Here is a 69,344-nt window from a genome sequence, read left to right as displayed (position 1 = left end):
GGGTAGGATCAGCAGGTTTAATCGTGAATAGAGGGAGCACAACTCCTCCTTGTGACCCACAAGAAGTGCTCTGAAAAGCACTAAGCTTCTGTAGCTAAATGCTATCATCTCTCTTCTGCTGCCAGGAATTCCGACTGGCTCCCAGTTCCACTGTCAAAGCCGGATATAAAACTTGAAAGAGGTGTCCCAACTCGCCAAATCAGGACTTTTTGCCTGGTTCACATCCCACTCCCTTAAAAATAGCAACAAGTATTTACCCAGCAGGCTAGGAAAGCATTCCCTTTTTAAAAATTTTACCACTTTAATGTCCATCATGAGGACACTGGTGCAGTGTTTATTATTAACATTTATACAATTGTGCAAGGTGAAATATTGCTGCATACTTTGATTTAAAAAAAAATGTAAAGTACCCAATAATTTTTCTTCCAATTAAGGGACAGTTTAGTGTGGCCAATCTACCTACCCTGCACATCTTTAGGTTGTGGGGGTGAGACCCACATGGACAAGGGGAGAATGTGCAAACTCCTCATGGACAGTGACCCGGGGCCGGGATCGAACCCGGGTCCACGGCGCTGTGAGCCAGCAGTGCTAACCATTGTGCGCTGCATACTTTATGCTACCCAATTTTAACTTTTACCATCGGGGCGATTTTGAGTCCATGCTAGCGGACCTCCGACATGGGCGGAAAATTCAGAGACAATCACGTTTCCTGATTTTCCATGTCCCTCGCCAGTGACATTACAAGGTGCACATCCACAAAAGGGAGAACCTCATTTTAATGCTTATGCATACATCTGCATGTAATTACCCATTCCCCCACCCCCACCAACACATGATCCCCCTTCATTAAATATTCAAACCTCACTGACGTGACATCACGCCGCAAGGTTTATAACAGCTATTTGAAGATGTGAATCAGTCAAGGGGATCCCTCCAGGGGCGCAAAAATTAGTTTAGCCCTTGTTGGGTGAAATAAATGCCCGGGCAGTGACCTGGCACTGCCCTTTGGTCAGATGACAGTGCCAGAGGCTGGCCTTCTGGGGAACCACATGGGAGTGGGGGGGAGGTTGTGTTATGTGTGCTGCGGGGAGAGCGATGAGGTCACTGAGGGTGAACTTGCAGGCACGGGAGGGGAGAGCAGACAATGAGGGGGGGATCTTGACAGTATGGTGCCACAGTGGTTAGCACTGCTGCCTCACAGCACCAGGAGCCCGGGTTCGATTCCGGCCTTGGGTGACTGTGTGTGTGGAATTTGAATACTCTCCCCGTGTCTGCGTGGTTTTCCTTCGGGTGCTCCGGTTTCCTCCCTCAGCTCAAAGATATGCAGGTGAGGTGGATGATCAATGCTCAAGGTTAAAGGGTTAGGGCAGGGTATGGGCCGAGGTAGAGTACTCTTTCAGAGGGTTAGTGCAGATGCAATGGGCCAATTGGCCTCCTTCTACACTGTAGGGATTCTATGTGGGGAGGGAATGTCAGCGGAAAGTGAGGGGGCAACGTGCAGGGACTTGGGGTTGTGGGCAGTGAGGGGGGAAGAATGCCGATGATATTCCCGTGGTTGGGGAGAGAGGGGGCAGGGGGGGGGAGATACCCCGATGATTGTGCAACCGATGGGGGTGGGGGAGGGGGGGGAAGAGGGGGAATCCAACAATATCTCCGTAGTGGAGGGTGGCAGAGTTGATCTTCAGTTCTAATCTGGAGCTAGCCTTGCTGGTTCTAGCAGCCCTGCCCCGCCAGGATGATGCCGTAGACCCCTCCCTATTTTTTACACAAGAGACGTTCAAGATCTGAAGTGAAAAGTGGTCTGTGCAGCTGGAGAGCTACACACCGGTTTTCAGTCTGAGCCTGACACCTTGAAAAAATATGGGAAGATTCCCCCCAAAATACTGTGTTGTAGTTCTTTTCTTTGTTCACCTTCAAATCAAGAACCAGTGATATACATTGGGTCGTGATCATGTTCCAGCTATATTGGCTACCTTCAATTGTAAGAATTGTGTTTCTGGAACAATACATTTTATAATTTTGTAAATTGTTTTAAAAAGGCATGAAAAACCAAAATAGAGATGATGACCCAGATTTCACGATAGGAATAATGCTCTGGCTCAGTATCATTAAAGGGCTAAACGAGCAACTTCTAACATCCACACATATGCAGTTAAATGGCGAAATCCAGAAGTTGCAGTCAGAGATGCCCCAATTCTCTCCACTGTAACAGTCCTCACTGATTTACTCAACATTAAAGTCAATGCAATGGTGTGAACCTATGGTACTTGTCCATTAGTCCGTAGTGAAAATGGCATAAAATGTTAGGGCTAGTGCATTCCAGTCTAAGTTCGTCTTTAACAATATGATACATGAGGGTTATTGCCAACGAACCTATCTGGTCCTGAAAAATCAATTTTACAAATGTGGAGTTACATTTCTTCAAATGTTAATTGGCATTGAAGATTTAAAAAGAACACATGTTTTCTATCAGCCTCTTTTAGCTCTCCTTCTCTCTTTATATTTTGCCTTTTATACAGGTTTTAAATTTAATTCATATTTCCTACTTGATCATTTCTGGTTGAGGCTCTTGTGTGATTGTGAGGATTCTTCAATCTGATTGATTGAAGAGTCACGCTGTTTCTTTCCTTGCTCACAGATGCCATAATCTCTTGTGAAGTGCTGGATTTCCAGTTCCCTTTCGTGGCAGCCAATTGCAGCAGAAACTAAGCTTGTTGGAAAAAAAATGCTTTGTTCACCATGGGCGACCCCCCCCCCCCCACAAACCCCCCCCCCTCCCCGCCTCCCCCCCCCTCCCCCCCCCCCCCCACCCCCCACTGTGGCGGGTTCCCTGGCGGCAGGAGAGGCAAGACACACAAAGTGACGTTGTAATTGGCGGTGACTGGAAAATACTGCCGATGGGGGTGGGGGAGGGGGGGGGGGGGAGAGGGGGAATCCAACAATATCTCCGTAGTGGAGGGTGGCAGAGTTGATCTTCAGTTCTAATCTGGAGCTAGCCTTGCTGGTTCTAGCAGGCCCTGCCCCGCCAGGATGATGCCGTAGACCCCTCCCTATTTTTTACACAAGAGAAGTTCAAGATCTGAAGTGAAAAGTGGTCTGTGCAGCTGGAGAGCTACACACCGGTTTTCAGTCTGAGCCTGACACTTTGAAAAAATATGGGAAGATTCCCCCCAAAATACTGTGTTGTAGTTCTTTTCTTTGTTCACCTTCAAATCAAGAACCAGTGATATACATTGGGTCGTGACCGGAAAAAAACACTGTGGGAGGCGCGGGGCAGGGGGCCGAAGTGGTGGAGAGTGGATGGAGGTTGGAAAATCCCACCCTTGGTCATTATTTTGAATACCCCACCCTGTTAAGACCATTTAGGATCCTCAATGTTTCTGCCAATGTATCTAAGATTGCTTTTTTCTTTTAAAAGATCAGTTATAACGATAGTTGCAAAAACAAATCAGGCTTCTAAGTAGCCTCCACAAGAAGTGGTCCTGGAAGAGTTGTAGGTATAGTTCTGACGACCTCTGTTCCAGAAACAGTTGTATCTCTATCTGAGCTATTAAACTCTGTGCTCCTTCCTGATGATGTGGAAAATTGCTCAGATAATAATCATAATCTTTATGATAATATTTATTGTCACAAGTAGACTTACATTAACACTGTAATGACGTTACTGTGAAAAGGCCCTAGTCGCCACATCCCGGCGCCTGTTCGGGTACAACAGAGGGAGAATTCAGAATATCCAATTCATCCAACAGCCCGTCTTTCGGGACTTGTGGGAGGAAACTAGAGCACCCGGAGGAAACCCGCGCAGACACGGGGAGGACGTGCAGAGGCTGGGAAGCAACTCTCCTCTTGACTCCCCAATATCTGTCCACCATCTACAGGGCACAAGTCAGGAGTGTGAGGGAATACTCCCACTTGCCTGGATAAGTGCAGGTCTAACAGCTCTCCAGGAACTTGATATCATCAAGGACAAAGACGCCCACTTGATTGACATCACATTTATTGCCTTAAACATTCACTCCCTCCCCCACTGGTACACAGTGGCAGCAATGCATACCACCGACAAGCAACTCGCCAAGGCTCCCTTGACAACACCTTCCAAACCCTTGAACTTTACCATTAGAAGTACAAAGGAGGAAGATGCCTGGAAACTCCACTACCTGCAAGTTCCCCTCCCAAGTTACACACTTGCTTGTTTTTAAACTATATCGCCATTCCATCACTGGGTCAAAATCCTGGAACTCCCTTCCTAACAGGTACTGTGGGGTTACCAGCAACACATGGAATGCAGCAGCTTAAAAAGGTGGCCCATCATCTTCAGATGAGCAATAAATGCTGGACATGCCAGCGACACCTGCATCGCCTTAACAAATTAAATAAAGAGGTAACTTCTGTTCTGCATCAGGACCAGGAATCAAAAAGGAAGAGATGATCAGAAGCTTGAATGAAGAGTTTTGAGAAGGTTTTCTTTCCTTTAACAAAAATGTAGCACCTAGAATTAGGTAATTCGGTAAATAGAGTTGGAAAAGGAATTCTAAAGATTGGGCCAAGGTGTCTGAAGGTTCGGCCACTAATCATGAGGTGAAGGAAGGGCAGTAGCTGACCAGTGGTCAAAATTAGTCTTGAGGGGCATATACAATTGGTGGAGATAGGATTGAATGGAAGATGCAGGGATTTAAAAATAAGAATGAGGATTTTAAATTATTGTATTGGAGCTCAATGATCCAGAGTATGTCAGAGCGAATTGTAATGAACGGTAGGTGGGACTGATTGCAGGTAGGATCTGTGTGACAAGAATTTTGGGCAAACAGCAATATATGGGCCAGAATAAATCTACAGTGCAATTTTTCCAAAATGGCAGTGTTGGATCAGGGAAAAAAAACTGTGTGAAACTTGCTGGTAATCATACGATGATATATTAAAATGTATGGAAATCAGGTTCATGCCCTTTCTGGGCATGAACCCGATTGCATCACCAGCAGGGAGCAGGGATGACCTCAAACTGATATCTCGCCAACACAAATTCCACTTTTGACCACGCGTGAGATTTAGCGACCATTATGGGAATAATGCCCACGATTAATGGGGCTGCGTTATTTATTCGATTATGTCCTATTTACACCAGTTATTCCAAGCACAACCCTTTCATTCCTACACAGGAAAATGGAGAAATGGTACAGTTTATGCCAACAATGCTCTTGCCTAATTTCCCTATCTTCTCCCATCAGGAATTGACTATTGGGAACAGTAATCCTGAGAATGAGCATTTCCATCAAATTGACAACACTCATTACACTACTAAGCAGGTTGGCATGTAAACCTTTATGTGTATTCCAACCTTGAGTTCCAGTGCCAGAGGCAAATGTCTGACCATTTTATCACAGGACTGCAAGAAAAGGCTGAGTTGTAATATTTATCATGCATTTCCTCTTTAGTTGAATTCAAATTTGCATAATGTTCTGTCTGATATTAGAGCAAATCCTAACTACAATAAATATCTAAATAAAAAATTGGAGTGAGACAACAGAATTAACAATCCTCATTCCTGCTGCGGTTGTTTTATATGATAATTGCTCTTATGGAACACACCACTTAAATATATTCTTAGTAGTGTTTAAGGTGCTATGAGGAAGCACACCAGCACCATTCAGAAGAGCAATGGTGTGGATGATTTGCAAAAGCCATTAAAAGCTTTTAAACTAAAAAAGCCAACAGGATATAAAATCCATGATCTGGCAACATCCATGTCCATTTTGTAGTTTAATTTGAAGACACAAGCAGTTGCTCTATGCATGCTGAGGTAGAGCATACTAATTACAGAGCAAATTGTGCTGTAAAACAGACATGTTTTTAATGGAGGTTTTTGGACAATCTGCATGCTGTAATTATTAGACCATAAAGAAAGCAAAACTGAAATTCATTTTGATCACGATATATTCTACCCCTTGGGGTTTAGTTAAGAGAATTAACATTTGCATTTTTTTCATATAATTAGCATAGGCTGCTAATTATAAAAACATTTGTGAAACATTGGGCTGATTCTTAACTGCTCAAAACAGGTCATGTCAGATGATAAAATGAAGAAGTTTGGATTTTGAATTGAACCTGCCCACTTCTGAATTTAAAAAAAATGTTTTTATGAGGGTTTTTCTTTTTATACAAAACAAAGATGAAAATGAGCAGACACAGAAACGATATACATCAGTTACAATTCACATTTTTTAACAGGTGCCCAGTTTTGACTTGGCCTCCTAACCCCAACACCCCTCTTTCCCAAGTCCCTCTCCCCTTCTTTCTACCTGGTGTGTCTTCTTTGTTCGTTGGTTCATCACACCTGAACCTATTGGGGTAGCGTAATGCTACATATGTTGCCTCATGTTAGTTGCTCTTATTCGTTTTTTCCTGTACATAAGTGTTTGGTCCGGAGGGGGTCTCCACCCCGCCACGCCCACCCCCCCCTCCTCGCCCCCACCGTGAAGAGTATGGTTGGGTTCTGTGTCTCATTGCTCCCTTCCTCCCTCCTCTCCCCCATTACCCCTCTCCCCCCTACCCACACCTCTTTCCTTTTGTGTCTGTTGTCCTTCTGTGGATTCCGCCCCCCCCCACCCCCCCTCTCCCTGGCCTATTGGCTGCTGGCTACAAGCAGGTCTTGGAACAGGTGGGTGTGTGGCCTCCACATCTTGTGGAAGTCCTCTTCCGACCCCAGGATGGCAAATTTGATTTTCTCCATTTGGAGAAATTCCAGCAGGTCGGCAGTCTGCAGTTTTGGGTGGTGTTGCTGATTGCCAGCTGAGCAGGATTCTTTGGCCGGCAATTAGGGAGGGAAAGGCTAGGGCGTCGTCCCTCCAACCCATAAAGAGTTTTGGCTGTTCTGATACCCCCAAACACTGCCACTTTCGGGCGTGACTCCACCCTCTGATTTGTTATGTTGTAGGTGTAACATAAGCGGTTTCTTTGTGGTGCACTTGACAAAGGAAGGTTCAGACGTGGAGATAACTTCAACACGTTTATTAAACTATTTACACTTCTATTACTCGGGTTCGACACTACTGCTAATCCTCCTATAGCTACCCAGAGTGACTAACCAGCCGCTGCAATCCACGTGGTGGGTGTAATATTGAATCAACCCTGTCTCTGTACTCACTGACTGTCTCCACTGGAAAGAGGCAGATCATCTGTGTGGTTTCCTTTATATATGGGTTGGTGTAATGCCCCCCTGTCATCGTGTCACCTCCTTGTGTATCGTGAATGTCCATTGGTCGCGTCCTATCTAACTTATCTATTGGTTGAGTGTGTGTGTGTGTGATGTTTCTGCTGCTCCCTCTGGAGTCTAGCTAGCCTACATCCATTTATATTGATGCACATCACCACATACCCCCTTTTTTATATGCTCATATTTTCTGTACACTTTAAAAAAATTGAACAAAGAACAGGTAGATAAGGTAAGGTATATACAAGTCATGGGAACAGTGATTAAACAATAAGTCCAAATCATTCGTGTGAGTCCATAAACCATCAATCATCATGGTCAAATGTCTCTCTTGGTTATGAACGCCATCAACGCCCCTGTGACACAGGAACCAAGAAGTGGTAAAATCACTTCGCTGCCTGATTTGGAGTCCCTTTCTGTTTTCGATGTTTGTGATGGTGCTGTCGGATGGCATCTTGTAGCTGATAAGTCGTTGACGTTGAAGAGGTACCATCAACAGTATCATTCGAGGTCATGGATGTGCCACATGTTGAAGTTGGATAAGACTGTACATACTGGTTCTGGCCACATGCTGTGCAGGAAGGGTGATCCTGCTGAGAACCGTTGAAGCTTGTCGAATTGGAAACAGAATTGCTGCTCGCATAAATACCTGGTGATGGTGTGAAACTAGAACCTTGCATCTGATAGGAATATGCCGTCTGGCCAGGCTGGGGTGCAGCAAATCCTGGGCTGTAACTAAGGCATCCAGTCTGTAGTGCAGATTGCGCATGCGGGAGTCCTCCTTCGGTCTTGCTTCCATTAGTGGGCAATCTGTAGTGCTGGCCTGGTTGAGAATATGCTGCATAGACTGCTGGCTGCTGCATGTCTGAATACTGGGTTTGTCCAGCATGAGCTGTCATTGGCTGCATTGCTGGTGTGGAAGAAATGTGTGGATATAGCTGTGGTGAATATTGGTGTATTCCTCTTAGACTGTAGCCGCTGCTTGTTATTATTGACCCAGTGTAATTGTTAAGTGATCCATCTCCTGTCGTTGTGGCATCTGCTGTCACCCTGAGTGTGCCATCACTGAGGTTGCGGCACTCCCTGTCTGGAGTAAAGTCTGGTTTACGTGAATCAGAGTCAGCGATTGGTTGCTCCCCATCTGGAGTCTGGTCTGTTTTAACTGAGTCAGTGTTGGTTTGTTGATGCTCCCCATCCGGAGTCTTAGCAGGTTCACTGGAGTCAGCTGAGATTTCTTGAAGCTGCACGTCTGGAGTCAGAACATGCAGGAATGCATTGACTTGTGGAGAGGTTCGAGCAAATGAGGGTCGAAGTATCATGGTGTCACCGGAGTCACCAGAGGTCTCACAGTGATCGTCGAGTGCCTCTGTACACACTAGCTGAGGTGGATGTGCCCCTGCACTCCGGGGTTTCCCTTTGTTAGGGAGCCATCCAAAATGGCCATGGTCGCTGTACTCACCATAGGCCGGCCCCTGCACTCAGTGGTATCTCTTTGTCCAGGGACCCTCCAAAGTGGCTGCTTGTGGTGCCATTGTGCTCCAAGTCGCCATGTGTGGCCTGTTGTAGCCAGTCTGAGCCCTTACCATACATGTCCCTATGTTTCCCCTCTGATTCTTTTTCACCCCCCTTGTCTTTGCTACCAATCTTATGATTGTCCCCCTCCCTACTCCTCTTCCCCCATTTACCCCCATAGCTGTCCCCCCCATTGGTGTTGTGTACACCCCCCACCATTGCTGGAACATCCCTCCTCGATGAACTGAACAAGTTCTATGTCCGCTTTGAACAGTCAGCCAGTACATCACTGCCACCCGCCCCAACAGCGCTGGACACACCCATATCCACTGTTACAGCCTCAGAGGTAAGAGCTGCTTTCTTGAAAGTGAACCCGCGGAAAGTGACGCGCCCCGACGGAGTCCCTGGGTGAGCACTCAAAACCTGCACAGACCAGCTGGCGAGTGTATTCGCAGACATCTTCAACATCTAACTTCTCCGCTCCAAGGTTCCCACCTCCTTCAAGAAGACACATTAATAGCAGTACCAAAGAAGAACAGGGTAGCGTGCCTCAACAACTACCAACCGGTGGTCCTGACATCTGTTATCATGAAATGCTTTGAGTGACTAGTCATGAGATGGATCAACACCAGCCTCCCTGATGGTCTTGATCCACTGCAGTTCGCCTATCGTCATAACCGGTCCACAGCAGATGCTACCTCCCTGGCCCGACAATCAACACTCGAACACCTCGACAACAAGGACACCTCCATTAGACTACTATTCATAGACTGCAGCTCCGCCTTCATCACCATGATCCCAACAAGAATAATAACCAAACTCTGCAATCTTGGACTTGACCCCTCCCTGTGCAGCTGGATCCTTGACTTCCTCACCAACAGACCGCAATCTGTCAGGATAGGTAACGGCACCTCTTCCACAATAGTCCTCAACACTGCGGTCCCGCAAGGATGTGTGCCCAGTCCTCTGTACTCCCTATACACACACGAATGTGTGGCAAGATTTAACTCCAATTCGATCTATAAGTTTGCGGATGATACGTGGTGGGCCGTATCTCAAACAATGACGAGTCAGACTACAGGAGGGAGATAAATCACTTGGCTGCACGTTGCACTGAAAAAAACTCTCTCTAAATGTCAGCAAAACCTAGGGACAGATCATCGACTTCAGGAAGCGTAACAACCCCCCCCCCCCCCCCCCCCCACCATCAATGGCTCCGAAGTGGAGATGGTTGATAGCTTTAAATTCCTGGGGTCACCATCACCAACAGTCTGTCCTGGTCCACTCATGTTGATGCAACAGTCAAGAAAGCCCAACAACGTCTCTATTTCCTGTGGGAGCTAAAGAAATTCGGCATGTCTGTATTGACTTTCACAAACTTCTACAGATGTGCCATAGAGAGCATCCTATCCGGCTGCATCACAGCTTGGTATGGCAACTGCTCGGCCCAAATTCTCAAGAAACTGCAGAGTGTGGTGAACTCAGCCCAACGCATCTCATTGGTTCTGTCTACACCTCCCGCTGCCTCAGGAAGGCAGACAGCATTGTCAGAGACTCCTCACACCCAGGCTTTGCCTTCTTCCAGACCCGTCCATCAGGCAGAAGATACAGAAATCTGAAGACCTGGATATCCAGACATAGGAACAGCTTCTTCCCCACAGCTACTAGACTCCTCAACGACTCTCCCTCGGACTGATCTGTTCCCTGCAAGACACTATTTACAACACCCTATGCTGCTCTTGCTCATGTATTTGCTTTGTTTGGCACTTGTTTCATACTGTAACCAATTACTTATTTGTTGATGTACTTTGTTGATTATTCTTTTTGTCGTCTCCTATGTACGCACTGTGTATGTTCCCTTAGCTGCAGAAAAATACTTTTCACTGTACTTCGGTACATATGACAATAAATTAATCAATCAATTAATCAGGTGCTCTCTACTCTATGGGAGATGCGCTGTGGCCCCCCACTCACTCATACCTCCTGGTGCTGGTGTGGTGGCTCCCTCCTGGTGTTGGTTATGCGCCTACCCTTTGCCTACTATATGGTTTCTCCTCCTTCTATCTCCTGTGCTCTGCTGCCCTTGTCCCTTCCTTCCTATGTTTCCACTCCTGTGTTCAGGGCAATGCAGTGCCGTCCTGCGCAAAGTGTCTCTCAGTTTAATTCTGTCCCTTCGGGTGATCTTCTCACCGCTGTCTTTGCTGCTGTTTTCCCAACCCGTTTTCCTGGAAATATTTGTCCGTCTTTACAGGGAACTTGAATCAAAGGTCCCTGCCCTGGAATGTGATCCAGAGTTTGGCTGGGTACAGAATCCCAAACTTCACTTTGCTCTTGTACAGAGTCGCATTCGCTCTGTTACTCCACCCTGTGCTTGGCCAGATCTGCCCCAATGTCCTGATGTATCCTGATCCGGTGCCCTTCGCAGTTGCAGGTCTTTGTTTGCCTGACCCAGCGCAGGATTCTTTCCAGGTCTTGGTACCCAGTGAATTTTGGTGATTATCGCGCTCGGCTGCTCTCCGGCCTTGGGTTTCTGCCGGAGTGTCCAGTGGACTCTATCTATTTCTGGCGGGTTGGGGACGCTGACCCTTCCTACCAGGTTTCCCAACATCTGGGCCACATAGTCCATGGGGTCCCTGTCTTCGATTCCTTCCGGGAAGCCCACAATCCTTAAGTTCTGGCGCCATGGCCAGTTCTGTTGGTCCTCTATTTTCCTTTTTAGACTTCCCTGCTTCATCACCAATCTCGCTATTTCCATCTCTGGGGCAGCGATCCAGACACTCTGATCTGTTTAGGTTTTTTCCAGTTCCTTGATGGTGATCCTCTGGGCCTCCAATTGCCTCTCTGCTTTGTCCAGGGCCACCTGCATGGAGGCCAGGGCCTCCGCGACTGCTAACCTTGACTGCAGCTTGACTGTCGGTCTTTATCTCTTCTCTGAGCTCCCTTCGTTCCCTGTAGAGGAACTTCCTCCATCCACCCTTCAGCGAGGGAGAGCCCCATGTGCGATTTGCCATTCCCTCCCGTCCTGGTGTGATCAGCACTTTGGCGCCTTGTGTGTCCACCTTCTCGACCTCTTGTTTCTCCTGGTGTTTGGCGCTTTTTGTTTCTTCACGGCCTCTGGAGCTACTGATGCTTGACACCGTCTTTTGTTCTCTTCTAAGATAAAGTGAGGGGATTCTTAGGAGGAGTGCCACCTGATGTGCCACTGCTCAGTATTTCCCCGTCACCAGACGTCCCCAATTCTGATTGTAATGCAGTTGACAAGGGGCAGACAGCCAATCTGCTTGCTGGAAGTGGGTTGCCATTAACTATTATGAGGCGGTTATGTGCCTTCATTTTAGCAGACATTCTATTTTTAAACGTAGAAAGCTGGACTTTCAAGACCAATGGAAACTTGAAAGGGTTGAATCCATCAGGTAACTGTGCGCTTACAACACTGCTTCTGGGCCAGGAAGAGCTGGGCTGCTACCCAATAAACACAAAACCAGCCCCAGAGCGGACACCCGCAATCAAAATTAGACACGACCCCCAGGTCCGCCTGCCATCGAACCACACCCCATTCTTGTGATTTGGACGTCCATACCACCAGTTGACTCCTCCCCACAACCCATGATTGGGTCCCCCCCCCCCCACCCCACCCCCCTCCTGTGATCAGGACACCCTGGCCTGCAATTAGGGGAGTGAGAGACTGCTCCGCTCATACCCCTGACCTGCAGAGTCACTCACTCTCCACATATTCTAACTTTTCCTTTGCAGGCCTCCTGCCCAAAAGGCCTTCGCAACCTGTCAAACAGGATTCTGTGGTTGGGAACCCTGCAGAAAAAAACTAAAGTATCCCTTAAGTTAAATTCTGTAGGGCATTCGGGATTTCCTGCTCTCACAACTGCCCCAGCCACAAACTGCACCCCTATCTCTGCCCAGTGCACTGTACACAGAACTCGCATCCTGTCTAAAATCCAGGACATGGTTTTGGAGCTGTGGAAATGCAGCTTTGTGTTTTTTTAAGTCAAGCTCTCTAGATTTGCAGTAAACCAAAGGCAACCTAAAGATATATATTTTTAGCTAGTTAACCCACATGACATAGAAATATATGAACAGGAGTAGGCCATTCAACCCCTCAAGCCTGCCCCTCCATTCAATGAGATCATGGCTGACCTGTAGATTAACTCCTTAAACCTGCCTTTGGCCCATATCCCTTAACACCTCTGCTTAACAAAAAATTAACTATGTCAGATTTAAAATGAAAACTGATCTAGCCGTTTGAAATTGCCGTTTGCGGAAGAGAGTTCCAAACCTCTACCATCATTTGCGTATAGAAGTTCTTCCTAACATCTCTCCTGAATGGTATGGCCCTAATTTTTAGACTATGCCCCCAAGCTCTAGAATCTCCAACCAGTGGAAATAGTTTATCTTTATCTACCCTGTCTTTTCCTGTTAATATCTTGAGGACTTAGTTCGTATCACCCCTTAACCTTCTAAGTTTAAGAGAAAACCGACCTAATTTATATGATCTCTCTTCATAATGTAAATCCGGGTATTATTCTTGTAAACCTTCAGTGTACCCCCTCCAAGGCCAAAATATCCTTCCTAAGGTGTGGTGCCCAGATCTGCTCACGGTACACCAAGTGGGATCTAACCAATGTTTTCTAAAGCTACAGCATAACTTCTGTGTCCTTATACTCCAGTCCTCAAGATATAAAGTCCAGCATTTCATTGGCCTACTTGATTACTTTCTGCATTTATTCGTGGCATTTTAAAAATCAACGTACCTGTTCAATGTGGACATCCATAATTTCTAGTTAGGTTGTAATACAGAAGCATTTTACATTTTTAAAATATTCCTTCTATTTTTCCTATTATTTCTCCCATCTAACATTGTCATTCACGTTTATGTTTGGATGAATTTTTTCCATTTTGGGACTATGTCCTGTGGCATGGGCGGGAGTAGGAACGTGGAGTTTTTTTCACAGTGGAAGACAACGGGAAAACATACCAAATCCTCTGGCCACAATCTCATTAATTTTGCAACCGGGGGTTTTGCATTGTATTCCGTGGCAGGACAGTCCTGATGGTGCATATTCCGCTATTCTATTTGGGCACCTTATTGAAAAGGCACCCAACATCACTGACCCACTATTGATGAAAGAAAGTTGACCTCCTAAAAGTGAGGATAGATCTCTGGGAACACTCTGAGTCTCGAACTTGGACCTCCTGAGAACAAAAGTAGAAATCCAGGAACATACTAAGTTCACCTGCAGATGTTCCCCCCTTGGCCCAGGGCCTAGGGTTGCTGTTGGCCTCCATCCTGAACTCCGGAGGCAGGTGTTACGGATGCCTCGTCAGCTCTCAACAGTGGCTAAGAGACTGGACCAGAGCCATAAATCTTTACAGTTTTAAGATGGTGCGATTTGTTCAAGAAGTGATAACATAAGAAATAGGGCTTGGTTATTTTGTAAAAAAACTTTATTAAAACAAAAGAAATGAAAACAATATGTAAACTTTTAAACTTCAACTCTAACAATCATTAGCAGATTACATGTAGTGTCTTAACCTTAACACCTGGTTCCCATTAAACAGCACTTTAAATAAACACGTAGCTCTCGTTCCACTTACACAGACGGGCAAAGGCAATACATGCATTTCGGAAGCAATTTTTCGACTGATAGGAAAATTTGTTCTGAACCCTTTTCTACCTCTCAATACCTTGATGTGGAGATGCCGGCGTTGGACTGGGGTGAGCACAATACGAAGTCTTACAACACCAGGTTAAAGTCCAACAGGTTTGTTTCGATGTGACTAACTTTCGGAGTGCTGCTCCTTCCTCAGGTGAATGAAGAGGTATGTTCCAGAAACAAATATATAGACAAATTCAAAGCTGCCAGACAATGCTTGGAATGCGAGCATTAGCAGGTGATTAAATCTTTACAGATCCAGAGATGGGGTAACCTCAGGTTAAAGAGGTGTGAATTGTGTCAAGCCAGGACAATTGGTAGGATTTCGCAGGCCAGATGGTGGGGGATGAATGTAATGCGACATGAATCCCAGGTCCCGGTTGAGGCCGCACTCATGTGTGCGGAACTTGGCTATAAGTTTCTGCTCGGCGATTCTGCGTTGTCGCGCGTCCTGAAGGCCGCCTTGGAGAACGCATACCCGGAGATCAGAGGCTGAATGCCCTTCATTGCTGAAGTGTTCCCCGACTGGAAGGGAACATTCCTGCCTGGTGATTGTCGCGCGATGTCCATTCATTCGTTGTCGCAGCGTCTGCGTGGTCTCGCCAATGTACCATGCTTCGGGACATCCATTCCTGCAGCGTATGAGGTAGACAACGTTGGCCGAGTCGCACGAGTATGTACTGCGTACCTGGTGGGTGGTGTTCTCACGTGTAATGGTGGTATCCAAGTCGATGATCTGGCACGTCTTGCAAAGATTGCCATGGCAAGGTTGTGTGGTGTCGTGGTCACTGTTCTGAAGACTGGGTAGTTTGCTGCAAACAATGGTTTATTTGAGGTTGCCTCAATACCTTCTCTTGTACCTGTTCAAAACAGGGGGCGTCATTCTCCGACCCCCCGCCGGGTCGGAGAATGGCCGTTGGCCACCGTGAATCCCGCCCCCGCCGAAGTCTCCGCTCCCGGAGATTGGGCGGGGGCGGGAATCGGGCCGCGCCGGTTGGCGGGACCCCCTGCTGGATTCTCCGGCCCGGATGGGCCGAAGTCCCGCCCAGGAATTGCCTGTCCCGCCGGCGTAAATCAAACCTGGTATTTACCGGCGGGACCAGGCGGCGTGGGCGGGCTCCGGGGTCCTGGGGGGGGGGGGGCGCGGGGCGATCTGACCCCGGGGGGTGCCCCCACGGTGGCCTGGCCCGCGATCGGGGCCCACCGATCCGCGGGCGGGCATGTGCCGTGGGGGCACTCTTTCCCTTCCGCCTCCGCTACGGCCTCCACCATGGCGGAGGCGGAAGAGACTCTCCCCACTGCGCATGCGCGGGAAACTGACAGTGGCCGCTGACGCTCCCGCGCATGCGCTTGGAAACTGACAGCGGCCGCTGACGCTCCCGCGCATGCGCCGCATTTCCGCGCCAGCTGGCGGGGAAACAAACGCCATTTCCGCCAGCTGGCGGGGCGGAAATCCCTCCGGCGTCGGCCTAGCCCCTCAATGTTGGGGCTAGGCCGCCAAAGATGCGGAGCCTTCCGCACCTTTGGGCCGGCGCGATGCCCGTCTGATTGGCGCCGGCTTTGGCGCCAGTCGGCGGACATCCCGCCGTTGGGGGAGAATTTCGCCCAGGATTCTTTTCTCTCTCTTTACGCTCTGCCCAGCCACTCAAACAAAGGTTCTCTGGGATTTCCAGACTTGAACCTATCATTGTTATCTTGGTTGTTTGATGGCACACTCCTGTTTATACAAAAGAACTGAACCATGGTATTGACATGCAACTAACCTCCCATTGAAGGACAAAGAGGCCATCAGGCTCTGTAAGAGGCTAATAGCTGGTCAGACAGGAGTGTCACAAAGATCAATGGATCTGGGGGCATCCTGTGCATTCCCACTAACGAGTTTAAGTCTGACCAATGGATTCGGCCAGGTGTGGGCGTATCTCTCTGACTCTATGCTAACAGTATTTACGCTTGGTCGGTTTAACCCCTTCATTGCCTGCTACACCTTCGATATTATTTCTGGACCAAATTTCCGAATATCTCCTTCGCATAACACAGCCCCAGACATTATCTTGGTGGGTCCCAACATCTGCACGCCATGGTTTTTCAAACATGTCTCATGCCAGCATGTTTTCCCGTTGACACCATGGAGAACCGGACATAGGTGGTCAGGCCTTTATCTGAATCCCATTAGCAGGGTGCAAATGAAGTTCACGCCAGCCTCCTGCAGGTTCTTGCTACGCTATGGTGGGTATCAGTGGAAGAAATGCAGGGGCTGTTTAGCACAGGGCTAAATCGCTGGCTTTGAAAGCAGACCAAGGCAGGCCAGCAGCACAGTTCAATTCCCGTACCAGCCTCCCCGAACAGGCGCCGGAATGTGGTGACTAGGGGCTTTTCACAGTAACTTCATTTGAAGTCTACTTGTGACAGTAAGTGATTTTCATTTTTCAAAGTCACGTTAGCTTGAAACTGACGTTTAGGCCTCCCGCCATATTCTCCCCCGCTTGCCATTGAATCTGTTGGTAGGGGTTTGGAGAATCTCAATCTGGAAATCCAGAGATACATGGGGCGAAATTCTCCCCCAACGGCGCGATGTCCGCCGACTGGCGCCAAAGACGGCGCCAATCAGACGGGCATCGCGCCGGCCCAAAGGTGCGGAAGGCTCCGCATCTTTGGCGGCCTAGCCCCAACATTGAGGGGCTAGGCCGACGCCGGAGGGATTTCCGTCCTGCCAGCTGGCAGAAATGGCGTTTGTTGCCCCGCCAGCTGGCGCGGAAATGCGGCGCATGCGCGGGAGCGTCAGCGCCAGCTGACAGTTTCCCGGCGCATGCGCAGTGGGGAGAGTCTCTTCCGCCTCCGCCATGGTGGAGGCCGTAGCGGAGGCGGAAGGGAAAGAGTGCCCCCACGGCACAGGCCCGCCCGCGGATCGGTGGGCCCCGATCGCGGGCCAGGCCACCGTGGGTGCACCCCTCGGGGTCAGATCGCCCCGCGCCCCCCCCCCCCAGGACCCCGGAGCCCGCCCACGCCGCCTGGTCCCGCCGGTAAATACCAGGTTTGATTTACGCCGGCGGAACAGGCAATTTCTGGGCGGGACTTCGGCCCATCCGGGCTGGAAAACTGAACGGGGGTGTCCCGCCAACCGGCGCGGCCCGATTCCCGCCCCCGCCCAATCTCCGGTACCGGAGACTTCGGCGGGGGCGGGGGCGGGATTCACGGCGGCCAACGGCCATTCTCCGACCCGGCGGGGGGTCGGAGAATGACGCCCATGACTTTCAACCATCTGACAGTCCAACATATATGGCAGCCAGTCGATCATTTATTATTGTGTATTCCTTTAGACTGGCTTGTGGGATTTATCAGAATTTATTTGGTCAATTCAACGGAAAGAATGAGGCTCCATCCTCAACCACTGTATTAAAAACATACATAACTTATCATACAGCATTCTATTATGACATAGGGTCTTGGCAACTCCTTTTGAACTTACCTGTCAATAGGTTTCTGATTGCAGAACAGGGTTTGCAACATCACTGAGCTGGTGTGAACTACACCAGACTGCAGTGGATCTGAGATGAATACTTCTGCAATGGAGCCACCAATGTAGGAAAAGGGCGGCACGGTAGCATAATGGGCGGCACGTTAGGACAGTGTTATAGCACTGTTGCTTCACAGTGCCAGGGACCTGGGTTCGATCCCCACTTTGAGTCACTGAGTGGGATTCCCCAATAATGGTTTTTTTTCCCCACTCCAGCATCAAAGCACGGGTGTTTCACTCTGGACTTTCCAGAAGAAAGTCCAGAGTGATTCTGCTACTTGAAGGGGGCTAGCAGGGCCCCGGAGTACTCCCTGCAATTCTGGTCGGGGCCCATGCATGCGTACGGCGTCGGTCTTCGGCAGCCGCTCCGCGCGACAAGGCGGACTCGCACCGCGGTGCGGGCCGAAAATATAGGCCCCCCCAAGATCACATGCGCCCACAGATCGTTGTCCACGATCGCTACCCTGGCCATCGCTGAGGCCCCCCCCCCCCCCCCCGGTGAAGGATCCCTCCGCCCCCCACCAGGACGGCCACGGACTGAGTCCGCAACTGCCGCCGACCGCTCCCGACAAGCAAAGCGTGATTAGAACCATGTCGCTGGGAACTCAGCCAGTTTTTGTCGGTGAATCGGAGGGGGGCCTCTGTCAATAGCCCCCTACCCGCGCCATGTAGATAATGCGCGCGCAATTCGCAGCCATTTTCGGGGACCGGGGAATCATGGGAGCGCCGGAATGCCGGTTTTCGGCATCAACGCCCATTCTCCGCCCCGCGCCGATCCCAATTTCAGTAGTGAGGGTGGGACTGACAGAATTAGGTCCCGCCGCCATTTTTGAAGTCCGTTCAATGTGGGTTATCTCCTTGGCGGGATCACAAAATATAGCCCTACAAAGCACACACCAAAAAAAGAGTTATTAGGAGGGTGTGCCATAAACATTTGTTCAAATTATTCATCTACTTGTTTCTAGGCTGGGGCATTGTAATTTTTTCTAATTATTCATTTACGTGATCTGGGCGCCACTGGTTACGCCAGCATTTATTGTCATCAGAAGGTGATGATGAGTTGCCCTGTTGGACCTCTGCAGTCCTTGAGGTGCAGGTATACCCATTGTGCTGTTAGGGAGGGGGTTCCAGGATGTTGCCCCAGTGACAGTGAAGGAATGGCAATATATTTCCAAGTCAGGGTGGTTATGTGACTTGGAGGGGAACCTCCAGGTGGTGGAGTTCACAGGTATCTGCTGCTCTTGTCCTTCTAGATGGTAGTGGTTGTGGGTTTGGAAGTTGCTGTCTGAGGAATCTTGGTGAGTTACTGCAGTGCATCTTGTAGGTCGTACGCACAGTTGCCACTGTTCGCCGGTGGTGGAAAGTTTGAATGTTTGTGGAAGGGAGAACAATCAAGCAGGCTGCTTTTTCCTGGATGCTGTTGGGCGTCTTGAGTGTTGTTGGAGCTGCACTCAAGTGGAGAGTATTCCATTACACTCCTGACTTGTGCCTTGTAACAGCAGACAAGCTTTGGCGGTCAGGAAATGAGTTACTCGCCGGAGGAATCCTAGCCTTTGACCTGCCCTAGTAGCCACAATATTAATATGGTTAGTCCAGTTCAGTTTCTGATTGTGGGGGCTTTAGTGATGGTAATACCATTGAATGTCAAGGGGCGATGTTTAGATCCTCTCTTGTAGGAGCTGGTATTGCTTGGCACTTGTGTGGCGCGAATGTAATTTGCCACTTGTCAGCCCAAGCCTGGATATTGTCCAGGTCTTACTGCATTTGGATATGGACTGCTTCATTATCTGAGGAGTCGCGAATGGTGTTGAACATTGTGCAGTCATCTGCAAACATCCCCCCTTCTGACCTTATGATGGAAGGGAGGTCATTGATGAAGCAACTGAAGATGGCTGGGTCTGGGACACTACCCTCAGGAACCCCTGCAGTGATGTCCAGGAATACCGGCACAAGTTATGAAAGTAATTTCATTTATACTTAAAATGTAAATGTGATCTGTTCCAAATGGTTGAAATGTGTCTTTTTCCATACAATACTGTGTAAATTTGGGAGGCTGGTTATCTCAGTTGGCTGGATGGTTTGACGTGGATCAGATTAGTGCCAACAATGTGGGGTTTGATCTGTGTTCTGGCACAGAACTGAAGAAGACGACTGCAAATGTGCTTTCATCGCATTCTAGGATATTTTGTGCCGCATCCCTTTTATTTGTCTGCTGCTTTTATGATCTGTCTCCCCTCCATGTTTTCTTTTTTCCTAACTGGTTTCATTTTCTCTTTACCCTGAAGCCATTGGAGATGGGCTAATTAGCATATGCCAGCCTTATTTGATTTTGTATCCTGTTTCTCCAAACGTCTTACCCTTCATTTCGTGTTCCCTCTATTTCTCATCCAACTTTCTCTTTGGAATCAGTGATCATGGAATGCTCACTTGGTCATTTATTGATACATCTGTCTTTTTCTTCCAAATCCAACTCATTAAAATTCTGCTGCTGGTACCTTGCCCATCATCCCAGTCTCATGTAAAATTTAACATTCCTTTTATATAAATCCCTTCATTAAAAATGACTTGCATTTATATAAAGCCTTCCACACGAGTTCAGTGTGTCCCAATGTACTTTATGTCCAATGAAGTACATTTGAAGTGGAGTCAATTTGTGCACATCAAGATCGAACCAACAGCAACATGATAATGACCAGAGATTCTGTTTTTGTGATCTTGATTGAGGGATGAATATTGGGAAGGACAAAGAACAAAAAAGAACAAAGAAATGTACAGCACAGGAACAGGCACTTCGGCCCTCCAAGCCCGTGCCGACCATGCTGCCCGACTAAACTACAATCTTCTACACTTCCTGGGTCCGTATCCCTCTATTCCCATCCTATTCATGTATTTGTCAAGATGCCCCTTAAATGTCACTATCGTCCCTGCTTCCACCACCTCCTCCGGTAGCGAGTTCAGGGCACCCACTACCCTCTGCGTAAAAAACTTGCCTCGTACATCTACTCTAAACCTTGCCCCTCTCACCTTAAACCTATGCCCCCTAGTAATTGACCCCTCTACCCTGGGGAAAAGCCTCTGACTATCCACTCTGTCTATGCCCCTCATAATTTTGTATACCTCTATCAGGTCTCCCCTCAACCTCCTTCGTTCCAGTGAGAATAAAACCGAGTTTATTCAACCGCTCCTCAGAGCCAATGCCCTCCATACCAGGCAACATTCTGGTAAATCTCTTCTGCACCCTCTCTAAAGCCTCCACATCCTTCTGGTAGTGTGGCGACCAGAATTGAACACTATACTCCAAGTGTGGCCTAACTAAGGTTCTATACAGCTGCAACATGACTTGCCAATTATTATACTGAATGCCCCGGCCAATGAAGGCAAGCATGCCGTATGCCTTCTTGACTACCTTCTCCACCTGTGTTGCCCCTCTCAATGACCTGTGGACCTGTACTCCTAGATCTCTTTGACTTTCAATACTCTTGAGGGTTCTACCATTCACTGTATATTCCCTACCTGCATTAGACCTTCCAAAATGCATTACCTCACATTTGTCCGGATTAAACTCCATCTGCCATCTCTCCGCCCAAGTCTTCAAACAATCTAAATCCTGCTCTATCCTCCGACAGTCCTCATCGCTGTCCGCAATTCCACCAACCTTTGTGTCGTCTGCAAACTTACTAATCAGACCAGTTACATTTTCCTCCAAATCATTTATATATACTACAAAGAGCAAAGGTCCCAGCACTGATCCCTGTGGAACACCACTGGTCACAGCCCTCCAATTAGAAAAGCATCCTTCCATTGCTACTCTCTGCCTTCTATGGCCTAGCCAGTTCTGTATCCACCTTGCCAGCTTACCCCTGATCCCGTGTGACTTCACCTTTTGTACTAGTCTACCATGAGGGACCTTGTCAAAGGCCTTACTGAAGTCCATATAGACAACATCCACTGCCCTACCTGCATCAATCATCTTAGTGACCTCCTTGAAAAACTCTATCAAGTTAGTGAGACACGACCTCCCCTTCACAAAACCGTGCTGCCTCTCACTAATACGTCCATTTGCTTCCAAATGGGAGTAGATCCTGTCTCGAAGAATTCTCTCCAGTAATTTCCCTACCACTGAAGTAAGGCTCACCGGCCTGTAGTTCCCGGGATTATCCTTGCTACCCTTCTTAAACAGAGGAACAACATTGGCTATTCTCCAGTCCTCCGGGACATCCCCTGAAGACAACGAGGATCCAAAGATTTCTGTCAAGGCCTCAGCAATTTCCTCTCCAGCCTCCTTCAGTATTCTGGGGTAGATCCCATCAGGCCCTGGGGACTTATCTACCTTAATATTTTTTAAGACACCCAACACCTCGTCTTTTTGGATCTCAATGTGACCCAGGCTATCTACACACCCTTCTCCAGACTCAACATCTACCAATTTCTTCTCTTTGGTGAATACTGATGCAAAGTATTCATTTAGTACTCACCCATTTCCTCTGGCTCCACACATAGATTCCCTTGCCTATCCTTCAGTGGGCCAACCCTTTCCCTGGCTACCCTCTTGCTTTTTATGTACGTGTAAAAAGCCTTGGGATTTTCCTTAACCCTATTTGCCAATGACTTTTCGTGACCCCTTCTAGCCCTCCTGACTCCTTGCTTAAGTTCCTTCCTACTTTCCTTATATTCCACGCAGGCTTCATCTGTTCCCAGCCTTTTAGCCCTGACAAATGCCTCCTTTTTCTTTTTGACGAGGCCTACAATATCTCTCGTCATCCAAGGTTCCCGAAAATTCCTGTATTTATCCTTCTTCCTCACAGGAACATGCCGGTCCTGAATTCCTTTCAACTGCCACTTGAAAGCCTCCCACATGTCAGATGTTGATTTGCCCTCAAACATCCGCCCCCAATCTATGTTCTTCAGTTCCCGCCTAATATTGTTATAATTAGCCTTCCCCCAATTTAGCACATTCATCCTAGGACCACTCTTATCCTTGTCCACCAGTACTTTAAAACTTACTGAATTGTGGTCACTGTTACCGAAATGCTCCCCTACTGAAACATCTACCACCTGGCCAGGCTCATTCCCCAATACCAGGTCCAGTACCGCCCCTTCCCTAGTTGGACTGTCTACATATTGTTTTAAGAAGCCCTCCTGGATGCTCCTTACAAACTCCGCCCCATCTAAGCCCCTGGCACTAAGTGAGTCCCAGTCAATATTGGGGAAGTTGAAGTCTCCCATCAACACAACCCTGTTGTTTTTACTCTTTTCCAAAATCTGTCTACCTATCTGCTCCTCTATCTCCTGCTGGCTGTTGGGAGGCCTGTAGTAAACCCCCATGATTGTGACTGCACCCTTCTTATTCCTGATCTCTACCCATATAGCCTCACTGCCCTCTGAGGTGTCCTCCCGCAGTACAGCTGTGATATTCTCCCGAACCAGTAGCGCAACTCCGCCTCCCCTTTTACATCCCCCTCTATCCCGCCTGAAACATCTAAATCCTGGAACGTTTCGCTGCCAATCCTGCCCTTCCCTCAACCAGGTCTCTGTAATGGCAACAACATCATAGTTCCAAGTACTAATCCAAGCTCTAAATTCATCTGCCTTACCCGTAATACTTCTTGCATTAAAACATATGCACTTCAGGCCACCAGACCCGCTGTGTTCAGCAACTTCTCCCTGTCTGCTCTGCCTCAGAGCCACACTGTCCCTATTCCCTAGTTCTCCCTCAATGCTCTCACCTTCTGACCTATTGCTCCCGTGCCCACCCCCCTGCCATACTAGTTTAAACCCTCCCGTGTGACACTAGCAAACCTCGCAGCCAGGATATTTATGCCTCTCCGGTTTAGATGCAACCCGTCCTTCTTATACAGGTTACACCTGCCCCGGAAGAGCTCCCAGTGGTCCAGATAACGGAAACCCTCCCTCCTACACCAGCTGTTTAGCCACGTGTTTAGCTGCTCTATCTTCCTATTTCTAGCCTCACTGGCACGTGGCACAGGGAGTAATCCCGAGATTACAATCCTCGAGGTCCTGTCTTTTAACTTTCTGCCTAGCTCCCTGAACTCCTGCTGCAGGACCTCATGCCCCTTCCTGCCTATGTCATTAGTACCAATATGTACAACGACCTCTGCCTGTTTGCCCTCCCCCTTCAGGATGCCCTCTACCCGTTCGGAGACATCCTGGACCCTGGCACCAGGGAGGCAACATACCATCCTGGAGTCTCTTTCACGTCCACAAAAGCGCCTATCTGTGCACCTGACTATAGAGTCCTCTATTACTATTACTCTTCTGCGCTTTGACCCTCCCTTCTGAACATCAGAGCCAGCCGTGGTGCCACTGCTCTGGCTGCTGCTGTTTTCCCCTGATAGGCTATCCCCCCCGACAGTATCCAAAGGGGTATACCTGTTCGAGAGGGGGACAACCACAGGGGATTCCTGCACTGACTGCCCGCCCTTTCTGGTGGTCACCCATTTCTCTGCCTGCACCTTGGGTGTGACCACATTTACATAACTGCGATCTATGACGCTTTCCGCCACCTGCATGCTCCTAAGTGCATCCAATTGCTGCTCCAACCGAACCATGCGGTCTGTGAGGAGCTCCAATTGGGTGCACTTTCTGCAGATTAAGCCATCCGGGGCGCTGGAAGCCTCCCAGACCTGCCACATCTCACAGTCAGAGCACTGCACCCCTCTAACTGCCATTGCGTCAATTAATTAAAATTAAAATTTAAACATTTAAAAAATATATATTTTTTAAAAAATTTCAAAGTTACTGTTAACTATCTGTTTCCTAGCACTAGATTTCTAATAGAAATGCGAAAGCTAAATATAGTACTCTCTGATCTCTGGCTTAGATATCCTCTAAATTATAATTAAGTAATTATGTTTAATTAGTTACCAATGCTTAATTTTTTAAATTTAGTGTAGATTCCCAACCAGCCACTCAGGCCACAGCTTTTCTGTGATGTCACTTCAGTTTCCCCCTGACACACACAATTTGAAAATGGTATAAAAGTAAAAATGAGTAAAAATCACTTACTTACCTTCTTACCCTCTGAGTGTCTTAGATGTTCTCAGGTTCTCCCCCTGACAGAGACTGCTCCTCCTCCTCTGAACGGCTCCCGAAACTAGGCCGCGAGCTTTTAAAATCTCCCCTCCGACTCGCAGCTCCCGCGCTTTTTAAATCTCCCGCGCTGTTTTCACTGTCCCGGCTCACTCAGCTCTCGCGCTGTTTTCAAAGTCCCGGCTCCCTCAGCTCCCGCGCTGTTTTCACTGTCCCGGCTCACTCAGCTTCCGCGCTGCTTTCAAAGACCCGGCTCACTCAGCTCTCGCGCTGTTTTCAGAGTCCTGGCTCCCTCAGCTCCCGCGCTGTTTTCAAAGTCCCGGCTCCCTCAGCTCCCGCGCTGTTTTCACTGTCCCGGCTCCCTCAGCTTCCGCGCTGCTTTCAAAGTCCCGGCTCCCTCAGCTCCCGCGCTGTTTTCAAAGTCCCGGCTCCCTCAGCTCCCACGCTGCTTTCAAAGTCCCGGCTCCCTCAGCTCCCGCGCTGTTTTCAAAGTCCCGGCTCCCTCAGCTCCCGCGCTGTTTTCAAAGTCCCGGCTCCCTCAGCTTTCGCGCTGCTTTCAAAGTCCTGGCTCACTCAGCTCTCGCGCTGTTTTCAGAGTCCCGGCTCCCTCAGCTCCCGCGCTGCTTTCAAAGTCCCGGCTCACTCAGCTCTCGCGCTGTTTTCAGAGTCCCGGCTCCCTCAGCTCCCGCGCTGTTTTCAAAGTCCCGGCTCACTCAGCTCCCGCGCTGTTTTCAAAGTCCCGGCTCCCTCAGCTCCCGCGCTGTTTTCAAAGTCCCGGCTCCCTCAGCTCCCGCTTTGTTTTCAAGGTCCCGGCTCCCTCAGCTCCCGCGCTGTTTTCACTGTCCCGGCTCCCTCAGCTCCCGCGCTGTTTTCAAAGTCCTGGCTCCCTCAGCTCTCGCGCTGTTTTCAGAGTCCCAGCTCCCTCAGCTCTCGCGCTGTTTTCAGAGTCCCGGCTCCCTCAGCTCCCGCGCTGTTTTCAAAGTCCCGGCTCCCTCAGCTCCCGCGCTGTTTTCAAAGTCCCGGCTCCCTCAGCTCTCGCGCTGTTTTCAAAGTCCCGGCTCCCTCAGCTCCCGCGCTGTTTTCAAAGTCCCGGCTCCCTCAGCTCCCGCGCTGTTTTCACTGTCCCGGCTCCCTCAGCTCTCGCGCTGTTTTCACTGTCCCGGCTCCCTCAGCTTCCGCGCTGCTTTCAAAGTCCCGGCTCCCTCAGCTCCCGCGCTGTTTTCAAAGTCCCGGCTCCCTCAGCTCCCGTGCTGCTTTCAAAGTCCCGGCTCCCTCAGCTCCCGCGCTGTTTTCAAAGTCCCGGCACACTCAGCTCTCGCGCTGCTTTCAAAGTCCCGGCTCACTCAGCTCTCGCGCTGTTTTCAGAGTCCCGGCTCCCTCAGCTCCCGCGCTGTTTTCACTGTCCCGGCTCCCTCAGCTCTCGCGCTGTTTTCAAAGTCCCGGCTCCCTCAGCTCACGCGCTGTTTTCACTGTCCCGGCTCCCTCAGCTCTCGCGCTGTTTTCACTGTCCCGGCTCACTCAGCTCCCGCGCTGTTTTCAGAGTCCCGGCTCACTCAGCTCTCGTGCTGTTTTCAGAGTCCCGGCTCCCTCAGCTCCCGCGCTGTTTTCAGAGTCCCGGCTCCCTCAGCTCTCGCGCTGTTTTCAAAGTCCCGGCTCCCTCAGCTCCCGCGCTGTTTTCAGAGTCCCGGCTCACTCAGCTCCCGCGCTGTTTTCAGAGTCCCGGCTCACTCAGCTCCCGCGCTGTTTTCAGAGTCCCGGCTCCCTCAGCTACCGCGCTGTTTTCAAAGTCCCAGCTCCCTCAACTCCCACGCTGTTTTCAGAGTACCGGCTCACTCAGCTCTCGCGCTGTTTTCAGAGTCCCGGCTCCCTCAGCTCTCGCGCTGTTTTCAGAGTCCCGGCTCCCTCAGCTCCCGCGCTGTTTTCAATGTCCCGGCTCTCACTCAGCTCCCGCGCTGTTTTCAAAGTCCCGGCTCCCTCAGCTCCCGCGCTGTTTTCAAAGTCCCGGCTCCCTCAGCTCCCGCTTTGTTTTCAAAGTCCCGGCTCCCTCAGCTCCCGCGCTGTTTTCACTGTCCCGGCTCGCTCAGCTGCCGCGCTGTTTTCAAAGTCCCGGCACACTCAGCTCTCGCGCTGCTTTCAAAGTCCCGGCTCACTCAGCTCTCGCGCTGTTTTCAGAGTCCCGGCTCCCTCAGCTCCCGCGCTGTTTTCAAAGTCCCGGCTCACTCAGCTCCCGCGCTGTTTTCAAAGTCCCGGCTCCCTCAGCTCCCGCGCTGTTTTCAAAGTCCCGGCTCCCTCAGCTCCCGCGCTGTTTTCACTGTCCCGGCTCCCTCAGCTCCCGCGCTGTTTTCAAAGTCCTGGCTCCCTCAGCTCCCGCACTGTTTTCAGAGTCCCGGCTCCCTCAGCTCCCGCGCTGTTTTCAAAGTCCCAGCTCCCTCAGCTCTCGCGCTGTTTTCAGAGTCCCGGCTCCCTCAGCTCTCGCGCTGTTTTCAGAGTCCCGGCTCCCTCAGCTCCCGCGCTGTTTTCAAAGTCCCGGCTCCCTCAGCTCCCGCGCTGTTTTCAAAGTCCCGGCTCCCTCAGCTCTCGCGCTGTTTTCAAAGTCCCGGCTCCCTCAGCTCCCGCGCTGTTTTCAAAGTCCCGGCTCCCTCAGCTCCCGCGCTGTTTTCACTGTCCCGGCTCCCTCAGCTCTCGCGCTGTTTTCACTGTCCCGGCTCCCTCAGCTTCCGCGCTGCTTTCAAAGTCCCGGCTCCCTCAGCTCCCGCGCTGTTTTCAAAGTCCCGGCTCCCTCAGCTCCCGCGCTGCTTTCAAAGTCCCGGCTCCCTCAGCTCCCGCGCTGTTTTCAAAGTCCCGGCACACTCAGCTCTCGCGCTGCTTTCAAAGTCCAGGCTCACTCAGCTCTCGCGCTGTTTTCAGAGTCCCGGCTCCCTCAGCTCCCGCGCTGTTTTCACTGTCCCGGCTCCCTCAGCTCTCGCGCTGTTTTCAAAGTCCCGGCTCCCTCAGCTCCCGCACTGTTTTCACTGTCCCGGCTCCCTCAGCTCTCGCGCTGTTTTCACTGTCCCGGCTCCCTCAGCTTCCGCGCTGTTTTCAAAGTCCCGTCTCCCTCAGCTCCCGCGCTGTTTTCAAAGTCCCGGCTCCCTCAGCTCCCGCGCTGTTTTCAAAGTCCCGGCTCCCTCAGCTCTCGCGCTGTTTTCAGAGTCCCGGCTCCCTCAGCTCCCGCGCTGTTTTCACTGTCCCGGCTCACTCAGCTCCCGCGCTGTTTTCAAAGTCCTGGCTCCCTCAGCTCTCGCGCTGTTTTCAGAGTCCCGGCTCCCTCAGCTCCCGCGCTGTTTTCACTGTCCCGGCTCACTCAGCTCCCGCGCTGTTTTCAGAGTCCCGGCTCACTCAGCTCTCGTGCTGTTTTCAGAGTCCCGGCTCCCTCAGCTCCCGCACTGTTTTCAGAGTCCCGGCTCCCTCAGCTCTCGCGCTGTTTTCAAAGTCCCGGCTCCCTCAGCTCCCGCGCTGTTTTCAGAGTCCCGGCTCACTCAGCTCCCGCGCTGTTTTCAGAGTCCCGGCTCACTCAGCCCCCGCGCTGTTTTCAGAGTCCCGGCTCCCTCAGCTACCGCGCTGTTTTCAAAGTCCCAGCTCCCTCAGCTCCCGCGCTGTTTTCAGAGTACCGGCTCACTCAGCTCTCGCGCTGTTTTCAGAGTCCCGGCACCCTCAGCTCTCGCGCTGTTTTCAGTGTCCCGGTCCCTCAGCTCCCGCGCTGTTTTCAAAGTCCCGGCTCACTCAGCTCTCGCGCTGTTTTCACTGTCCCGGCTCCCTCAGCTTCCGCGCTGCTTTCAAAGTCCCGGCTCCCTCAGCTCCCGCGCTGTTTTCAGAGTCCCGGCTCACTCAGCTCTCGCGCTGTTTTCACTGTCCCGGCTCCCTCAGCTTCCGCGCTGCTCTCAAAGTCCCGGCTCCCTCAGCTCCCGCGCTGTTTTCAGAGTCCCGGCTCACTCAGCTCCCGCGCTGTTTTCACTGTCCCGGCTCCCTCAGCTTCCCCGCTGCTTTCAAAGTCCCGGCTACCTCAGCTCCCGCGCTGTTTTCAAAGTCCCGGCTCCCTCAGCTCCCGCGCTGTTTTCAAAGTCCCGGCTCCCTCAGCTCCCGCGCTGCTTTCAAAGTCCCGGCTCCCTCAGCTCCCGCGCTGTTTTCAAAGTCCCGGCACACTCAGCTCTCGCGCTGCTTTCAAAGTCCCGGCTCACTCAGCTCTCGCGCTGTTTTCAGAGTCCCGGCTCCCTCAGCTCCCGCGCTGTTTTCAAAGTCCCGGCTCCCTCAGCTCCCGCGCTGTTTTCAAAGTCCCGGCTCCCTCAGCTCACGCGCTGTTTTCAAAGTCCCGGCTCCCACAGCTCCCGCGCTGTTTTCAAAGTCCCGGCTCCCTCAGCTCCCGCGCTGTTTTCAAAGTCCCGGCTCCCACAGCTCCCGCGCTGTTTTCAAAGTGCCGGCTCACTCAGCTCCCGCGCTGTTTTCAAAGTCCCGGCTCCCTCAGCTCCCGCGCTGTTTTCAATGTCCCGGCTCCCTCAGCTCTCGCGCTGTTTTCAGAGTCCCGGCTCCCTCAGCTCCCGCGCTGTTTTCACTGTCCCGGCTCACTCAGCTCCCGCGCTGTTTTCAAAGTCCCAGCTCCCTCAGCTCTCGCGCTGTTTTCAGAGTCCCGGCTCCCTCAGCTCTCGCGCTGTTTTCAGAGTCCCGGCTCCCTCAGCTCCCGCGCTGTTTTCAAAGTCCCGGCTCCCTCAGCTCCCGCGCTGTTTTCAAAGTCCCGGCTCCCTCAGCTCTCGCGCTGTTTTCAAAGTCCCGGCTCCCTCAGCTCCCGCGCTGTTTTCAAAGTCCCGGCTCCCTCAGCTCCCGTGCTGTTTTCACTGTCCCGGCTCCCTCAGCTCTCGCGCTGTTTTCACTGTCCCGGCTCCCTCAGCTTCCGCGCTGCTTTCAAAGTCCCGGCTCCCTCAGCTCCCGCGCTGTTTTCAAAGTCCCGGCTCCCTCAGCTCCCGCGCTGCTTTCAAAGTCCCGGCTCCCTCAGCTCCCGCGCTGTTTTCACTGTCCCGGCTCCCTCAGCTCTCGCGCTGTTTTCACTGTCCCGGGTCCCTCAGCTTCCGCGCTGTTTTCAAAGTCCCGTCTCCCTCAGCTCCCGCGCTGTTTTCAAAGTCCCGGCTCCCTCAGCTCCCGCGCTGTTTTCAAAGTCCCGGCTCCCTCAGCTCTCGCGCTGTTTTCAGAGTCCCGGCTCCCTCAGCTCCCGCGCTGTTTTCACTGTCCCGGCTCACTCAGCTCCCGCGCTGTTTTCAAAGTCCTGGCTCCCTCAGCTCTCGCGCTGTTTTCAGAGTCCCGGCTCCCTCAGCTCCCGCGCTGTTTTCACTGTCCCGGCTCACTCAGCTCCCGCGCTGTTTTCAGAGTCCCGGCTCACTCAGCTCTCGTGCTGTTTTCAGAGTCCCGGCTCCCTCAGCTCCCGCGCTGTTTTCAGAGTCCCGGCTCCCTCAGCTCTCGCGCTGTTTTCAAAGTCCCGGCTCCCTCAGCTCCCGCGCTGTTTTCAGAGTCCCGGCTCACTCAGCTCCCGCGCTGTTTTCAGAGTCCCGTCTCACTCAGCCCCCGCGCTGTTTTCAGAGTCCCGGCTCCCTCAGCTACCGCGCTGTTTTCAAAGTCCCAGCTCCCTCAGCTCCCGCGCTGTTTTCAGAGTACCGGCTCACTCAGCTCTCGCGCTGTTTTCAGAGTCCCGACTCCCTCAGCTCTCGCGCTGTTTTCAGAGTCCCGGCTCCCTCAGCTCCCGCGCTGTTTTCAAAGTCCCGGCTCTCACTCAGCTCCCGCGCTGTTTTCAAAGTCCCGGCTCCCTCAGCTCCCGCGCTGTTTTCAAAGTCCCGGCTCCCTCAGCTCCCGCTTTGTTTTCAAAGTCCCGGCTCCCTCAGCTCCCGCGCTGTTTTCACTGTCCCGGCTCCCTCAGCTCCCGCGCTGTTTTCAAAGTCCCGGCTCCCTCAGCTCCCGCGCTGTTTTCAAAGTCCCGGCTCACTCAGCTCCCGCGCTGTTTTCAAAGTCCCGGCTCCCTCAGCTCCCGCGCTGTTTTCAAAGTCCCGGCTCCCTCAGCTCCCGCGCTGTTTTCACTGTCCCGGCTCCCTCAGCTCCCGCGCTGTTTTCAAAGTCCCGGCTCCCTCAGCTCTCGCGCTGTTTTCAGAGTCCCGGCTCCCTCAGCTCCCGCGCTGTTTTCACTGTCCCGGCTCACTCAGCTCCCGCGCTGTTTTCAAAGTCCTGGCTCCCTCAGCTCTCGCGCTGTTTTCAGAGTCCCGGCTCCCTCAGCTCCCGCGCTGTTTTCACTGTCCCGGCTCACTCAGCTCCCGCGCTGTTTTCAGAGTCCCGGCTCACTCAGCTCTCGTGCTGTTTTCAGAGTCCCGGCTCCCTCAGCTCCCGCGCTGTTTTCAGAGTCCCGGCTCCCTCAGCTCTCGCGCTGTTTTCAAAGTCCCGGCTCCCTCAGCTCCCGCGCTGTTTTCAGAGCCCCGGCTCACTCAGCTCCCGCGCTGTTTTCAGAGTCGGCTCACTCAGCCCCCGCGCTGTTTTCAGAGTCCCGGCTCCCTCAGCTACCGCGCTGTTTTCAAAGTCCCAGCTCCCTCAGCTCCCGCGCTGTTTTCAGAGTACCGGCTCACTCAGCTCTCGCGCTGTTTTCAGAGTCCCGGCTCCCTCAGCTCTCGCGCTGTTTTCAGAGTCCCGGCTCCCTCAGCTCCCGCGCTGTTTTCAAAGTCCCGGCTCTCACTCAGCTCCCGCGCTGTTTTCAAAGTCCCGGCTCCCTCAGCTCCCGCGCTGTTTTCAAAGTCCCGGCTCCCTCAGCTCCCGCTTTGTTTTCAAAGTCCCGGCTCCCTCAGCTCCCGCGCTGTTTTCACTGTCCCGGCTCCCTCAGCTCCCGCGCTGTTTTCAAAGTCCCGGCACACTTAGCTCTCGCGCTGCTTTCAAAGTCCCGGCTCACTCAGCTCTCGCGCTGTTTTCAGAGTCCCGGCTCCCTCAGCTCCCGCGCTGTTTTCAAAGTCCCGGCTCACTCAGCTCCCGCGCTGTTTTCACTGTCCCGGCTCCCTCAGCTCCCGCGCTGTTTTCAAAGTCCTGGCTCCCTCAGCTCCCGCACTGTTTTCAGAGTCCCGGCTCCCTCAGCTCCCGCGCTGTTTTCAAAGTCCCGGCTCCCTCAGCTCCCGCGCTGTTTTCAAAGTCCCAGCTCCCTCAGCTCTCGCGCTGTTTTCAGAGTCCCGGCTCCCTCAGCTCTCGCGCTGTTTTCAGAGTCCCGGCTCCCTCAGCTCCCGCGCTGTTTTCAAAGTCCCTGCACACTTAGCTCTCGCGCTGCTTTCAAAGTCCCGGCTCACTCAGCTCCCGCGCTGTTTTCAGAGTCCCGGCTCACTCAGCTCCCGCGCTGTTTTCAGAGTCCCGGCTCCCTCAGCTACCGCGCTGTTTTCAAAGTCCCAGCTCCCTCAACTCCCACGCTGTTTTCAGAGTACCGGCTCACTCAGCTCTCGCGCTGTTTTCAGAGTCCCGGCTCCCTCAGCTCTCGCGCTGTTTTCAGAGTCCCGGCTCCCTCAGCTCCCGCGCTGTTTTCAATGTCCCGGCTCTCACTCAGCTCCCGCGCTGTTTTCAAAGTCCCGGCTCCCTCAGCTCCCGCTTTGTTTTCAAAGACCCGGCTCCCTCAGCTCCCGCGCTGTTTTCACTGTCCCGGCTCCCTCAGCTGCCGCGCTGTTTTCAAAGTCCCGGCACACTCAGCTCTCGCGCTGCTTTCAAAGTCCCGGCTCACTCAGCTCTCGCGCTGTTTTCAGAGTCCCGGCTCCCTCAGCTCCCGCGCTGTTTTCAAAGTCCCGGCTCACTCAGCTCCCGCGCTGTTTTCAAAGTCCCGGCTCCCTCAGCTCCCGCGCTGTTTTCAAAGTCCCGGCTCCCTCAGCTCCCGCGCTGTTTTCACTGTCCCGGCTCCCTCAGCTCCCGCGCTGTTTTCACTGTCCCGGCTCCCTCAGCTGCCGCGCTGTTTTCAAAGTCCCGGCTCACTCAGCTCTCGCGCTGTTTTCAGAGTCCCGGCTCCCTCAGCTCCCGCGCTGTTTTCAAAGTCCCGGCTCACTCAGCTCCCGCGCTGTTTTCAAAGTCCCGGCTCCCTCAGCTCCCGCGCTGTTTTCAAAGTCCCGGCTCCCTCAGCTCCCGCGCTGTTTTCACTGTCCCGGCTCCCTCAGCTCCCGCGCTGTTTTCAAAGTCCTGGCTCCCTCAGCTCCCGCACTGTTTTCAGAGTCCCGGCTCCCGCAGCTCCCGCGCTGTTTTCAAAGTCCCAGCTCCCTCAGCTCTCGCGCTGTTTTCAGAGTCCCGGCTCCCTCAGCTCTCGCGCTGTTTTCAGAGTCCCGGCTCCCTCAGCTCCCGCGCTGTTTTCAAAGTCCCGGCTCCCTCAGCTCCCGCGCTGTTTTCAAAGTCCCGGCTCCCTCAGCTCTCGCGCTGTTTTCAAAGTCCCGGCTCCCTCAGCTCCCGCGCTGTTTTCAAAGTCCCGGCTCCCTCAGCTCCCGCGCTGTTTTCACTGTCCCGGCTCCCTCAGCTCTCGCGCTGTTTTCACTGTCCCGGCTCCCTCAGCTTCCGCGCTGCTTTCAAAGTCCCGGCTCCCTCAGCTCCCGCGCTGTTTTCAAAGTCCCGGCTCCCTCAGCTCCCGCGCTGCTTTCAAAGTCCCGGCTCCCTCAGCTCCCGCGCTGTTTTCAAAGTCCCGGCACACTCAGCTCTCGCGCTGCTTTCAAAGTCCAGGCTCACTCAGCTCTCGCGCTGTTTTCAGAGTCCCGGCTCCCTCAGCTCCCGCGCTGTTTTCACTGTCCCGGCTCCCTCAGCTCTCGCGCTGTTTTCAAAGTCCCGGCTCCCTCAGCTCCCGCGCTGTTTTCACTGTCCCGGCTCCCTCAGCTCTCGCGCTGTTTTCACTGTCCCGGCTCCCTCAGCTTCCGCGCTGTTTTCAAAGTCCCGTCTCCCTCAGCTCCCGCGCTGTTTTCAAAGTCCCGGCTCCCTCAGCTCCCGCGCTGTTTTCAAAGTCCCGGCTCCCTCAGCTCTCGCGCTGTTTTCAGAGTCCCGGCTCCCTCAGCTCCCGCGCTGTTTTCACTGTCCCGGCTCACTCAGCTCCCGCGCTGTTTTCAAAGTCCTGGCTCCCTCAGCTCTCGCGCTGTTTTCAGAGTCCCGGCTCCCTCAGCTCCCGCGCTGTTTTCACTGTCCCGGCTCACTCAGCTCCCGCGCTGTTTTCAGAGTCCCGGCTCACTCAGCTCTCGTGCTGTTTTCAGAGTCCCGGCTCCCTCAGCTCCCGCACTGTTTTCAGAGTCCCGGCTCCCTCAGCTCTCGCGCTGTTTTCAAAGTCCCGGCTCCCTCAGCTCCCGCGCTGTTTTCAGAGTCCCGGCTCACTCAGCTCCCGCGCTGTTTTCAGAGTCCCGGCTCACTCAGCCCCCGCGCTGTTTTCAGAGTCCCGGCTCCCTCAGCTACCGCGCTGTTTTCAAAGTCCCAGCTCCCTCAGCTCCCGCGCTGTTTTCAGAGTACCGGCTCACTCAGCTCTCGCGCTGTTTTCAGAGTCCCGGCACCCTCAGCTCTCGCGCTGTTTTCAGTGTCCCGGTCCCTCAGCTCCCGCGCTGTTTTCAAAGTCCCGGCTCACTCAGCTCTCGCGCTGTTTTCACTGTCCCGGCTCCCTCAGCTTCCGCGCTGCTTTCAAAGTCCCGGCTCCCTCAGCTCCCGCGCTGTTTTCAGAGTCCCGGCTCACTCAGCTCTCGCGCTGTTTTCACTGTCCCGGCTCCCTCAGCTTCCGCGCTGCTCTCAAAGTCCCGGCTCCCTCAGCTCCCGCGCTGTTTTCAGAGTCCCGGCTCACTCAGCTCCCGCGCTGTTTTCACTGTCCCGGCTCCCTCAGCTTCCCCGCTGCTTTCAAAGTCCCGGCTCCCTCAGCTCCCGCGCTGTTTTCAAAGTCCCGGCTCCCTCAGCTCCCGCGCTGTTTTCAAAGTCCCGGCTCCCTCAGCTCCCGCGCTGCTTTCAAAGTCCCGGCTCCCTCAGCTCCCGCGCTGTTTTCAAAGTCCCGGCACACTCAGCTCTCGCGCTGCTTTCAAAGTCCCGGCTCACTCAGCTCTCGCGCTGTTTTCAGAGTCCCGGCTCCCTCAGCTCCCGCGCTGTTTTCAAAGTCCCGGCTCCCTCAGCTCCCGCGCTGTTTTCAAAGTCCCGGCTCCCTCAGCTCACGCGCTGTTTTCAAAGTCCCGGCTCCCTCAGCTCCCGCGCTGTTTTCAAAGTCCCGGCTCCCACAGCTCCCGCGCTGTTTTCAAAGTCCCGGCTCACTCAGCTCCCGCGCTGTTTTCAAAGTCCCGGCTCCCTCAGCTCCCGCGCTGTTTTCAATGTCCCGGCTCCCTCAGCTCTCGCGCTGTTTTCAGAGTCCCGGCTCCCTCAGCTCCCGCGCTGTTTTCACTGTCCCGGCTCACTCAGCTCCCGCGCTGTTTTCAAAGTCCCAGCTCCCTCAGCTCTCGCGCTGTTTTCAGAGTCCCGGCTCCCTCAGCTCTCGCGCTGTTTTCAGAGTCTCGGCTCCCTCAGCTCCCGCGCTGTTTTCAAAGTCCCGGCTCCCTCAGCTCCCGCGCTGTTTTCAAAGTCCCGGCTCCCTCAGCTCTCGCGCTGTTTTCAAAGTCCCGGCTCCCTCAGCTCCCGCGCTGTTTTCAGAGTCCCGGCTCCCTCAGCTCCCGTGCTGTTTTCACTGTCCCGGCTCCCTCAGCTCTCGCGCTGTTTTCACTGTCCCGGCTCCCTCAGCTTCCGCGCTGCTTTCAAAGTCCCGGCTCCCTCAGCTCCCGCGCTGTTTTCAAAGTCCCGGCTCCCTCAGCTCCCGCGCTGCTTTCAAAGTCCCGCCTCCCTCAGCTCCCGCGCTGTTTTCACTGTCCCGGCTCCCTCAGCTCTCGCGCTGTTTTCACTGTCCCGGCTCCCTCAGCTTCCGCGCTGTTTTCAAAGTCCCGTCTCCCTCAGCTCCCGCGCTGTTTTCAAAGTCCCGGCTCCCTCAGCTCCCGCGCTGTTTTCAAAGTCCCGGCTCCCTCAGCTCTCGCGCTGTTTTCAGAGTCCCGGCTCCCTCAGCTCCCGCGCTGTTTTCACTGTCCCGGCTCACTCAGCTCCCGCGCTGTTTTCAAAGTCCTGGCTCCCTCAGCTCTCGCGCTGTTTTCAGAGTCCCGGCTCCCTCAGCTCCCGCGCTGTTTTCACTGTCCCGGCTCACTCAGCTCCCGCGCTGTTTTCAGAGTCCCGGCTCACTCAGCTCTCGTGCTGTTTTCAGAGTCCCGGCTCCCTCAGCTCCCGCGCTGTTTTCAGATTCCCGGCTCCCTCAGCTCTCGCGCTGTTTTCAAAGTCCCGGCTCCCTCAGCTCCCGCGCTGTTTTCAGAGTCCCGGCTCACTCAGCTCCCGCGCTGTTTTCAGAGTCCCGTCTCACTCAGCCCCCGCGCTGTTTTCAGAGTCCCGGCTCCCTCAGCTACCGCGCTGTTTTCAAAGTCCCAGCTCCCTCAGCTCCCGCGCTGTTTTCAGAGTACCGGCTCACTCAGCTCTCGCGCTGTTTTCAGAGTCCCGACTCCCTCAGCTCTCGCGCTGTTTTCAGAGTCCCGGCTCCCTCAGCTCCCGCGCTGTTTTCAAAGTCCCGGCTCTCACTCAGCTCCCGCGCTGTTTTCAAAGTCCCGGCTCCCTCAGCTCCCGCGCTGTTTTCAAAGTCCCGGCTCCCTCAGCTCCCGCTTTGTTTTCAAAGTCCCGGCTCCCTCAGCTCCCGCGCTGTTTTCACTGTCCCGGCTCCCTCAGCTCCCGCGCTGTTTTCAAAGTCCCGGCTCCCTCAGCTCCCACGCTGTTTTCAAAGTCCCGGCTCACTCAGCTCCCGCGCTGTTTTCAAAGTCCCGGCTCCCTCAGCTCCCGCGCTGTTTTCAAAGTCCCGGCTCCCTCAGCTCCCGCGCTGTTTTCACTGTCCCGGCTCCCTCAGCTCCCGCGCTGTTTTCAAAGTCCCGGCTCCCTCATCTCTCGCGCTGTTTTCAGAGTGCCGGCTCCCTCAGCTCCCGCGCTGTTTTCACTGTCCCGGCTCACTCAGCTCCCGCGCTGTTTTCAAAGTCCTGGCTCCCTCAGCTCTCGCGCTGTTTTCAGAGTCCCGGCTCCCTCAGCTCCCGCGCTGTTTTCACTGTCCCGGCTCACTCAGCTCCCGCGCTGTTTTCAGAGTCCCGGCTCATTCAGCTCTCGTGCTGTTTTCAGAGTCCCGGCTCCCTCAGCTCCCGCGCTGTTTTCAGAGTCCCGGCTCCCTCAGCTCTCGCGCTGTTTTCAAAGTCCCGGCTCCCTCAGCTCCCGCGCTGTTTTCAGAGTCCCGGCTCACTCAGCTCCCGCGCTGTTTTCAGAGTCGGCTCACTCAGCCCCCGCGCTGTTTTCAGAGTCCCGGCTCCCTCAGCTACCGCGCTGTTTTCAAAGTCCCAGCTCCCTCAGCTCCCGCGCTGTTTTCAGAGTACCGGCTCACTCAGCTCTCGCGCTGTTTTCAGAGTCCCGGCTCCCTCAGCTCTCGCGCTGTTTTCAGAGTCCCGGCTCCCTCAGCTCCCGCGCTGTTTTCAAAGTCCCGGCTCTCACTCAGCTCCCGCGCTGTTTTCAAAGTCCCGGCTCCCTCAGCTCCCGCGCTATATTCAAAGTCCCGGCTCCCTCAGCTCCCGCTTTGTTTTCAAAGTCCCGGCTCCCTCAGCTCCCGCGCTGTTTTCACTGTCCCGGCTCCCTCAGCTCCCGCGCTGTTTTCAAAGTCCCGGCACACTTAGCTCTCGCGCTGCTTTCAAAGTCCCGGCTCACTCAGCTCTCGCGCTGTTTTCAGAGTCCCGGCTCCCTCAGCTCCCGCGCTGTTTTCAAAGTCCCGGCTCACTCAGCTCCCGCGCTGTTTTCACTGTCCCGGCTCCCTCAGCTCCCGCGCTGTTTTCAAAGTCCTGGCTCCCTCAGCTCCCGCACTGTTTTCAGAGTCCCGGCTCCCTCAGCTCCCGCGCTGTTTTCAAAGTCCCGGCTCCCTCAGCTCCCGCGCTGTTTTCAAAGTCCCAGCTCCCTCAGCTCTCGCGCTGTTTTCAGAGTCCCGGCTCCCTCAGCTCTCGCGCTGTTTTCAGAGTCCCGGCTCCCTCAGCTCCCGCGCTGTTTTCAAAGTCCCGGCCCCCTCTGCTCCCGCGCTGTTTTCAAAGTCCCGGCTCCCTCAGCTCTCGCGCTGTTTTCAAAGTCCCGGCTCCCTCAGCTCCCGCGCTGTTTTCAAAGTCCCGGCTCCCTCAGCTCCCGCGCTGTTTTCACTGTCCCGGCTCCCTCAGCTCTCGCGCTGTTTTCACTGTCCCGGCTCCCTCAGCTTCCGCGCTGCTTTCAAAGTCCCGGCTCCCTCAGCTCCCGCGCTGTTTTCAAAGTCCCGGCTCCCTCAGCTCCCGCGCTGCTTTCAAAGTCCCGGCTCCCTCAGCTCCCGCGCTGTTTTCAAAGTCCCGGCACACTCAGCTCTCGCGCTGCTTTCAAAGTCCCGGCTCACTCAGCTCTCGCGCTGTTTTCAGAGTCCCGGCTCCCTCAGCTCCCGCGCTGTTTTCACTGTCCCGGCTCCCTCAGCTCTCGCGCTGTTTTCAAAGTCCCGGCTCCCTCAGCTCCCGCGCTGTTTTCACTGTCCCGGCTCCCTCAGCTCTCGCGCTGTTTTCACTGTCCCGGCTCCCTCAGCTTCCGCGCTGTTTTCAAAGTCCCGGCTCCCTCAGCTCCCGCGCTGTTTTCAAAGTCCCGGCTCCCTCAGCTCCCGTGCTGTTTTCAAAGTCCCGGCTCCCTCAGCTCTCGCGCTGTTTTCAGAGTCCCGGCTCCCTCAGCTCCCGCGCTGTTTTCACTGTCCCGGCTCACTCAGCTCCCGCGCTGTTTTCAAAGTCCTGGCTCCCTCAGCTCTCGCGCTGATTTCAGAGTCCCGGCTCCCTCAGCTCCCGCGCTGTTTTCACTGTCCCGGCTCACTCAGCTCCCGCGCTGTTTTCAGAGTCCCGGCTCACTCAGCTCTCGTGCTGTTTTCAGAGTCCCGGCTCCCTCAGCTCCCGCGCTGTTTTCAGAGTCCCGGCTCCCTCAGCTCTCGCGCTGTTTTCAAAGTCCCGGCTCCCTCAGCTCCCGCGCTGTTTTCAGAGTCCCGGCTCACTCAGCTCCCGCACTGTTTTCAGAGTCCCGGCTCACTCAGCCCCCGCGCTGTTTTCAGAGTTCCGGCTCCCTCAGCTACCGCGCTGTTTTCAAAGTCCCAGCTCCCTCAGCTCCCGCGCTGTTTTCAGAGTACCGGCTCACTCAGCTCTCGCGCTGTTTTCAGAGTCCCGGCTCCCTCAGCTCTCGCGCTGTTTTCAGAGTCCCGGCTCCCTCAGCTCCCGCGCTGTTTTCAAAGTCCCGGCTCACTCAGCTCTCGTGCTGTTTTCACTGTCCCGGCTCCCACAACTTCCGCGCTGCTTTCAAAGTCCCGGCTCCCTCAGCTCCCGCGCTGTTTTCAGAGTCCCGGCTCACTCAGCTCTCGCGCTGTTTTCACTGTCCCGGCTCCCTCAGCTTCCGCGCTGCTCTCAAAGTCCCGGCTCCCTCAGCTCTCGCGCTGTTTTCAGAGTCCCGGTTCACTCAGCTCCCGCGCTGTTTTCACTGTCCCGGCTCCCTCAGCTTCCCCGCTGCTTTCAAAGTCCCGGCTCCCTCAGCTCCCGCGCTGTTTTCAAAGTCCCGGCTCCCTCAGCTCCCGCGCTGTTTTCAAAGTCCCGGCTCCCTCAGCTCCCGCGCTGCTTTCAAAGTCCCGGCTCCCTCAGCTCCCGCGCTGTTTTCAAAGTCCCGGCACACTCAGCTCTCGCGCTGCTTTCAAAGTCCCGGCTCACTCAGCTCTCGCGCTGTTTTCAGAGTCCCGGCTCCCTCAGCTCCCGCGCTGTTTTCAAAGTCCCGGCTCCCTCAGCTCCCGCGCTGTTTTCAAAGTCCCGGCTCCCTCAGCTCACGCGCTGTTTTCAAAGTCCCGGCTCCCACAGCTCCCGCGCTGTTTTCAAAGTCCCGGCTCCCTCAGCTCCCGCGCTGTTTTCAAAGTCCCGGCTCCCACAGCTCCCGCGCTGTTTTCAAAGTCCCGGCTCACTCAGCTCCCGCGCTGTTTTCAAAGTCCCGGCTCCCTCAGCTCCCGCGCTGTTTTCAGAGTACCGGCTCACTCAGCTCTCGCGCTGTTTTCAGAGTCCCGGCTCCCTCAGCTCTCGCGCTGTTTTCAGAGTCCCGGCTCCCTCAGCTCCCGCGCTGTTTTCAAAGTCCCGGCTCTCACTCAGCTCCCGCGCTGTTTTCAAAGTCCCGGCTCCCTCAGCTCCCGCGCTGTTTTCAAAGTCCCGGCTCCCTCAGCTCCCGCGCTGTTTTCAAAGTCCCGGCTCCCTCAGCTCCCGCTTTGTTTTCAAAGACCCGGCTCCCTCAGCTCCCGCGCTGTTTTCACTGTCCCGGCTCCCTCAGCTGCCGCGCTGTTTTCAAAGTCCCGGCACACTCAGCTCTCGCGCTGCTTTCAAAGTCCCGGCTCACTCAGCTCTCGCGCTGTTTTCAGAGTCCCGGCTCCCTCAGCTCCCGCGCTGTTTTCAAAGTCCCGGCTCACTCAGCTCCCGCGCTGTTTTCAAAGTCCCGGCTCCCTCAGCTCCCGCGCTGTTTTCAAAGTCCCGGCTCCCTCAGCTCCCGCGCTGTTTTCACTGTCCCGGCTCCCTCAGCTCCCGCGCTGTTTTCACTGTCCCGGCTCCCTCAGCTGCCGCGCTGTTTTCAAAGTCCCGGCTCACTCAGCTCTCGCGCTGTTTTCAGAGTCCCGGCTCCCTCAGCTCCCGCGCTGTTTTCAAAGTCCCGGCTCACTCAGCTCCCGCGCTGTTTTCAAAGTCCCGGCTCCCTCAGCTCCCGCGCTGTTTTCAAAGTCCCGGCTCCCTCAGCTCCCGCGCTGTTTTCACTGTCCCGGCTCCCTCAGCTCCCGCGCTGTTTTCAAAGTCCTGGCTCCCTCAGCTCCCGCACTGTTTTCAGAGTCCCGGCTCCCGCAGCTCCCGCGCTGTTTTCAAAGTCCCAGCTCCCTCAGCTCTCGCGCTGTTTTCAGAGTCCCGGCTCCCTCAGCTCTCGCGCTGTTTTCAGAGTCCCGGCTCCCTCAGCTCCCGCGCTGTTTTCAAAGTCCCGGCTCCCTCAGCTCCCGCGCTGTTTTCAAAGTCCCGGCTCCCTCAGCTCTCGCGCTGTTTTCAAAGTCCCGGCTCCCTCAGCTCCCGCGCTGTTTTCAAAGTCCCGGCTCCCTCAGCTCCCGCGCTGTTTTCACTGTCCCGGCTCCCTCAGCTCTCGCGCTGTTTTCACTGTCCCGGCTCCCTCAGCTTCCGCGCTGCTTTCAAAGTCCCGGCTCCCTCAGCTCCCGCGCTGTTTTCAAAGTCCCGGCTCCCTCAGCTCCCGCGCTGCTTTCAAAGTCCCGGCTCCCTCAGCTCCCGCGCTGTTTTCAAAGTCCCGGCACACTCAGCTCTCGCGCTGCTTTCAAAGTCCAGGCTCACTCAGCTCTCGCGCTGTTTTCAGAGTCCCGGCTCCCTCAGCTCCCGCGCTGTTTTCACTGTCCCGGCTCCCTCAGCTCTCGCGCTGTTTTCAAAGTCCCGGCTCCCTCAGCTCCCGCGCTGTTTTCACTGTCCCGGCTCCCTCAGCTCTCGCGCTGTTTTCACTGTCCCGGCTCCCTCAGCTTCCGCGCTGTTTTCAAAGTCCCGTCTCCCTCAGCTCCCGCGCTGTTTTCAAAGTCCCGGCTCCCTCAGCTCCCGCGCTGTTTTCAAAGTCCCGGCTCCCTCAGCTCTCGCGCTGTTTTCAGAGTCCCGGCTCCCTCAGCTCCCGCGCTGTTTTCACTGTCCCGGCTCACTCAGCTCCCGCGCTGTTTTCAAAGTCCTGGCTCCCTCAGCTCTCGCGCTGTTTTCAGAGTCCCGGCTCCCTCAGCTCCCGCGCTGTTTTCACTGTCCCGGCTCACTCAGCTCCCGCGCTGTTTTCAGAGTCCCGGCTCACTCAGCTCTCGTGCTGTTTTCAGAGTCCCGGCTCCCTCAGCTCCCGCACTGTTTTCAGAGTCCCGGCTCCCTCAGCTCTCGCGCTGTTTTCAAAGTCCCGGCTCCCTCAGCTCCCGCGCTGTTTTCAGAGTCCCGGCTCACTCAGCTCCCGCGCTGTTTTCAGAGTCCCGGCTCACTCAGCCCCCGCGCTGTTTTCAGAGTCCCGGCTCCCTCAGCTACCGCGCTGTTTTCAAAGTCCCAGCTCCCTCAGCTCCCGCGCTGTTTTCAGAGTACCGGCTCACTCAGCTCTCGCGCTGTTTTCAGAGTCCCGGCACCCTCAGCTCTCGCGCTGTTTTCAGTGTCCCGGTCCCTCAGCTCCCGCGCTGTTTTCAAAGTCCCGGCTCACTCAGCTCTCGCGCTGTTTTCACTGTCCCGGCTCCCTCAGCTTCCGCGCTGCTTTCAAAGTCCCGGCTCCCTCAGCTCCCGCGCTGTTTTCAGAGTCCCGGCTCACTCAGCTCTCGCGCTGTTTTCACTGTCCCGGCTCCCTCAGCTTCCGCGCTGCTCTCAAAGTCCCGGCTCCCTCAGCTCCCGCGCTGTTTTCAGAGTCCCGGCTCACTCAGCTCCCGCGCTGTTTTCACTGTCCCGGCTCCCTCAGCTTCCCCGCTGCTTTCAAAGTCCCGGCTCCCTCAGCTCCCGCGCTGTTTTCAAAGTCCCGGCTCCCTCAGCTCCCGCGCTGTTTTCAAAGTCCCGGCTCCCTCAGCTCCCGCGCTGCTTTCAAAGTCCCGGCTCCCTCAGCTCCCGCGCTGTTTTCAAAGTCCCGGCACACTCAGCTCTCGCGCTGCTTTCAAAGTCCCGGCTCACTCAGCTCTCGCGCTGTTTTCAGAGTCCCGGCTCCCTCAGCTCCCGCGCTGTTTTCAAAGTCCCGGCTCCCTCAGCTCCCGCGCTGTTTTCAAAGTCCCGGCTCCCTCAGCTCACGCGCTGTTTTCAAAGTCCCGGCTCCCTCAGCTCCCGCGCTGTTTTCAAAGTCCCGGCTCCCACAGCTCCCGCGCTGTTTTCAAAGTCCCGGCTCACTCAGCTCCCGCGCTGTTTTCAAAGTCCCGGCTCCCTCAGCTCCCGCGCTGTTTTCAATGTCCCGGCTCCCTCAGCTCTCGCGCTGTTTTCAGAGTCCCGGCTCCCTCAGCTCCCGCGCTGTTTTCACTGTCCCGGCTCACTCAGCTCCCGCGCTGTTTTCAAAGTCCCAGCTCCCTCAGCTCTCGCGCTGTTTTCAGAGTCCCGGCTCCCTCAGCTCTCGCGCTGTTTTCAGAGTCTCGGCTCCCTCAGCTCCCGCGCTGTTTTCAAAGTCCCGGCTCCCTCAGCTCCCGCGCTGTTTTCAAAGTCCCGGCTCCCTCAGCTCTCGCGCTGTTTTCAAAGTCCCGGCTCCCTCAGCTCCCGCGCTGTTTTCAGAGTCCCGGCTCCCTCAGCTCCCGTGCTGTTTTCACTGTCCCGGCTCCCTCAGCTCTCGCGCTGTTTTCACTGTCCCGGCTCCCTCAGCTTCCGCGCTGCTTTCAAAGTCCCGGCTCCCTCAGCTCCCGCGCTGTTTTCAAAGTCCCGGCTCCCTCAGCTCCCGCGCTGCTTTCAAAGTCCCGCCTCCCTCAGCTCCCGCGCTGTTTTCACTGTCCCGGCTCCCTCAGCTCTCGCGCTGTTTTCACTGTCCCGGCTCCCTCAGCTTCCGCGCTGTTTTCAAAGTCCCGTCTCCCTCAGCTCCCGCGCTGTTTTCAAAGTCCCGGCTCCCTCAGCTCCCGCGCTGTTTTCAAAGTCCCGGCTCCCTCAGCTCTCGCGCTGTTTTCAGAGTCCCGGCTCCCTCAGCTCCCGCGCTGTTTTCACTGTCCCGGCTCACTCAGCTCCCGCGCTGTTTTCAAAGTCCTGGCTCCCTCAGCTCTCGCGCTGTTTTCAGAGTCCCGGCTCCCTCAGCTCCCGCGCTGTTTTCACTGTCCCGGCTCACTCAGCTCCCGCGCTGTTTTCAGAGTCCCGGCTCACTCAGCTCTCGTGCTGTTTTCAGAGTCCCGGCTCCCTCAGCTCCCGCGCTGTTTTCAGATTCCCGGCTCCCTCAGCTCTCGCGCTGTTTTCAAAGTCCCGGCTCCCTCAGCTCCCGCGCTGTTTTCAGAGTCCCGGCTCACTCAGCTCCCGCGCTGTTTTCAGAGTCCCGTCTCACTCAGCCCCCGCGCTGTTTTCAGAGTCCCGGCTCCCTCAGCTACCGCGCTGTTTTCAAAGTCCCAGCTCCCTCAGCTCCCGCGCTGTTTTCAGAGTACCGGCTCACTCAGCTCTCGCGCTGTTTTCAGAGTCCCGACTCCCTCAGCTCTCGCGCTGTTTTCAGAGTCCCGGCTCCCTCAGCTCCCGCGCTGTTTTCAAAGTCCCGGCTCTCACTCAGCTCCCGCGCTGTTTTCAAAGTCCCGGCTCCCTCAGCTCCCGCGCTGTTTTCAAAGTCCCGGCTCCCTCAGCTCCCGCTTTGTTTTCAAAGTCCCGGCTCCCTCAGCTCCCGCGCTGTTTTCACTGTCCCGGCTCCCTCAGCTCCCGCGCTGTTTTCAAAGTCCCGGCTCCCTCAGCTCCCACGCTGTTTTCAAAGTCCCGGCTCACTCAGCTCCCGCGCTGTTTTCAAAGTCCCGGCTCCCTCAGCTCCCGCGCTGTTTTCAAAGTCCCGGCTCCCTCAGCTCCCGCGCTGTTTTCACTGTCCCGGCTCCCTCAGCTCCCGCGCTGTTTTCAAAGTCCCGGCTCCCTCATCTCTCGCGCTGTTTTCAGAGTGCCGGCTCCCTCAGCTCCCGCGCTGTTTTCACTGTCCCGGCTCACTCAGCTCCCGCGCTGTTTTCAAAGTCCTGGCTCCCTCAGCTCTCGCGCTGTTTTCAGAGTCCCGGCTCCCTCAGCTCCCGCGCTGTTTTCACTGTCCCGGCTCACTCAGCTCCCGCGCTGTTTTCAGAGTCCCGGCTCATTCAGCTCTCGTGCTGTTTTCAGAGTCCCGGCTCCCTCAGCTCCCGCGCTGTTTTCAGAGTCCCGGCTCCCTCAGCTCTCGCGCTGTTTTCAAAGTCCCGGCTCCCTCAGCTCCCGCGCTGTTTTCAGAGTCCCGGCTCACTCAGCTCCCGCGCTGTTTTCAGAGTCGGCTCACTCAGCCCCCGCGCTGTTTTCAGAGTCCCGGCTCCCTCAGCTACCGCGCTGTTTTCAAAGTCCCAGCTCCCTCAGCTCCCGCGCTGTTTTCAGAGTACCGGCTCACTCAGCTCTCGCGCTGTTTTCAGAGTCCCGGCTCCCTCAGCTCTCGCGCTGTTTTCAGAGTCCCGGCTCCCTCAGCTCCCGCGCTGTTTTCAAAGTCCCGGCTCTCACTCAGCTCCCGCGCTGTTTTCAAAGTCCCGGCTCCCTCAGCTCCCGCGCTATATTCAAAGTCCCGGCTCCCTCAGCTCCCGCTTTGTTTTCAAAGTCCCGGCTCCCTCAGCTCCCGCGCTGTTTTCACTGTCCCGGCTCCCTCAGCTCCCGCGCTGTTTTCAAAGTCCCGGCACACTTAGCTCTCGCGCTGCTTTCAAAGTCCCGGCTCACTCAGCTCTCGCGCTGTTTTCAGAGTCCCGGCTCCCTCAGCTCCCGCGCTGTTTTCAAAGTCCCGGCTCACTCAGCTCCCGCGCTGTTTTCACTGTCCCGGCTCCCTCAGCTCCCGCGCTGTTTTCAAAGTCCTGGCTCCCTCAGCTCCCGCACTGTTTTCAGAGTCCCGGCTCCCTCAGCTCCCGCGCTGTTTTCAAAGTCCCGGCTCCCTCAGCTCCCGCGCTGTTTTCAAAGTCCCAGCTCCCTCAGCTCTCGCGCTGTTTTCAGAGTCCCGGCTCCCTCAGCTCTCGCGCTGTTTTCAGAGTCCCGGCTCCCTCAGCTCCCGCGCTGTTTTCAAAGTCCCGGCCCCCTCTGCTCCCGCGCTGTTTTCAAAGTCCCGGCTCCCTCAGCTCTCGCGCTGTTTTCAAAGTCCCGGCTCCCTCAGCTCCCGCGCTGTTTTCAAAGTCCCGGCTCCCTCAGCTCCCGCGCTGTTTTCACTGTCCCGGCTCCCTCAGCTCTCGCGCTGTTTTCACTGTCCCGGCTCCCTCAGCTTCCGCGCTGCTTTCAAAGTCCCGGCTCCCTCAGCTCCCGCGCTGTTTTCAAAGTCCCGGCTCCCTCAGCTCCCGCGCTGCTTTCAAAGTCCCGGCTCCCTCAGCTCCCGCGCTGTTTTCAAAGTCCCGGCACACTCAGCTCTCGCGCTGCTTTCAAAGTCCCGGCTCACTCAGCTCTCGCGCTGTTTTCAGAGTCCCGGCTCCCTCAGCTCCCGCGCTGTTTTCACTGTCCCGGCTCCCTCAGCTCTCGCGCTGTTTTCAAAGTCCCGGCTCCCTCAGCTCCCGCGCTGTTTTCACTGTCCCGGCTCCCTCAGCTCTCGCGCTGTTTTCACTGTCCCGGCTCCCTCAGCTTCCGCGCTGTTTTCAAAGTCCCGGCTCCCTCAGCTCCCGCGCTGTTTTCAAAGTCCCGGCTCCCTCAGCTCCCGCGCTGTTTTCAAAGTCCCGGCTCCCTCAGCTCTCGCGCTGTTTTCAGAGTCCCGGCTCCCTCAGCTCCCGCGCTGTTTTCACTGTCCCGGCTCACTCAGCTCCCGCGCTGTTTTCAAAGTCCTGGCTCCCTCAGCTCTCGCGCTGATTTCAGAGTCCCGGCTCCCTCAGCTCCCGCGCTGTTTTCACTGTCCCGGCTCACTCAGCTCCCGCGCTGTTTTCAGAGTCCCGGCTCACTCAGCTCTCGTGCTGTTTTCAGAGTCCCGGCTCCCTCAGCTCCCGCGCTGTTTTCAGAGTCCCGGCTCCCTCAGCTCTCGCGCTGTTTTCAAAGTCCCGGCTCCCTCAGCTCCCGCGCTGTTTTCAGAGTCCCGGCTCACTCAGCTCCCGCACTGTTTTCAGAGTCCCGGCTCACTCAGCCCCCGCGCTGTTTTCAGAGTTCCGGCTCCCTCAGCTACCGCGCTGTTTTCAAAGTCCCAGCTCCCTCAGCTCCCGCGCTGTTTTCAGAGTACCGGCTCACTCAGCTCTCGCGCTGTTTTCAGAGTCCCGGCTCCCTCAGCTCTCGCGCTGTTTTCAGAGTCCCGGCTCCCTCAGCTCCCGCGCTGTTTTCAAAGTCCCGGCTCACTCAGCTCTCGTGCTGTTTTCACTGTCCCGGCTCCCACAACTTCCGCGCTGCTTTCAAAGTCCCGGCTCCCTCAGCTCCCGCGCTGTTTTCAGAGTCCCGGCTCACTCAGCTCTCGCGCTGTTTTCACTGTCCCGGCTCCCTCAGCTTCCGCGCTGCTCTCAAAGTCCCGGCTCCCTCAGCTCTCGCGCTGTTTTCAGAGTCCCGGTTCACTCAGCTCCCGCGCTGTTTTCACTGTCCCGGCTCCCTCAGCTTCCCCGCTGCTTTCAAAGTCCCGGCTCCCTCAGCTCCCGCGCTGTTTTCAAAGTCCCGGCTCCCTCAGCTCCCGCGCTGTTTTCAAAGTCCCGGCTCCCTCAGCTCCCGCGCTGCTTTCAAAGTCCCGGCTCCCTCAGCTCCCGCGCTGTTTTCAAAGTCCCGGCACACTCAGCTCTCGCGCTGCTTTCAAAGTCCCGGCTCACTCAGCTCTCGCGCTGTTTTCAGAGTCCCGGCTCCCTCAGCTCCCGCGCTGTTTTCAAAGTCCCGGCTCCCTCAGCTCCCGCGCTGTTTTCAAAGTCCCGGCTCCCTCAGCTCACGCGCTGTTTTCAAAGTCCCGGCTCCCACAGCTCCCGCGCTGTTTTCAAAGTCCCGGCTCCCTCAGCTCCCGCGCTGTTTTCAAAGTCCCGGCTCCCACAGCTCCCGCGCTGTTTTCAAAGTCCCGGCTCACTCAGCTCCCGCGCTGTTTTCAAAGTCCCGGCTCCCTCAGCTCCCGCGCTGTTTTCAATGTCCCGGCTCCCTCAGCTCTCGCGCTGTTTTCAGAGTCCCGGCTCCCTCAGCTCCTGCGCTGTTTTCACTGTCCTGGCTCACTCAGCTCCCGCGCTGTTTTCAAAGTCCCGGCTCCCTCAGCTCCCGCGCTGTTTTCAAAGTCCCGGCTCCCTCAGCTCCCGCGCTGTTTTCAAAGTCCCAGCTCCCTCAGCTCTCGCGCTGTTTTCAGAGTCCCGGCTCCCTCAGCTCTCGCGCTGTTTTCAGAGTCCCGGCTCCCTCAGCTCCCGCGCTGTTTTCAAAGTCCCGGCCCCCTCTGCTCCCGCGCTGTTTTCAAAGTCCCGGCTCCCTCAGCTCTCGCGCTGTTTTCAAAGCCCCGGCTCCCTCAGCTCCCGCGCTGTTTTCAAAGTCCCGGCTCCCTCAGCTCCCGCGCTGTTTTCACTGTCCCGGCTCCCTCAGCTCTCGCGCTGTTTTCACTGTCCCGGCTCCCTCAGCTTCCGCGCTGCTTTCAAAGTCCCGGCTCCCTCAGCTCCCGCGCTGTTTTCAAAGTCCCGGTTCACTCAGCTCCCGCGCTGTTTTCACTGTCCCGGCTCCCTCAGCTTCCCCGCTGCTTTCAAAGTCCCGGCTCCCTCAGCTCCCGCGCTGTTTTCAAAGTCCCGGCTCCCTCAGCTTCCCCGCTGCTTTCAAAGTCCCGGCTCCCTCAGCTCCCGCGCTGTTTTCAAAGTCCCGGCTCCCTCAGCTCCCGCGCTGTTTTCAAAGTCCCGGCTCCCTCAGCTCCCGCGCTGCTTTCAAAGTCCCGGCTCCCTCAGCTCCCGCGCTGTTTTCAAAGTCCCGGCACACTCAGCTCCCGCGCTGTTTTCACTGTCCCGGCTCACTCAGCTCCCGCGCTGTTTTCAAAGTCCCGGCTCCCTCAGCTCTCGCGCTGTTTTCAGAGTCCCGGCTCCCTCAGCTCCCGCGCTGTTTTCACTGTCCCGGCTCTCTCAGCTCCCGCGCTGTTTTCAGAGTCCCGGCTCACTCAGCTCTCGTGCTGTTATCAGAGTCCCGGCTCCCTCAGCTCCCGTGCTGTTTTCAGAGTCCCGGCTCCCTCAGCTCTCGCGCTGTTTTCAAAGTCCCGGCTCCCTCAGCTCCCGCGCTGTTTTCAGAGTCCCGGCTCACTCAGATCCCGCGCTGTTTTCAGAGTCCCGGCTCACTCAGCTCCCGCGCTGTTTTCAGAGTCCCGGCTCACTCAGCCCCCGCGCTGTTTTCAGAGTCCCGGCTCCCTCAGCTCCCGCGCTGTTTTCAAAGTCCCGGCTCCCTCAGCTCCCGCGCTGTTTTCAGAGTACCGGCTCACTCACCTCCCGCGCTGTTTTCAGAGTCCCGGCTCACTCAGCTCCCGCGCTGTTTTCACTGTCCCGGCTCACTCAGCTCCCGCGCTGTTTTCAAAGTCCAGGCTCCCTCAGCTCCCGCGCTGTTTTCAGTGTCCCGGCTCACTCAGCCCCCGCGCTGTTTTCAGAGTCCCGGCTCGCTCAGCTCTCGCGCTGTTTTCAGAGTCCCGGCTCACTCAGCTCCCGCGCTGTTTTCAGAGTCCCGGCTCCCTCAGCTCCCGCGCTGTTTTCAGAGTCCTGGCTCCCTCAGCTCCCGCGCTGTTTTCAATGTCCCGGCTCCCTCAGCTCCCGCGCTGTTTTCAAAGTCCCGGCTCCCTCAGCTCCCGCGCTGTTTTCAGAGACCTGGCTCACTCACATCTCGCGCTGTTTTCAGAGTCCCGGCTCACTCAGCTCCCGCGCTGTTTTCACTGACCCGGCTCACTCAGCTCCCGCACTGTTTTCAGAGTCCCGGCTCACTCAGCTCCCGCGCTGTTTTCACTGTCCCGGCTCACTCAGCTCCCGTGCTGTTTTCAGAGTCCTGGCTCCCTCAGCTCCCGCGCTGTTTTCAAAGTCCCGGCTCCCTCAGCTCCCGCGCTGTTTTCAAAGTCCCGGCTCCCTCAGCTCCCGCGCTGTTTTCACTGTCCCGGTTCACTCAGCTCCCGCGCTGTTTTCAAAGTCCCGGCTCACTCAGCTCCCGCGCTGTTTTCAAAGTCCCGGCTCACTCAGCTCTCGCGCTGTTTTCAGAGTCCCGGCTCCCTCAGCTCCCGCGCTGTTTTCAAAGTCCCGGCTCACTCACCTCCCGCGCTGTTTTCAAAGACCCGGCTCCCTCAGCTCTCGCGCTGTTTTCAAAGTCCTGACTCACTCGCCTCCCGCGCTGTTTTCACTGTCCCGGCTCACTCAGCTTCCGCGCTGTTTTCAGAGTCCCGGGTCACTCACCTCTCGCGCTGTTTTCACTGTCCCGGCTCCCTCAGCTCTCGCGCTGTTTTCAAAGTCCCGACTCCCTCAGCTCCCGCGCTGTTTTCACTGTCCCGGCTCCCTCAGCTCCCGCGCTGTTTTCAAAGTCCCGGCTCACTCAGCTCCCGCGCTGTTTTCAAAGTCCCGGCTCCCTCAGCTCCCGCGCTGTTTTCAAAGTCCCGGCTCACTCAGCTCTCGCGCTGTTTTCAGAGTCCCGGCTCCCTCAGCTCCCGCGCTGTTTTTAAAGTCCCGGCTCCCGCAGCTCCCACGCTGTTTTCAGAGTCCTGGCTCACTCAGCTCCCGCGCTGTTTTCAAAGTCCCGGCTCCCTCAGCTCCGGCGCTGTTTTCAAAGTCCCGGCTCACTCACCTCCCGCGCTGTTTTCAGAGTCCCGGCTCCCTCAGCTCCCGCGCTGTTTTCAGAGTCCTGGCTCACTCAGCTCCCGCGCTGTTTTCAAAGTCCCGGCTCCCTCAGCTCCCGTGCTGTTTTCAAAGTCCCGGCTCCCTCACCTCCCGCGCTGTTTTCAGAGTCCCGGCTCCCTCAGCTCTCGCGCTGTTTTCAAAGTCCCGGCTCCCTCAGCTCCCGCGCTGTTTTCAGAGTCCCGGCTCACTCAGCTCCCGCGCTGTTTTCAGAGTCCCGGCTCACTCAGCTCCCGCGCTGTTTTCAGAGTCCCGGCTCACTCAGCCCCCGCGCTGTTTTCAGAGTCCCGGCTCCCTCAGCTCCCGCGCTGTTTTCAGAGTACCGGCTCACTCACCTCCCGCGCTGTTTTCAGAGTCCCGGCTCACTCAGCTCCCGCGCTGTTTTCACTGTCCCGGCTCACTCAGCTCCCGCGCTGTTTTCAAAGTCCATGCTCCCTCAGCTCCCGCGCTGTTTTCACTGTCCCGGCTCACTCAGCCCCCGCGCTGTTTTCAGAGTCCCGGCTCCCTCAGCTCTCGCGCTGTTTTCAGAGTCCCGGCTCACTCAGCTCCCGCGCTGTTTTCAGAGTCCCGGCTCACTCAGCCCCCGCGCTGTTTTCAGAGTCCCGGCTCCCTCAGCTCCCGCGCTGTTTTCACTGTCCCGGCTCACTCAGCCCCCGCGCTGTTTTCAGAGTCCCGGCTCCCTTAGCTCTCGCGCTGTTTTCAGAGTCCCGGCTCACTCAGCTCCCGCGCTGTTTTCAGAGTCCCGGCTCCCTCAGCTCCCGCGCTGTTTTCAGAGTCCTGGCTCCCTCAGCTCCCGCGCTGTTTTCAATGTCCCGGCTCCCTCAGCTCCCGCGCTGTTTTCAAAGTCCCGGCTCCCTCAGCTCCCGCGCTGTTTTCAGGGTCCTGGCTCACTCACCTCTCGCGCTGTTTTCAGAGTCCCGGCTCACTCAGCTCCCGCGCTGTTTTCACTGTCCCGGCTCACTCAGCTCCCGCACTGTTTTCAGAGTCCCGGCTCACTCAGCTCCCGCGCTGTTTTCACTGTACCGGCTCACTCAGCTCCCGTGCTGTTTTCAGAGTCCTGGCTCCCTCAGCTCTCGCGCTGTTTTCAAAGTCCCGGCTCCCTCAGCTCCCGCGCTGTTTTCAAAGTCCCGGCTCCCTCAGCTCCCGCGCAGTTTTCACTGTCCCGGTTCACTCAGCTCCCGCGCTGTTTTCAAAGTCCCGGCTCACTCAGCTCCCGCGCTGTTTTCAAAGTCCCGGCTCACTCAGCTCTCGCGCTGTTTTCAGAGTCCCGGCTCCCTCAGCTCCCGCGCTGTTTTCACTGTCCCGGCTCACTCAGCCCCCGCGCTGTTTTCAGAGTCCCGGCTCCCTTAGCTCTCGCGCTGTTTTCAGAGTCCCGGCTCACTCAGCTCCCGCGCTGTTTTCAAAGTCCCGGCTCACTCACCTCCCGCGCTGTTTTCAAAGACCCGGCTCCCTCAGCTCTCGCGCTGTTTTCAAAGTCCTGACTCACTCGCCTCCCGCGCTGTTTTCACTGTCCCGGCTCACTCAGCTTCCGCGCTGTTTTCAGAGTCCCGGGTCACTCACCTCTCGCGCTGTTTTCACTGTCCCGGCTCCCTCAGCTCTCGCGCTGTTTTCAAAGTCCCGACTCCCTCAGCTCCCGCGCTGTTTTCACTGTCCCGGCTCCCTCAGCTCCCGCGCTGTTTTCAAAGTCCCGGCTCACTCAGCTCCCGCGCTGTTTTCAAAGTCCCGGCTCCCTCAGCTCCCGCGCTGTTTTCAAAGTCCCGGCTCACTCAGCTCTCGCGCTGTTTTCAGAGTCCCGGCTCCCTCAGCTCCCGCGCTGTTTTCAAAGTCCCGGCTCCCGCAGCTCCCACGCTGTTTTCAGAGTCCTGGCTCACTCAGCTCCCGCGCTGTTTTCAAAGTCCCGGCTCCCTCAGCTCCGGCGCTGTTTTCAAAGTCCCGGCTCACTCACCTCCCGCGCTGTTTTCAGAGTCCCGGCTCCCTCAGCTCCCGCGCTGTTTTCAGAGTCCTGGCTCACTCAGCTCCCGCGCTGTTTTCAAAGTCCCGGCTCCCTCAGCTCCCGTGCTGTTTTCAAAGTCCCGGCTCCCTCAGCTCCCGCGCTGTTTTCAGAGTCCCGGCTCCCTCAGCTCTCGCGCTGTTTTCAAAGTCCCGGCTCCCTCAGCTCCCGCGCTGTTTTCAGAGTCCCGGCTCACTCAGCTCCCGCGCTGTTTTCAGAGTCCCGGCTCACTCAGCTCCCGCGCTGTTTTCAGAGTCCCGGCTCACTCAGCCCCCGCGCTGTTTTCAGAGTCCCGGCTCCCTCAGCTCCCGCGCTGTTTTCAGAGTACCGGCTCACTCACCTCCCGCGCTGTTTTCAGAGTCCCGGCTCACTCAGCTCCCGCGCTGTTTTCACTGTCCCGGCTCACTCAGCTCCCGCGCTGTTTTCAAAGTCCATGCTCCCTCAGCTCCCGCGCTGTTTTCACTGTCCCGGCTCACTCAGCCCCCGCGCTGTTTTCAGAGTCCCGGCTCCCTCAGCTCTCGCGCTGTTTTCAGAGTCCCGGCTCACTCAGCTCCCGCGCTGTTTTCAGAGTCCCGGCTCACTCAGCCCCCGCGCTGTTTTCAGAGTCCCGGCTCCCTCAGCTCCCGCGCTGTTTTCACTGTCCCGGCTCACTCAGCCCCCGCGCTGTTTTCAGAGTCCCGGCTCCCTTAGCTCTCGCGCTGTTTTCAGAGTCCCGGCTCACTCAGCTCCCGCGCTGTTTTCAGAGTCCCGGCTCCCTCAGCTCCCGCGCTGTTTTCAGAGTCCTGGCTCCCTCAGCTCCCGCGCTGTTTTCAATGTCCCGGCTCCCTCAGCTCCCGCGCTGTTTTCAAAGTCCCGGCTCCCTCAGCTCCCGCGCTGTTTTCAGGGTCCTGGCTCACTCACCTCTCGCGCTGTTTTCAGAGTCCCGGCTCACTCAGCTCCCGCGCTGTTTTCACTGTCCCGGCTCACTCAGCTCCCGCACTGTTTTCAGAGTCCCGGCTCACTCAGCTCCCGCGCTGTTTTCACTGTACCGGCTCACTCAGCTCCCGTGCTGTTTTCAGAGTCCTGGCTCCCTCAGCTCTCGCGCTGTTTTCAAAGTCCCGGCTCCCTCAGCTCCCGCGCTGTTTTCAAAGTCCCGGCTCCCTCAGCTCCCGCGCAGTTTTCACTGTCCCGGTTCACTCAGCTCCCGCGCTGTTTTCAAAGTCCCGGCTCACTCAGCTCCCGCGCTGTTTTCAAAGTCCCGGCTCACTCAGCTCTCGCGCTGTTTTCAGAGTCCCGGCTCCCTCAGCTCCCGCGCTGTTTTCACTGTCCCGGCTCACTCAGCCCCCGCGCTGTTTTCAGAGTCCCGGCTCCCTTAGCTCTCGCGCTGTTTTCAGAGTCCCGGCTCACTCAGCTCCCGCGCTGTTTTCAGTGTCCCGGCTCCCTCAGCTCCCGCGCTGTTTTCAGAGTCCTGGCTCCCTCAGCTCCCGCGCTGTTTTCAATGTCCCAGCTCCCTCAGCTCCCGCGCTGTTTTCAAAGTCCCGGCTCCCTCAGCTCCCGCGCTGTTTTCAGAGTCCTGGCTCACTCACCTCTCGCGCTGTTTTCAGAGTCCCGGCTCACTCAGCTCCCGCGCTGTTTTTACTGTCCCGGCTCACTCAGCTCCCGCACTGTTTTCAGAGTCCCGGCTCACTCAGCTCCCGCGCTGTTTTCACTGTACCGGCTCACTCAGCTCCCGTGCTGTTTTCAGAGTCCTGGCTCCCTCAGCTCTCGCGCTGTTTTGAAAGTCCCGGCTCCCTCAGCTCCCGCGCTGTTTTCAAAGTCCCGGCTCCCTCAGCTCCCGCGCTGTTTTCACTGTCCCGGTTCACTCAGCTCCCGCGCTGTTTTCAAAGTCCCGGCTCACTCAGCTCCCGCGCTGTTTTCAAAGTCCCGGCTCACTCAGCTCTCGCGCTGTTTTCAGAGTCCCGGCTCCCTCAGCTCCCGCGTTGTTTTCAAAGTCCCGGCTCACTCACCTCCCGCGCTGTTTTCAAAGTCCCGGCTCCCTCAGCTCTCGCGCTGTTTTCAAAGTCCTGACTCACTCGCCTCCCGCGCTGTTTTCACTGTCCCGGCTCACTCAGCTTCCGCGCTGTTTTCAGAGTCCCGGCTCACTCACCTCTCGCGCTGTTTTCACTGTCCCGGCTCCCTCAGCTCTCGCGCTGTTTTCAAAGTCCCGACTCCCTCAGCTCCCGCGCTGTTTTCACTGTCCCGGCTCCCTCAGCTCCCGCGCTGTTTTCAAAGTCCCGGCTCACTCAGCTCCCGCGCTGTTTTCAAAGTCCCGGCTCCCTCAGCTCCCGCGCTGTTTTCAAAGTCCCGGCTCACTCAGCTCTCGCGCTGTTTTCAGAGTCCCGGCTCCTTCAGCTCCCGCGCTGTTTTCAAAGTCCCGGCTCCCTCAGCTCCCACGCTGTTTTCAGAGTCCTGGCTCACTCAGCTCCCGCGCTGTTTTCAAAGTCCCGGCTCCCTCAGCTCCGGCGCTGTTTTCAAAGTCCCGGCTCACTCACCTCCCGCGCTGTTTTCAGAGTCCCGGCTCCCTCAGCTCCCGCGCTGTTTTCAGAGTCCTGGCTCACTCAGCTCCCGCGCTGTTTTCAAAGTCCCGGCTCCCTCAGCTCCCGCGCTGTTTTCAAAGTCCCGGCTCCCTCAGCTCCCGCGCTGTTTTCAAAGTCCCGGCTCCCTCAGCTCCCGCGCTGTTTTCACTGTCCCGGTTCACTCAGCTCCCGTGCTGTTTTCAAAGTCCCGGCTCACTCAGCTCCCGCGCTGTTTTCAAAGTCCCGGCTCACTCAGCTCTCGCGCTGTTTTCAGAGTCCCGGCTCCCTCAGCTCCCGCGCTGTTTTCAAAGTCCCGGCTCACTCACCTCCCGCGCTGTTTTCAAAGACCCGGCTCCCTCAGCTCTCGCGCTGTTTTCAAAGTCCTGACTCACTCGCCTCCCGCGCTGTTTTCACTGTCCCGGCTCACTCAGCTTCCGCGCTGTTTTCAGAGTCCCGGGTCACTCACCTCTCGCGCTGTTTTCACTGTCCCGGCTCCCTCAGCTCTCGCGCTGTTTTCAAAGTCCCGACTCCCTCAGCTCCCGCGCTGTTTTCACTGTCCCGGCTCCCTCAGCTCCCGCGCTGTTTTCAAAGTCCCGGCTCACTCAGCTCCCGCGCTGTTTTCAAAGTCCCGGCTCCCTCAGCTCCCGCGCTGTTTTCAAAGTCCCGGTTCACTCAGCTCTCGCGCTGTTTTCAGAGTCCCGGCTCCCTCAGCTCCCGCGCTGTTTTCAAAGTCCCGGCTCCCGCAGCTCCCACGCTGTTTTCAGAGTCCTGGCTCACTCAGCTCCCGCGCTGTTTTCAAAGTCCCGGCTCCCTCAGCTCCGGCGCTGTTTTCAAAGTCCCGGCTCACTCACCTCCCGCGCTGTTTTCAGAGTCCAGGCTCCCTCAGCTCCCGCGCTGTTTTCAGAGTCCTGGCTCACTCAGCTCCCGCGCTGTTTTCAAAGTCCCGGCTCCCTCAGCTCCCGTGCTGTTTTCAAAGTCCCGGCTCCCTCAGCTCCCGCGCTGTTTTCAGAGTCCCGGCTCCCTCAGCTCTCGCGCTGTTTTCAAAGTCCCGGCTCCCTCAGCTCCCGCGCTGTTTTCAGAGTCCCGGCTCACTCAGCTCCCGCGCTGTTTTCAGAGTCCCGGCTCACTTAGCTCCCGCGCTGTTTTCAGAGTCCCGGCTCACTCAGCCCCCGCGCTGTTTTCAGAGTCCCGGCTCCCTCAGCTCCCGCGCTGTTTTCAGAGTACCGGCTCACTCACCTCCCGCGCTGTTTTCAGAGTCCCGGCTCACTCAGCTCCCGCGCTGTTTTCACTGTCCCGGCTCACTCAGCTCCCGCGCTGTTTTCAAAGTCCATGCTCCCTCAGCTCCCGCGCTGTTTTCACTGTCCCGGCTCACTCAGCCCCCGCGCTGTTTTCAGAGTCCCGGCTCCCTCAGCTCTCGCGCTGTTTTCAGAGTCCCGGCTCACTCAGCTCCCGCGCTGTTTTCAGAGTCCCGGCTCACTCAGCCCCCGCGCTGTTTTCAGAGTCCCGGCTCCCTCAGCTCCCGCGCTGTTTTCACTGTCCCGGCTCACTCAGCCCCCGCGCTGTTTTCAGAGTCCCGGCTCCCTTAGCTCTCGCGCTGTTTTCAGAGTCCCGGCTCACTCAGCTCCCGCGCTGTTTTCAGAGTCCCGGCTCCCTCAGCTCCCGCGCTGTTTTCAGAGTCCTGGCTCCCTCAGCTCCCGCGCTGTTTTCAATGTCCCGGCTCCCTCAGCTCCCGCGCTGTTTTCAAAGTCCCGGCTCCCTCAGCTCCCGCGCTGTTTTCAGGGTCCTGGCTCACTCACCTCTCGCGCTGTTTTCAGAGTCCCGGCTCACTCAGCTCCCGCGCTGTTTTCACTGTCCCGGCTCACTCAGCTCCCGCACTGTTTTCAGAGTCCCGGCTCACTCAGCTCCCGCGCTGTTTTCACTGTACCGGCTCACTCAGCTCCCGTGCTGTTTTCAGAGTCCTGGCTCCCTCAGCTCTCGCGCTGTTTTCAAAGTCCCGGCTCCCTCAGCTCCCGCGCTGTTTTCAAAGTCCCGGCTCCCTCAGCTCCGGCGCTGTTTTCAAAGTCCCGGCTCACTCACCTCCCGCGCTGTTTTCAGAGTCCCGGCTCCCTCAGCTCCCGCGCTGTTTTCAGAGTCCTGGCTCACTCAGCTCCCGCGCTGTTTTCAAAGTCCCGGCTCCCTCAGCTCCCGCGCTGTTTTCAAAGTCCCGGCTCCCTCAGCTCCCGCGCTGTTTTCAAAGTCCCGGCTCCCTCAGCTCCCGCGCTGTTTTCAAAGTCCCGGCTCCCACAGCTCCCGCGCTGTTTTCAAAGTCCCGGCTCACTCACCTCCCGCGCTGTTTTCAAAGTCCCGGCACACTCAGCCACCGCGCTGTTTTCAGAGTCCCGGCTCCCTCAGCTCCCGCACTGTTTTCAGAGTCCTGGCTCACTCACCTCTCGCGCTGTTTTCGGAGTCCCGGTTCCCTCAGCTCCGGCGCTGTTTTCAAAGTCCCGGCTCACTCACCTCCCGCGCTGTTTTCAGAGTCCCGGCTCCCTCAGCTCCCGCGCTGTTTTCAGAGTCCTGGCTCACTCAGCTCCCGCGCTGTTTTCAAAGTCCCGGCTCCCTCAGCTCCCGCACTGTTTTCAAAGTCCCGGCTCCCTCAGCTCCCGCGCTGTTTTCAAAGTCACGGCTCCCTCAGCTCCCGCGCTGTTTTCAAAGTCCCGGCTCCCACAGCTCCCGCGCTGTTTTCAAAGTCCCGGCTCACTCACCTCCCGCGCTGTTTTCAAAGTCCCGGCACACTCAGCTCCCGCGCTGTTTTCAGAGTCCCGGCTCCCTCAGCTCCCGCACTGTTTTCAGAGTCCTGGCTCACTCACCTCTCGCGCTGTTTTCGGAGTCCCGGCTCCCTCAGCTCCCGCACTGTTTTCAGAGTCCCGGCTCCCTCAGCTCCCGCACTGTTTTCAGAGTCCCGGCTCACTCAGCTCCCATGCTGTTTTCAGAGTCCCGGCTTCCTCAGCTCCCGCGCTGTTTTCAGAGTCCCGGCTCCCTCAGCTCCCGCACTGTTTTCACTGTCCCGGCTCCCTCAGCTCCCGCGCTGTTTTCACTGTCCCGGCTCACTCACCTCCCGCGCTGTTTTCACTGTCCCGGCTCACTCAGCTCCCGCGCTGTTTTCAAAGTCCCGGCTCCCTCAGCTCCTGCGCTGTTTTCAGAGTCCCGGCTCACTCAGCTCCCGCGCTGTTTTCAGGCATTTGAAATGTTATTCAGAAATAGTGCCATGGTATCTTTTATGTCCACCCAAGAGAGTAGATGGGCCCTATTTTAAAACCTCATCCCAAAGACAGTGGGCAAGATTCTCTGGCCTCCCTTGGCGTGTTTCACAGTGGCAGGATGCAGTCCGCCATTGGCCTGTCAGCAGAATCGTCTGGTCCCACCGCTGTCAATGGGATTTCCCAGTGAATCCACCCCATGATGCTGGGGTGCGCCGTCAGCGGGACTGGAAGATCACACTGGCGTGAACAGCTGGAGGATCTCGCCCACACCTCTGCCAGTGCAGAACCACATGGGTGTAACTTTAGATTTTTGAGAGGGGCAGCACGGTGGCACAGTGGTTAACACTGCTCTCTCACAACGCCGAGGATCCGGGTTCAATTCCGGCCCCCGGTCACTGTCCGTGTGGAGTTTGCACATTCTCCCCGTGCCTGCATGGGTCTCACCCCTACAACCCAAAAGGATGTGCAGGGTAGCAAAATTGGCCGGGCTAAATTGCCCCTTAATTGGAAAAAAACATTGGGTAAATTTATTTTTATAAATTTAGTTTTTTGAGCTCAAGGGATGCGATTTTCCAGAGCCCTGCGGTGTATTTCCTGTGGGCGAGGCAGCCCACTATTGGCCGGTGGTGACAGCCACCATTGGCCGGCGGTGGGATCTTCTGACCCCAATAGTGTCTCTGGGGTTTTGTGTGCCCCACACCCTCCATGCCAGGGAACATGACACGGGGGTAGCCATCGGTGGGACTGGAAGATTCTACTATGGGAGGGGCTGGAAAATTCCAGCCCAAATCTCTGAAGTGGGAATTCATTCTACAGTCTTCTGAGTCACATGCAAGAGTGTTACCAGTAGAGCCACACTGACCATTCCTATTTCTGTAATTCCTCTTGCCCCACCCCTATTTTCATGATGCATAGGCACCATCACCAATTGTCTCACTGCTGCCAGTTGTGACTTCAGCTGCCAGGTCTGAATCTCTGGAATTGCCCCTTTGATTCTCTGTCAACCTGCTGTGATATTTTTAGACTTTTCTTAAAACATTCCCATTCAACCAAGTTTTTAATCACCCCCAGGCTCTCCTTCTTAATTTTGGGACTACTTCCCTCACATCCCTGGGAAGCACTTTGAGATATTTCCTACTAAAGACTTTGATGATGTTGTCCACAGGAAAGTTTTCATTGTTGTCGCCAACAATGTTGAAGCAGAACAGAATTGAACTCTTTACTACTTGAGACTCTCAGGGTGTAATTGTAACTGGGGTGCACAATTCCTGGCGGCAGAATAGGGAATGATTGCAGATTCCAGTCTCTTGTTTTTTGCTGGCTCCCACATGGTTCTAATAAGAATTTAAAGTGCCAGCGACGCACGCGGGAGACACGTGTGATCATGTGGCAGGGAAACATTTTCAGTGGTGAAAGGCACGGTCAGCTGACAATGCAGCAGTTACGGGCGGACTACAAAAGAGCTCCCTGGACAAAAATGAAGGCTCTTTATCATGGGCATATCAAGGACATGGGGAAGCCACACCAAGTAAAAATAAGGAAACAAAGTCTTTATTTACAACAAGATTTATACACAGCTCGGGTTCCTTTCTGGTCAGTGCTTTACTGGCTGATCTTTTACACAGAGGTCAATAGAGATCCCCCACCCCGGGGGGGGGGGGGGGGGGGGGGGGTGGCCCATACTCCACAAGGGCCATGGGGAAGATAATCATTCTCACCCCGTAGACCCTGTGCGGGTTAGTACAATAACTTTCCTGCCAACTCCATTTCCTTTAACGTAAGGCTCATTGAGTGCACGAAGGTGGCATGGCTATTTTTCAAATTTAAATTTTATTTGCGAATATTTCAGCGTACCTAAGTTTCATTTTATACATGTGTGCATTATTGTTATTTGTTGAGGTTAACTTAGAGAGTGAAATATGCTGTCATGCTTCATGGTTGACGCACACTAATGGTTAGAGGGGGAGTTAGGGACATTTTTTTATTGTGGAAGAAACAATGTTGTGTTTTTTGCATTCACTCTGTTGAATGTTCATATTATTATCCAGTGTTGACCATGAGGTGTTGGACAGTACTGTCAACACCCTTTAGGCCCTTCATTTTCTTACCTTGACTGACAGCTCATACACCATACACAGGATGCCAGATCCTTCCCACTTCATTTCTGCATGCGCCAACCCCATTCCACAAAACCCTCCTCACCACTGACTCGCCCTTGTTGATTCTGAGCCGTCATTCAAGCTGCCATTCTCCAGCTCCCCTCCCTTGCGCCATAGATTTCAACAAGGAAAACCGATGACCTCAGACACAATTGCACACTGTTCCAAGCCACCTTTGAAAGAATGTGAACTGGGTGCCATGAGATTTTCATGCATTGCTGACTGGATCATGGAGGTAGAATGCGATTATAAACCGCTGTAGTATAATGAGTATTGATATGGAAATGTATTACAAGTAGGAAACTATATGGAATGGCACAAAGCCCAACCTGCCACAAACACGCCACTGAGTTAATCTCTAAATTTGAACCCCCTATGGGGAAAGTACAACTTTGGCTCCCGCCTAATTAAATCACCCCACCGGCATGTTTCCCGCACTTACAGACGCCATAAAATCCTCTCCTTAGTGGCTGCAGTGAAGACTCTTGAGTCAAGCATGGATCAGATTTAACTAAATTTTCATTTAGGCGTGGCCATTTTCTGAAAAGTTGGGAGGTGTTTACGGGCTAATTGTCTTAATGTGCAATAAAATCATGGACAAAAATAATCATGTAAATGATTACAGTCAGATTTTCCAAGGCGACACTACTATAATAGACTCTCACCTACTGCTCATGTTGAATGAGAAATCACAGGTATTTGGCCATTAGAGGCAGTGCATCTTCAATTTCTTGATGTACACAGCTGGTGACCAAGGGTCTCTACTTGTACCATACGTTTAGAAAATCAGCCCTTAAATACACTGGCGTCACCACTAGAATGCACAATAACAATACCGTTTTCACTTTGGCTCGGAATTAAACGATTGTAAAGAGCGAAGCTTGTTTATATGTCAAGGGATGTTTGTCCATGTGCCCATGGATACTTTTACAGGCCAATTTAAATCCAAACTAAACCAGATGCTGGAAATCTGAAATAAAAACAGAAAATGCTGGAAATACTCAGAAGACCTGACAGCATCTATGGAGAGAGAGGGAAACAGTTAATGTGGGAACCGGATTGAGGCATATAAGATTATGTGGGGCATGGACAGCGTGGATAGAAAGCAGCAATTCCCCTTAATTGAAGGGCCAATAACAAAGGGGCATCATTTTATGGTGAAAGGCAGGAGGTTTAGAGGAGAATTGAGGAAAGTTTACTTCACCCAGAGAGTGGTGAGAATCTGGAATCTACTGCCTGGTAGGGTAGTTGAGGCAGGAAACCTCACACTGTTTAAAACATGCTTGGATGAGCACTTGAAATGTCATTGTGGTAGTCACCACTCTTTGTATGATAGGTATATGAGAGATAATACGGTAAGGCTCCTGTACTACAGGTACGGGGGTAGATCCCTGCCTGCTGGCTCCGCCTAGTAGGCGGAGTATAAATGTGTGTGCTCACTGAGCTGCAGCCATTTCGGCAGCAGCTGCAGGAGGCAACACATTTCTGCTTAATAAAGCCTCGATTACTCTCTACTCTCGTCTCGGCATAATTGATAGTGCATCAGTCATACATTCAAGGCTATGGGGCAAGTGCTGTGAAATGGGACTGGTGTAGATTAGAAGGGTTTTTTTCTGTTAGTGCAGACTTGATGGGCTGAAGGGTCTCTTCTGTACTGTATGATTCTATGTTTCAGATCAATGTCCTTTGATCAGAACAGGATAGATGGAAATGGAATAGGTTTTAAGTAGGGGGTGATTAGCCAAAGAATAAAAGGAAGGTTTGTGATCTGTTGGAGGAGAGGAGAGATTAAGTAACAAAATACTTGGTGGTGGAAGGCTGTAGGGAGTGGCAATGGGACAAGTGAAGAAACAGAAGCTGTGTCTAGAGGAGGTGTGAATGGTAGAATGATAAACAGCTGCCGTCCAAAATCTAAAACAAGAGACAGATTAGGGTAAAACCAAAACCTGCAAAGAAAAAGGAAACATAATTGCAGCAGAGGTTACAGTCTGAATTTGTTGAAAGCTAAACCCAAAGTAGCTTGACCTATTTGATATTCTGGTCATTTTTGCCAGATTGCTGTGGGAAGTGAAGTCTAGATGAAGTCTCATGTACAATGAATGTTCTTGCCTATGTTTTTGAGGATGGTTCTAATACATCTCTTGCTATTTTGGAATCAGTTTGGCATCCATGAATTAAGACATTGCAGAACAAAGCGAGTTTAAAATACCCAAGCACGGTCCTGATCAAGACTCATACTCCAATCTGGACTTTCCTTCATTAATGATACTGAGTAATATCAAATATGTTGCAATGTTGGTTTCAAAATCATAAAAAACTGCACTAAAATAACGGCATAGCTGAAGAAGAACAGAGAACTTAAACCCCTTCTATCAGTTATAACAAATACAAATTAGGATAACTATGTAGACTTTTGAGACTTCCGGTGGCGTTTGCGAGCGGGTCGGCCGCATCGAGTGGAGCTCCCGCCGGTGGCCACTATTTGCGGCGCTTTCGGGGGTTTCCCCGATTCTTCGCTCTCCCCCCCCGATTATTGTCGACCTTTGGGGCCGTCCCGGGCATCAAGCAGAGCCGGTTTGAAAACCGGCGAGGAACCCCGCCCAGGTGTCAGGCGGCTGGTGCCGAGGCGCGCGGAGGTCGGAGCAGCGGGGGTGGAGCCAAACGGAGGTCGAGGCGGCAGGTCCGAAGTCAGGGCGCGATGTAGGTGAGATGTCCCATATCAGGTGGCTCCCGCCTAGAATGTTGTAAGAAGACTGAAGTCCGGTCCCAGGGAAATTCTGGAGGAATACAGAAAAGAAGAGAAAGAAGTTTTAAAGAAACTTGGTGAAAGTTTTTTTTTCTTTTTTGAAGGAAGAATTTTTTGTTTTTCTATAATTAAAAAAAGGATTGAAGAAGGAAAGAAGGGTGGAAAAAAAGAAAGGAAAAATAATAAGTCGTTAAAGGATGTGAAAAGCAGCGTCGAGGAAGGGAGGAAACCCGGGCTCGCCGTTGAATGAGAGGACCAGCAAAAGCGCTGACAAGATGGTGGATGCCAGACCGCATGGTGGGGCCGCACTAGTTATGGTGGAGAAGATGACCGAGGTGATGGCAGTGGAGTTGGAAAAGCAGTTTGCGAGGCACATGGAGGCTTTGAGGAAGGAGATGGCGGTCGCATTGTTGGAGGAGGCAATCGCCCCGGTGAGGATAGCTGTGGCAAAGACATCGGCCGAGGTGAGAGAGCAGGGCGAGACGATGAAGGAAGTGGAGGAGGCCATGTCGCAGCACAGCGACCAGTTCACCTCGATGGGGGACGAGCTGCGGAGAGTGGTGGAGGTCAACAGAAGACTCTGAGCAAAGCTCGAGGACTTGGAGAACCGCTCGAGGCGGCACAATCTGAGAATTGTGGGCTTGCCCGAAGGGACAGAGGGCCCAAGGCCAACCGAGTACTTCGCTAAGAAGTTGGCAGAGTTGATGGGGGAGGGTGAGAACCCCACCCAGTATGGGCTGGACCGAGCTCATCGGTCATTAAGGCCGAAGCCCAAAGTGACTGAGCTGCCAAGAGCAGTAATTATCTGCATCCATAAGTACTGCATGAAGGAGAAGGTGTTAAGCTGGGCGAAGCAGAAGTGAGATGTACAGTGGGATGGTGCCGGAGTTCGGATCTACCTGGAGTTGACGGTGGAGTTGGCAAAAAGACCAGCGGCGGTCGGGCGAGTGAAGGCGGCACTGTGCAAAAAGGGGGTGGTATGGTATACCCGGCGAAGCTGAGGGTGACGTATGATGCCAAAGACATTTAATTCGAGACAGCGGAGATGGCCGAGGCGTTCGTGAGGGCAGAAATCTTGGGACAGATGTGAGGAGCAGAGCTGGAAGAGAGACTGTGGACTGTGATTGGGGAGCTGGAAAATGTATAAATGCTATAACTTTCTTTTTTACTGACGTGAATTGTAACTTACTTCTCATCACATTGTTACAGAGTTCAAGTTATTGGTTGGGTTGATTGGCATTCCGTGTTGCGATGGTTATATCTTAGTTTAGTGAATTGTATGGGTTGGATTGTTGTTTTTGTTTTTTCTTTCTCAGGGACTGGGTGGGGGGGACGGTATATCTTGGTGGGGGGAGCCACCCACGCTAGCTAACTAAAGTCGGCTAGTGAATGGAGGTGAGGTGAGAGGAGGGCTGCGGACTTTGGAGCTTGGTTAGCAGGTTGTGATGGGCCTGCGAGGGGGGGGGGGAAGGATTGATGCTGGGAGATGTTTTTTCGAGAGGAAATGTAGGGGGGGGGGGGGGGGGTTTGGGAGGGGGGGAAAGGGTTCGATGTTAATAATGGATAGGGGCGGGTCAGGCTCATGGGGCAGGGCCCGGTGGTATGATGATGGTGGATAAGAAGGGTGGGGGAGGGGTAAGAGACCCCCAGTTAGGATAGTCACGTGGAACGTGAGGGGGTCAGGAGGTCGGGTCAAGAGGTGCTTGCGCATCTTAAAAGTTTGAAAGCCGATGTAGCAATGCTGCAGGAGACTCACTTGAGGGTGAAGGACCAGGTGAGGCTTAAAAAGGGCTGGGTTTGTCAGGTGTTTCACTCTGGATTTGATGGAAGGGTTCGAGGGGTAGCGGTAATGGTCAGCAAAAGAGTACGCTTCCAGATGGAGAATGTGGTGGCAGATCAGGGTGGTAGATATGTGATTGTGACAGGGGCACTGGGGGGGAGGTTAGTGGCACTCTTAAGTGTATACGGTCCCAATTGGTATGATGTGGGATTCGCAAAGAAGGTGTTTGGGATCATCCGCGACTTGGACACACACAAACTGATAGTGGGAGGGGACTGGAACTTGGTGCAGGAGCCAAGGTTGGACAGGTCACGGCCGCGCTCGCTGGTCCCATCAGGGGGTCTAAGGCGCTCGCTGGGCTAATGGTGGAAATGGGAGGGGTGGACCCTTGGAGGTTTCTGCACCCGAGGGAACGGAAGTACTCGTTTTTCTCAGCAGTCCATAAGGTATACTCGCGGATCGACCATTTCGTGGTGGGGAAGGCTTTGCTAGCTGGGATTAAGGGGTCGGAATACTCGGCAATTGCAGTGTCAGATCATGCTCCGCATTGGGTGTATAGGGTACTGGAGAAGGGGGTAGCGCAGAGGCCGGGGTGGAACTTAGATGTGGGATTTTTGTGGACCAAAGATTCTGTGACACAATTGACAAGGTAATTGAGGAATATGTAGGTTTCAACTGTACGGGTGAGGTGTCGAAGGCACTTGTCTGGGAGGCTCTAAAGGCGGTGGTGAGGGGTGAGGTGATTATGTTTAAGGCCAAGGTGGACAAAGAGGAGAGGTTGGAGTGGCAGAGGATAATAGATGAGATGTTGGAGGTAGATAGGGGTTATGCAATAAATAGGGACCCAGCGAAGGTGGAAAAGAGGACGGAACTATAGCCGAGCTTTGACCGACTATCTACCAGGAACGCGGTGTGCCAACTGAGACAAGCAAGGAGTGCAGTTTACGAACATAGAGATAAGGCGGGTCAGCTCCGGAGGGAGACAGCGGTAAGGGAAATTGTTCGAGTGAGGGTTAGGGCAGGGAAGTTGGTGGTGACTCCGGATCTGATTAACAAAGTTTTTGAGGAATTTTATGAGAGGGTGTACACGTCAGAGCCACCTGGGGGAGACCATGAGGTGCAGGAATTTCTAGATGGGCTGGAGTACCCGAGGTTAGGGGAGGGGGACAGGGCTACATTAGAAGGAGCGAAAGTGGAGCAGGAGATAAAGGATGCGATTGGGAGGATGCAGTCGGGGAAGGTGGCAGGGCCGGATGGGTTTCCGATGGAATATTATAAAAAATTCAAGGATAAGCTGGCACCCCTGATGGTAGGGATGTTTGAAGAGGCGATAGGGAAGGGGGTGTTACCACAAACTTTGGGGCAGAAATCGATTTCCCTGTTGCTAAAAAAAGATAAGGAGTGTGGGTCGTATAGGCCCACATCACTTCTGAATGTGGACGCAAAAGTATTGGCGAAGGTACTGGCGGGTAGGCTGGAGGAGTGCCTCCCGAAGGTGATAGGTGAAGATCAGACGGGGTTCGTGAGAGGGAGGCAGCTCTTTTCAAACTTTAGAAGGATATTGAACGTCGTTATGGCACCGGCGGAGGGGAAGGAAACAGAGGTGGTTGTGGCATTGGACGCTGAGAAGGCGTTTGACCGGGTAGAATGGGGGTACTTGATGGCAGTTCTGGAGCGGTTTGGGATTGGACCAAGATTTGTGCACTGGGTAAAGCTACTATATAAGGAGTCAAGGTGAGTGTCTGCACAAACAACATCAGCTCGAGATACTTTTCTCTCCACCGTGGGACTAGGCAGGGATGTCCTATGTCCTCCCTACTGTTTGCACTCGCGATTGAGCCGTTGGCCATCGCATTAAGAAGTTTGAGGGTATGGAAAGGAATAGTGCGAGGGGAAGAATAGAGCATAGAGTGTCCTTATACGCCGATGACGTGCTGTTATATGTGTCGGAACCGAGTGTGTCGATAGGGGGAATATTGGAGCTGCTTCGAGTGTTTGGGTCTTTCTCGGGGTACAAACTGAATCTAGACAAGAGTGAAGTATTTTGTGGTGTCTCGGCAGGGGTGGGGGGGTTGCCATTCCGTAGGGCAGGGACTCACTTTAGGTACCTGGGGGTGCAGGTTGCCTGGGACTGGAAGGGGGGGGCTCCGCAATTACATTTCTAGTTTGGTGGGGAGAGTGTAAGCTGATCTGGCAAGGTGGGATGGTCTCCCTCTGTCACTGGCGGGTTGGGTACAGGCGGTTAATATGAATGTGCTGCCACGATTTCTGTTTATTTTTCAATGCCTGCCGATTTTCCTGCCAAAGGCATTTTTCAGAGAGATTGATGGAAGGATTACTTCGTTCATATGGGGAGGGAAGGTGGCCAGAGTTAGAAAGGTGCTGCTACAGAGGGGAAGGCAGGCAGGGTGTTTGGGTCTTCCGAACCTGATGTATTACTACTGGGCGGCGAATGTGGAGAAGGTGCGGAGCTGGGTCAGAGGGCTTGATTCCCAGTGGGTCAGAATGGAGGAGAGTTTGTGCAGGGGGTCTGTAGCCATTTAAAATGGCTAACTCCCGATTCAAAATGGCGAACGGCAAAGGCTGATGGGAAAGTCAGCCAACAGGACAAAAACGAGCAGCTGCAGGTTGACTGTGTATTTACCTCTGGAAAGGCCAGACAAGATTGATACCAGCAACCATCAGCATAACAAAACACCAGCCATCTGCATACTAATGAGCAATCCCCGGGAACAATGAGCAACATTTAGATACATAAAGCCAAACCAGACTCTTCGGCGCCAGCAGAAGCCTACACAAAAGGAGGTGAACGACCACCTCAAGACCGCCCATCGATCAGGGAACCGCTCCAGCATTGGAGAAAATCGAACCAAGTGATTGGGACAAAGTCCAATCACTTGGAACCAGGTACAGGGTCCGCCCCGAAAGGCGGGAAGCCCATGGGGACTAGAAGAATTGAGCCCCAAGTTCAAGGCACTCTCTTCCAGCCCTCTTCCAGCCCTCTTCCAGCTCTCTTCAACTGCTTCCAGCTCTCTTAACTCTTCAACAGCCGCTCAAAACTGTAAGTCTTACTTCAACGCTCGCTACGAGATAGGCGCTCCCAGCTACTAATCTGTACCAACTTCGAATCCCGCAGGCTCAGAACCCGAACAAAAGGCCATTCGTTTCCCTGACCTGGTGGGCCAGTTCCAAGTTAAGTATTGGCCTGTTAGCTGTAGAAGTAGCTTAGACGTAGAATTTGTACATGAGTAGTGATTGCTGTGTATAATAAATGTGCTTTGATTTAAATCTTACTAAGCGGTGTATTGGACTATTGATCATTACTCGGACTTGAACCACGTGGCGGTACCATAAAGATACCTGGCGACTCAAGAGCAAAGGTGATAAAACAGAGCAATTAAACTAAGGCAAAGTTAGCAACAGGTCGGGATTGAAATCACTCGCAACAGCGCCGCTTCCGATAGCCCCGGGGAAATACTCAGGGAGTCCGGTAATAATAGCTTCATTGAGAATTTGGAGACAGTTTCGCCAACACTGGGTTGGGGGCAGGGTAAAGGGAAATGCGGATTTGGGGGAACCACAGATTTGAGCCAGGGAGGTGGGATGGAAATTTTCGGATGTGGGAGGAGAAGGGGACTTAGACACTAAAAGATTTGTTTCTTGGGGGTCGGTTTGCAGGATTGAAGGAGCTGGAAGCGAAGTATGGGCTGGAGCAGAGGGAAATATTTAGACACATGCAGGTTCGAGATTTTGCCAGAAAGGTGATACAGAGCTTCCCGGTGGAGCCGGCCTCCACATTGCTGGAGCAGGTGCTGATGACAGGGGGACTGGAGAAGGGGGTAGTGTCAGCGGTTTATGGAGCTATTTTGGAAGAGGTGAAGGCACCACTGGAAGGGAACAAAGCAAAGTGGGAGGAAGAGTTGGGAGAGGATATGGAGGAGGGGTTCTGGTGTGAGTAAATGCCTCCACTTCGTGTGCGAGGTTGGGGCTGATACAGCTGAAGGTGGTATACAGAGCACACCTCACGAGGGCAAGGTTGAGCCGATTCTTTGAAGGAGTAGAAAATGTGTGTGAACGTTGCGGGGGAGGCCCCTGCTAATCCCGTTCATATGTTTTGGTCCTGTCCAAAGTTAGAGGATTACTAGAAGGAGGTTTTTAGGGTAATTTCTAAAGTGGTGCACGTGAAACTGGACCCGGGCCCCCGGGAGGCCATATTTAGGGTGTCGGACCAGCCAGAGTTGGAAACGGGTGCAGAGGCAGATGTTGTAGCCTTCGCGTCATTGATTGCCCGAAGGCAGATCCTGATAGGCTAGAGAGCAACTGCTCCACCCTGTGCCCTGGCGTGCCAGGGGGACCTGTTGGAATTCTTGACTCTTGAGAGGCTAAGTTTGAACTGAGGGGAAGGATGGAGGGGTTCTACAATTCATGGGCATTATTCATTATGCACTTTCAAGAACT

The sequence above is a fragment of the Scyliorhinus torazame genome, chromosome 8 (assembly GCF_047496885.1).
Source record: "Scyliorhinus torazame isolate Kashiwa2021f chromosome 8, sScyTor2.1, whole genome shotgun sequence".
NCBI lineage: Eukaryota > Metazoa > Chordata > Chondrichthyes > Carcharhiniformes > Scyliorhinidae > Scyliorhinus > Scyliorhinus torazame.
Note: the sequence above shows the minus strand (reverse complement) of the source record.